Source organism: Anolis carolinensis, chromosome 1 (genome assembly GCF_035594765.1).
Source record: "Anolis carolinensis isolate JA03-04 chromosome 1, rAnoCar3.1.pri, whole genome shotgun sequence".
In the NCBI taxonomy this organism is placed as follows: Eukaryota; Metazoa; Chordata; class Lepidosauria; order Squamata; family Dactyloidae; genus Anolis; species Anolis carolinensis.
Genome location: NC_085841.1, coordinates 152,887,798 through 152,959,886, shown reverse-complemented (window position 1 = coordinate 152,959,886; position 72,089 = coordinate 152,887,798). Strand labels below are relative to the sequence as shown.

General features: G+C 39.5%; 1 long non-coding RNA gene and 1 other non-coding gene across 8 annotated transcripts; one reads left to right on the top strand and one right to left on the bottom strand.

The window, feature by feature from the left end:
• Positions 1-30,996: 30,996 nt before the first annotated feature.
• On the bottom strand, positions 30,997-49,728 carry LOC134299953 (uncharacterized). Of its 7 annotated transcripts, XR_010007211.1 has the most exons (4): positions 49,404-49,716; positions 42,856-42,911; positions 41,643-41,896; positions 30,997-34,179 (listed from the first exon to the last, which is right to left on the bottom strand). It is a non-coding gene; the product is annotated as an uncharacterized LOC134299953 (long non-coding RNA). The 7 variants fall into 7 exon arrangements; XR_010007210.1 differs by having other exon boundaries at positions 41,643-42,911; positions 49,404-49,728; XR_010007209.1 differs by lacking the exon at positions 49,404-49,716 and adding an exon at positions 41,011-41,326 and having other exon boundaries at positions 41,643-47,367.
• Positions 49,729-55,169: 5,441 nt separating this feature from the next.
• LOC134295780 (U6 spliceosomal RNA) lies at positions 55,170-55,271 on the top strand. Its single transcript, XR_010002386.1, has one exon. It is a non-coding gene; the product is annotated as a U6 spliceosomal RNA (small nuclear RNA).
• The last annotated feature ends 16,818 nt before the right edge of the window (positions 55,272-72,089 follow it).

Below are 72,089 nucleotides of genomic sequence, written 5' to 3'. Positions count from 1 at the left end.
TTTCCAAGGCATTAAAATTAAATAAAAGCTCAAGTCAATTGTGTTCCTACACATCTTTTTCACAGCAAAGAATAGCTCTTCACCTGCAAAACACAATTATGTTTAGAGGTTATTTTGTTGTCTAGAGGGTATGAATCTAATGGAGTGGGAGTACTGTTAATTATTTGTCCTCAAGTCCGCTCTGGCTTTACTTATGGTGACTGTATGAATAAGAGAGCTCAATCAGACTTGGTTATCAGCGGCCATGCTGAAGCCTTGAAAAATCAGGGCCATGGCTCCCTTTAGTGAATCTATCTGAAATGTAGCTGCCTTCCTCTTTATTGAGTTCTAGTGCTACGCCTAACCAATTTTAGGAGAATAATTTCATCACATATGTACTGAAAACAATATGTCAGATCCACAGCAAGTTGAATTTAGTTCACATTGAAATTAGGTACTCAAATCTTGACCAGCTTGTCTAATTGATTTCAGTGGAAATAACATTTAGCATAGTCTGTATCTAATCAATTTTTTTTAAAAAAAATTAACATACAAGGGTGAGGGGAAATTGCAACTATGATTCTCATCAATCTGTACTTAAGATTTCATTTTCCAAAGAATAAAATGTTTAGAATTTCAAATGTCTGCACATACGAGCACAACTATTGTGAGATCCAGTTCTTAAAAAAAGAAAACGCTGAATTTTGCTGGCAAAATCACTACATTTGGCAGGCAGGCTGGCTATTTGATGAAAATTCAAAACACACCAGAAAGCAATACATATAGGGAGAAAATTACTACTGTCCATATTAAAAGGACAGAGCTGATGTGTGGGATAAACACATTGGATTCTTGGAAGGGTAGGGAAAGAAGAGATGTCAGTGCACACAGCATTTGTGGCATTCCCACCAAACTTTTCTCATTAAATAGTTAGACGCTGCTTCTGCCATTTTCAAATTTGGCTACAGTAATTGTAGGAAATATAGTCTGTTGAAATCAATGTAGCTAGCTTCCAAGTAAATGCATGCGAGATCAGGTGTTTAATATACATTACTATCATAAGTGCAGGACTGGTCGATTGCTTCCCAAGCCAGCTGGAATTATTCCATTCCCTTCATTTACATGTGTGTTTCTGAATATACAATTTGCTCCAGAAGTTGAACCTAGATTGACCTGTTCATTATATACTGATATTCAGGGCTGTTTTATATTTTCCAGGCTTTTACAGATGTTTCTTGTGACTAGAATGAGCTATAGCTTTTTGCCAGTCAAAAGTATTAACAGTGCTTTTTTTTTTTGCTTTCAAAATAATGTGGTTGTAGAGTACCATTTAAAATTCTCCAGGTCATATCCTAGGCCTCCAAAATTGCTACCTGTTGTTTAGGCGCGTAACTATTTATGACACTGACCATAGCTTTAAATATTACTTTTTTGTGTGGGATACAATTCCCAGTACTTTGCCGTGTTGGGAGAGAGATTTCAGGAGGTGTCTCTGTAGTCCAAAAGCTGTGCATTTCCCAATAGTGGGGAATGTAGAGTCCATGGGTCACATGCAACCTGCTAAGCTTTATGTTCTGCCTCTAGCTCCCCTTCAAAGTTTCCAGAAGCTCTCTTTGTTGAAAATAAAATCCAGCTCAAAAGCTGATGATCAACTTCCATAAGGTGTGATTTTCCAATTTAACACTATGTCATCTTCATTGTCCCTATACAAGGAACTTTGGGAGAATCAGAATTATCTTTTTAAAAAGATCAGAGGTGAGCTTCTGGTCAGTTATGGTTTTGTGCAAAACAACTGGGGCTGGGATGAAGGTGGAAAATGAAGTAGATGGGCTTGTCTACACTATTCAAAAACTCAGACTCATCTCAAATGAAAGGCAGTCTGTCTTTCAGTCAAATATCTTTCCTGGCTCAGTGACCTATGATTCCCTTAAAATGGTGATTCCACACTAGAATATTCTGCATCCCATTTATATGCCCTATCACAGAGACACAGCACATTCCTGACTAGTCATTAACCTAGAGGTTATTTAAGGTAAGGGTAAAGGTTTTCCCCTGACATGAAGTCCAGTCGTGTCCGACTCTGGGGGTTTGTGCTCATCTCCATTTCTAAGCTGAAGAGCCAGCATTGTTCATAGACACCTCCTAGGTCATGTGGCTGGCATGACTGCACGAAGTGCTGTTACCTTCCCACCCTATTAATCTACTCACAGTTGCATGTTTTCGAACTGCTAGGTTGGCAGAAGCTGGGGCTAACAATGGGTGCTCACACCACTCCCTGGATTTGAACCTGCGACCTTTCAGTCCACAAGTTCAGCAGTTCAGCACTTTAACACACTGCGCCACTGGGGGCTCCATAGAGGTTATTTTACCAAATGTAATATATAATCCCTTTGTTAAGCCCTTTTGTTTGAAAATATAAGCCCTTTTGTTAGTCAACTGGATAATGTTTCTCTTTGCCTTGTAGACGTTTAATTGCCTGAACATTTTCAAAGCACCTTCATTTTAAACAAACAAAGATAAAGTGACAATATTACTGACAGGGACTTATTTATCAGTCTCTTGACAGTTTGTTTTAGCTTCTATCAGTGTTCCTTCATATTTCTGTTCCATCTCATTTCTATATCAATCTATGAATTAAAACTGTATGAAAAATAGTATTATTGTATACATTTCTAATGAAAAATGCATTTTAATACACAATGAATTAAAATGCATTTTTGTTCTAATTTTACCAAATTTATGCACATTTTGTAAGACAGATTTTATATACATTTTGGTATGATTTCCAAACTGGGTCAAATGCTATCTTCAAAATTCAAAGAATTCCAAAAACAAAAGGATAAATGTTGACTTGACTTGAAATGCAAAAGTGTTAATTGTAGCACCTTTGAGACTGAGAAAGGAAGTTTGCATCATGAGCTTTTGTCAACTGAGGCCCATTCGACACTATTCTATATTCCAGAATCTGATCCCAGATTATCTGCTTTAAACTGTATATATGAGTCTCCACTGTCAGATAACCTGGGATAAACAGATTTTATATAGCTGGGGCCCCTTCTACACAACTATATAAAATCCTAATTATCTGCACATACTATTGATTATCTGCTTTGATGATCTGGATTATATGACAATGTAGAATGAACAGTCTATTTAACTAGATGCATGAATGTGGCTTCAAAATTATTTGCAGTTCCTATTGAGTCAGTAGTCAATAATAAAAAAATATGATTAAAACTTTTGTAACATTTTTGCAAGAGCTATGGAGAATTCTGTTAAACATCTGTACTTTCCTAGGCATTCAAGTATGTAATAAAATTCTCCTCATGATTTGTTCATATGGAAAAGAGTAGATCAAATGCTGGTATAATGTTATAGACTATGCATTTGGTTTTTGAACAGTTTGATATTGACATTTACAATAATAGCACTCTTATCCTTCCCAAACCACCTTAAAATCCAGCAAATTGTACTGAAATGCAGAGTTCTGCAGCACTGGTGAATGGGGCACTAAAGAGTGATGAGTCCAAAACTCTTTTTCCAATGACGAGTTCAGACAGTGCCCTGAAGGGCTCCCTACTTCAACTTCTTGCACTGCCACTCATTGATGGGAGGATATTGGGTGCATTATCCTTCAGCACCCCCACACTAGCACCATGAAAATCCATTCCTTGATTATGGCTGCCGGGATTTTAAGGTGAGTTTTGGGAGTCAGGTCAGCACATAGAGTGTGACTACAACATCATAATTACACATCTGATGTAAGGTCATTATTATTATTTCATTATATTTCATGGTTTTACTGAAATGTAGTAAAAGAATGCCCAGCTTCCTCCCCCCAAACAACGTTTTAGCTGTAGCAAGTACATTTCACTTGTTAAAACTACATATTTTAAAAATATGTCACATTACCTCATAAACTTAACATTTTAGGAGCTTATTATCTCCCAAATTGAACGTGTTAAAGGTCCCGTACTTCATTGTAACATATTACTTCCAATCTTTGTGCAGAAGAGGAGGCAGAGATGTTCCTGGTTTTCTGGTATGAGGCCAACTTAGAAAAGAAATTGTTGCCATAATTTTAACTACTTAAGTGTACTTAGTTCATCAAACCATCTGATGAAGTGGACTTAAGTCTACAAAAGTGTACCAATCTACCAATCTCATTCTCTCAGTCTCAAAGATACTGCAAAACTCCTTTGCATACTTGATCCAGATTCCATACAGGCTGTGATTTAATGGATTACTGTCCCTCTGTCTTTAGTCAGATTAAAAGACAAGGGGAAGATATGTGCAATAGTAGCTAGCATGATCTAATATTCTCATGTTTGCAAAGAGCAGATAGGAATGCAAATCTCCTAACTTTTTAAATAAAGCACTGGGAAAATAGCCAACACTGATCTATGCTCAGTCACTTCATATATATTATTAAGTGTGTTGTTTACTAACTATTTTTTCTGAGTTTTAAAACTTTGCTAGAAATGCATTCAATTTTAATTTTAATAGAAAATGAATGTAAAGAATGTAGTGGGGAAAAGGTTAGTGAAGTTCATTTAATTAATATCCTGCTAGAGGGTCTGTGACTTTAGCAGATCAATTTTTAAGTTAGTGGAAATTATGCATTGATATTCAGGCTACTTCTGCATCTAATTGTTGTGTATTACAAATGTGTCTCTTTGTATATTTATAAAACATTCAATACTCTTTTAAACACACACACACATATATAGCAAGTTGTGATATTCACTTTGAAACTATCAATACTAGATATATAACACAAAGTTCAACAGTTAACTCTAACTGAAGTGGAAGCACAGTGGGAGATCAGCAAATAATTTTATGGCTTCAGGGCAGAGGAAAGCTGGCTTAAAAGAAATGGCTTTTTAAACTAATGAATCTTGTCTGTCTGCTTTTTTTAAGAATCATAATTTATTAAGTAAACTACAAAGACGTGAATTTATTTATTTGGCAATTTATGCTTTTTAGCTTAGTATGTCCTCCCATGCATCCTGGGAGTAACAAAAGACTTCCTGACCTAACAGAAGCTGAAGAGATCAAGAGAAAGTGTTGGGACTATACAGAAGATCTGTATAGGAAAGATAATAACGTCGAGGATAACTTTGACGGTGTGGTGAGTGAATGAGAACCAGACACCCTGAGGAGTGAGGTTGAATGGACCTTAAGAAGCATTGCTAATAAGGCAGCAGGAGATGACAGAATTCTAGTGGAACTGTTTAAAATCTTGAAAGATGATGCTGTCAAGGTGATGCATGCCATATGCCAGCAAATATGGAAAACACAAGAATTGCCATCAGATTGGGAAAAATTAACTTATATCCCCATACCAAAAAAGGGAAACACTAAAGAATGCTCAAACTTTCCTACAGTAGCACTTATTTCACATGCCAGTAAGGTAATGCTCAAGATCCTGCAAGGTAGACTCCAGCAATATATGGAACAAGAGTTGCCAGATGGGTTTTTAAAAGGCAGAGGAATGAGAGACCAAATTACCAACATCCGCTAGATAATGGAGGAAGCTAGGGAGTTTCAGAAAAACATTTTTTCTGTTTTATTGACTACTCAAAAGCCTTTGTGTGGATCATAATAAATTGTGGCATGGGGATACCAAGTCTCCTTTGGTATATGAAGTAATAGCAATTCATCTGCAATGCTTCCATGCTATGGAATGTTGGGATTGACATTTCATTGAATACTCTGTCAGACATTTTAGTATCTCATCAGACCACAAATACCAAGGGCTAGAATTCTGTTGAGCGGTTATGAATGCATAAGCTAGACTTGTACATTGACCACTGTTTTTATTCATATTATAATGCCCTTCCCATCAGTTTTAACAGCTAACAACAGCTGCAGTGAATGGAAGAAAATTGTTCTGTTTTGGAGTCCATGAGGATAATTTTTCTATCCCTAAGATAGGTTTGAGGAATTAGGTCAGGAGACAAAATGTAACTGTTTGTAACTACTAGGCATCGGCAAATTTATCGGAAACGCCGTAAATCAGAATGAATTTGTATTTATTCCGACTTGTGAACGTGGTTCTGACGTGGGTTATCGCATCTGATCTAACCCGCAATTTTGAAGTGTTATAGCCAATTTTTGTAATGGCTTTGTAATTTGATCGGAAATAAGGCCATGCATTTTTTATGCTACCAAACTTGTTTTTGAGGGAGGTGTAGCCTAGCCTGGGCTTGCCTCCCTGACCAATCGCAGTGCACATTCATGTAAGAGGAGGGGCTTGTACATCCTCTGTATGTCCTCCATATGTCCTCCCTGAAAAGCGCCTGTGCAGCACCACAAGGTTTCATTCGCGGCTGGGAATTGGAGAGGGAGGTCGGGTTTAGGCTTTGCAGTGGGTGGGTGGCTGGTCTTTTCTGCTGTGCCATTGCCTTGCTGCCTTTGACCTGAATTGGGGCCAGGGCAGCCATTGAAAAAAAGGAAAGGGGGTCCTTTTTTCTTTTAAAATTCGAAAAATAAAGAAGCAGGAGAAGTTCAGTAAAGAAACGTTTTATTTTTGATAAAAAAGGTGGAGGTTGGGACCAGGAGGGTGGAACTAGTGAGCGTGGTGCATTTTTAAAAATTCAAGTATAGCATTGTGAGCAGTAATAGCTGGGGCACTCAAATGCCAAGCATTCCCTGCAAGTTAGAATCCCTGGGTTCAAAGCAAGCCCCTTCCTCCCTCGGTTTGTGTGTGTTGTTGTTGGGTGGGGTTGCACAACCCATCACTCTCTGATCCCAGTAATAGCCAGGGCACTCAAACACCAAGCATGCCCTGCAAGTCAGAATCTCTGGGTTCAAGTGACAAACTCTCAGCCCCAAAAAGCCCAGTGAAATGGGAAATAACACTTTCAAGCCAGGAACAGATTTCCTTGTTGTGAGGCCGATGGGCATCTGTCAGGAGTGGTTTGATGGTGTGCTATGATTTCTGTTCCTGGTTGATAACTGTCACTTCCATTGGTTCTGTCACAAAAACATGGCAAAACTTTATTATATTGCCAGAACTTTGTTTTTACGTAAGGGACATGGTGCTATGATAGCACATTATGGTTTGCTGGGAAACTGTGCACCAATTTCACAGAGTTCACCCACAAAAACAAAGTTTCTGAAATAGAACAAGGACTTTCAAATCTAGACAATCCAATGAAACAGGAAATAAGACTTTTGAACCAGGAACAGATTTCTGCAATGATTAAAAATTATTATTTTTAAAATAAAAGCTATGAAAATTCGCTAAAAATCAGCAGTTAAGGGAAACGTTCTGAAGTTTGGTGAGCTAGCAGTGGTAAATATCTTGTACTACTGTACCAAGTTTTATCAGGATAGCTCAAAAGATGAGGGCGGGGGAGTCTTCTAAAGTTTCCCCATGCTGTTTTTTGCAATTGCATATGCGCATCCGCCATTAATGAAGTAGCTACAAATATTCTGAATTTTTGGAAAGTTTCAAAAATTTTGCTTCAAAAACCAGAAATGACTTTAGAAATGAAGTGCCAGCGCCCCCTACTTTAGAAGTGAGTATTGAACCATTTTTTTCATGGATCACACATACCTAGTAACCACATCTGTGATAATAGGAGCTCAGACAATATCCCATAGGGTACAGACATTGCAGTTGAATTGTTATCAAAGCACTATAACTGAATAGCATGAAGCAATTTTGGAGCACTTTACTATCCCTTTTTGTTTTAACTACAAATGCAAATCTTCATTTATCTCTTTCTCACATGTAAGTGTGGGAAACTGCCAGCTTCTCAATGTAGAAAGCCATATGATAAATGTAACAAATCTATTGTATGCAATAAAAGAACCACAGACATAGAATGGGAATGACAGGATTTCTAGATAATATCCTATTTTGACTTATCTTCATCAGCAATCAACAATTTTCTTGTTGAACTACTGGAATGCACAAACATTGTATAAAAGAGCCAAAGACATAGAATGGGAATGACAGGATTTCTAGATAATACCCTGTTTTGACTTATCTTCATCAGTAATCAACAGTTTTCTTGTTGAACTACTGGAATGCACAAACATGGTATAAATAATTAAAAATAAGAACTGTGCCACTATGAGAGATGGCAGACTTTCAAATTATCAACTGCCGTATTGTAGTGTAGTATGTGTTGTATACAACAGATGTCTTAGATGTTGCATGCTTTCTATATTGATCTATGTTATACAATTTATATTCACATGCTATCTAGGATTCATTAGCATAACAATTTTAAACAATTTGTATGAATTGCAATATTGTTGCTTTGTGTATGAATGTGTGTGGGAGTATGATTGTCTTGGTTATAGATGTGCTATAAATGATCAGAGTCATTTTGTACAAAGTTAAGTAATTAACTCCAACCAAATCGACCAACCAACCAAATGGACAAAAAATGTACCATGTTCAAGCCAGTCACTTCAAGGATACCATCCATCCATCTTGCTCTAACATATCCAGTTCATAGTTCTGTTCTTGTTTATTCATTCAGTCACTTCCAACTCTTTGTGACCTCATGGAAAAACCCACGCCAGAACTCCTGTTGGCTCTCGCGACCCCCAGATCCTTCAAGGTCAAGCCAGTCACTTCAAGGATACCACCCATCCATCTTGCCCTTAATCGGCCCCTATTCTCTTTTCCTTCCATTTTTCCCAGCATCATGATCTTCTCCAAGCTTTCCCGTCTTCTCATGCTTAGATATTAAAAGGGAGCAGTCATATCACTCCTCAGTGTTCTCTTCTCCAGTTAGAGCATCTCTGACGTCTTCAAATTTCCTCATATGGTTTGTTCTGTATACCTCCTGACACCCTCTTTACCATTCTCCGCCATACCTATATCCTGTAAAAAGTCAGTGAAACCGATCTTTGCTGAAACCATGTTGAAACTTTTCCAGCAGGACCTGTCCCTCCATACACTTGATAATATAATCTCTTATAATCATTTCCACCAAGTTATCCAGAAGAAATGTTACGCAAACCAATTTTATAATTTCTGTCATTTCTCAAGGTCCTTTTGGGAGTAAAGAACCAGGTTCACACTGCCATCCTCCTATACAGATGCCAGTTTAGGGACACACAATATATTTTGTTACAAAGGTAACAATTTCATCATTAGATTTTTTTTAGGGTTCTTGGTACTACAATCCCATGTGCATTAAAGAGTGGAAAGAGCTATCTAAAATGCACAGTCCAGTTTTTATATAATCAGTTCACATATCTGGAATAGCATCTTAGAGCTTATATGTCATATCATAAATACAGCATATCTGTTTAATCTGCTGGTTTCCTTCATTTTTGCTTTGTACCTTTTAAAGGTGATCAATAGCCAAAATGAGTGTAAAATGCCACTGAACTGATTTGTTACTGTTTTGTAGGCAGTTTACAATGTTATAAAAGAGTCCTCTGTTCACAGGACAATGCTGAATTGGAACCATTGACTTCATTGCAATTTGCAGCCACTTTCCTATAATTGGATCTGTAATGACAGATCTTTATGCCCGTGTAATGACTTTGAGTAACACAGCAGAATAGACAATTGGTTTATGCAGAAGTTTCCCCCTTTTGTATGCACAGTAAAACCTTAAACATATACATATGGGTTAAATTTAAAAGATGCCATCTCCATAACTGCCTGTCATTTTTGAGTGCTAGAAAGAAGCTAATTAACCATGCATTCTGGCATACAGTGACAGAAGTTTTCTCATTTCCTGTGCAGTGGGATAACAGGTCAGCTTCACCCATATGTGTAAGGACATGGGAACATCTCTCTCTTTACTCATGTGTTCATTTTCCAGATGTCACAAGAGAACTGGGCATGTTTTCCCTTGATTCTTTAATATGTTGTTTGAAGGAGCTGGAAAATATGGGCAAATTTGTTGATTTTTTAAAAAATAAATAAAACAGACCTCAGTCAGATTGGAAAATATTTTTTCACTTATCCTCCAATGTAAAATCCTCCCCCTCTTCATCAAAGAAGAGAACTTTGGCATTTTCTTCAAAATGCTACTGGATATAAAACCTGCACTAACAAGGAAGGAGGGAGGGAAGGAAGGAGGAAAGGAAGGAAGAAAGGAAGGAGGAGGAGGAGAAAAGGGAGAGGAAGAAAACCACAGAAGTTTCCCCTGGCTTCCCTTTCTCTCTCTCTCTTTTGCACAAAGTTCTCCAAAGCTTTGCCAAAAAAAACCCCCACAGCTCTCAATCCAGATTCTCCCCCTCCTCCTCACTCCTGAAGCAACTCAATCTGAATCGAGCATCTGCTTTCCCTCTTTCTCCTTCACCTTCCTCGGCTGAGGAAGAGGGAGCCGCAGCTGCCAAGGAAGGCAAAGGAGAAGGAGGAAAAGCTGGTGCTTGATTCAGATCGAGCTGCTTTGGGAGTGAGGAGGAAGAGGAGAATCCAGATTGGGAGCTTTGGGGGGGGGGGGGGGTTCAAAGCTTTGGAGAAATTTGTGCAAAAGAGGGAGAGAGAAAGGGAAGCCAAGGGAAACTTTTGTGGCTTCCTTCCTCTCCTTTTTCTCCTCCTTCCTTCCTTCCTTCCTTCCTTCCTTCCTTCCTTCCTTCCTTCCTTCCTTCCTTCCTTCCTTCCTTCCTTGCCTCCTCAAGGGCAGTGGGGCTGAGATCCTTGGAGGCAGTGCGTCGCAAGACCTGGAGCCTTCAGGAGCAAGCCAATGCCACTGAAGCCTTGGCAGAGAGGCTGCAGAGGGAGATGGACAAGGAGTGGGCCCTCCAAGAGCAGGTAGTCAGCCACGGGTTGGTTGCAGCAGCAGCAGCAAACAGGGCACCCTTTCCTCCCTCTTTTCCTTCCACCCATTCCTCACTCCACATTTTGCACACAGGGAGGCACAATCTTGCAAAACAGCCCCTTCTCTTCGTCCTCCTTTTCAATGCTATATCCAGGAGTGAAAATGCTCCAGGAGCCCATTTCACTCCTGCATATAGCATTGAGGCATCTCCTGGCTAGCAATGGGCTGTTTTGAAACAGCATAGTGTATTGTACTGGTTTGAAAGTTGGACTACAATTGTGGCTTGATTCCTCACTCAGCCATGGAAACCCACTGGGTGATCTTGGGCAAGTCACACACACTCAAGCCCAGGAAACCCATCAAACAGGAAATAACACTTTCAAACCAAGAACAGATTTCCTTATTCAGAGGCTGATGGCCATCTGTCAGGAGTGATTTGATGGTGTGCTATGATTTCTGTTCCTGATCGATAAATGTCATTTCCTAATTAGTTCTGTCATAAAAAACATGGCAAAACTTTATAAAACTGCCAAAATGTTGTCTTTGCACAAGGGACATTGTCCTATAGAAAATAACACATTATGGTTTGTTGAGTCTCTCTCCACCAATTTAACAAAGTTTCAGCCACAAAAACAAAGTTTCTGAAGTAGAACAATGACTTTCAAATTAAAGACAACCCAATGAAACAGGAAATAATACTTCCAAACCAGGAACAGATTTTTGTTATTATTAAAAAAAAATTATAAAATTTTTGAAAATTTGCCAAAAATCTAAGGATAAGTCAAACATTCTTAGATTTGTGAGCTAACAGTGGTAAATGTGTTCTACCACTGTAGCAAATTTCATTAGGATAGCTCAAAAATGAGGGAGATAGAAGTCCCTCAAGTATCCCCATTGACAATAATGTTTCCCTTCATGTGCATGCACATCTGCCATTAACGAGGTACATACAAAGATTCTGAAGTTTTGGAAAGTTTTGAATTTTTTTGCTTCAAAATTTGGAAATGACTTTAGAAATGAAGCGCCAGCACCCCCCTACTTTCAAAGTGAGTATTGAACCATTTTGTTGAAGGCTTTCATGGCCGGGATCACAAGGCTGTTGTATGTTTTCCGGGCTGTATGGCCATGTTCTAGAAGTATTCTCTCCTGATGTTTCGCCCACATCTATGGCAGGCATCCTCTGAGGATACTGAGAATACTTCTAAAATATGGCCATACAGCCCGGAAAACATACAGCAACCCTGAGTATTGAACCATTTTTCCCCTGGATCCTACATGCCTAATATTCACACTTGCTTTAAACAGACAAGGGTTCTTTCTCCCATCCTGGACATTCCACAGATATATACACACTCCATTTGCTTTACCACCATCAGATCCTCTGGAGATGCCAGACAAATGTTAAGAGAGAATGCTGCTGGAACATGGAGATACAGCCAAAAAAACCCTACAGCAATCCAACTTTTATATTGATCACCTTAAAATAGTTTTTGACAACATCTCATCAAATATCAGGAGCTGGAGGGGATGTGAACAGATTTTTTCAGTGTTCAGAATGCAACACTTCGGTGTAACTGTTTGCCCATACTCAAGTTTGATACAAGCAAGATACATTACTTATGTATGGGATCTGTTTAGCCTATTTTTCAGCAAGGAAATATTCCTTAAAAAGTTTATTAAGAGCAGAAGTAAGACTGTTGCTGCCTCAGGCTTAAGCTGTAAAAGTTAAAATCCTAAAGGAAAACAATGTGTTATGTATTTATAAAATTATGTACTCTTTTCTTTGAGCCAAAAAATAGACACTGACATGACCTACATGGCAAACAAAAGAATGTGATAATACTCTTTAAATACAATAAAAACTAGAAGAATTATAATACCAAGATATAACCAGTGAGCTTTTTCATAATTGCAGTCCCAGACAAATTAAAAATAATATAGGAGAATATAGGAGTGGATGATCATATGATTCCCACTTTTAAAATAGAGGACACCTTCAAGCAGAGGACGTTCCTTTCTCTTTTTTTATGATCCTGTGTCCTTCCATATATTTTTGGACTAGGATTGTAATTTCTCCCTAGTTTTATTCTTATTTATTTATTTAATTTGTTAATATCTCACCTTTCTCCCAATAAGGCAGCCAACAACATATTTAAACAATGCATTTTTTTTAAAAAAAAATTGCAAAGCTAGGAAAAAGTATCAATATAAGTTTTAAAAATAACAACTGAGCAATTTTATAACTTAAAACATTAAAATATTAAAATGCATTAAAGAGCTGGATACAAACCCTAGAGGAAGGAAGCACCAAGTAGGAATATTCTGCCTGCTATAAAACGTCCTCAGAAACTATGCAGCTTTTCAAAGACTGTTTGCAGTTTGGGACCTATTTTGTGTGGGAAGTGAAAAAGTATATATAGAGACAGCAATGACGGACAAAGGGATCTCTCTGATGAATGCTGGCTTGCTTCTTTTTTCACCTCTGTTTCCTAGAGCTATGTAACTCAACGTGTTTTGCTTTCTGCCTTACCTTTACTTCCCGAAAGTGTTAAGTGCGCTTTTATTTTAGAGAGCATGATGAGACCACTCATTGCCTCAAGATGCCTTTCCCACAGCCATGAGAGTCAGCATTGGGGACACTTTTAACAAAGCTAAGTGACTTCCTTTTGTCTATCTTCTTTTTAACAACAATAAAAGTAAGTTTTTACCTTTTAAAAATCTTATGAGAACACCCTGTGTATTTTATTTCCTGTTTCCTACTATAAACTCATATTTAGCATTATGATGCACTCTAGTCTGCTACAGATACCAAATATTCCTACATTTTGCACAAAAAAAAACCTGTGGGGTTCTGAGTAAAAAAAAACCCCAGCATTTGTTATACAGAAAAATTGTATTTCTGTACTTAAATGTTTTGTTTCTACACAGAAAATGCTGTTTCCTGTGAATATTTTTTTCTGCACAAAAATATACAGACTACCATGAAGCCATTTGTTAGCCCAGTTTCCATTTTTGTTTTGGATCAAAGTGCCACCAATTCCAATCAGCATATTCAATGGTTAGGAATGCTGTGGATCATCTGATTTCTAGCAGTTCTGTATTTGAAAACTTGACCAATCTAAGTCTCATTTGAGGATAAAGATCTGATAAAGCCTCTAAAGTTGCCCACTCGAAATCTGAACCAACAACTTGACAGAGTCTTCCTACTTGCATATTCTAATTAAAGTATAATCGCCATCTCCAGCTTGCAATTATACACATAAATTACTACAGTACTCACATTGCATGCAAAGGCATGTCCCTCTACTGCCCTCTTTTTGTGGTGATTTTCACACTTTTTTAGCAATCTGTGAAGTGTCTACCAATCAAATTACATATCAGAGACCACAAATCAATTAATTTGCAGGTGAGCTTGCACTTTGGTGGTCTCCAGGGTAAATTGGGTTTGGCATGATGTGTCATTGTCATTGCAAGTGCAGGGGGCAGAGCTGTGAGCAATTTAAGATTGTCCATCCCCTCTTTGCTAGTTGTTTTGGTATGGGGAAAATTATTGTCTCCTTTACATGTTCCTCCCCTGCTACATAACCTATCCTGTATCTTCAGGACCTTGAATATTGGCTAGGGGTGGCATCAACAAATAGGTTAGCACTGGCAGGTAATGGGAAGAGACTAAGAGTTTGAGTACATCATGATACTCTTTTGTTGAAAGATAAGGCCCTGGAATAACTTCTTTAGGTCCTGTGACCTGGGGAGTTGTGAAGGACCCTGCCCTTGGGGTTAACCCGACGGTTTCCTCTCCCTTTTAGTCTGAGAAGGGAGTGCCCTAAGTTTGCTTGCAGTGAGTGACTTGGGTGGGAAATCAATAGTATTAGTTTGCCTTCTGGGCCAGGTCTTTTGCTGAAGGAAAGGCTGAGGAGGTGATAAAATGTTAACGCCTGTCCTCAATTAGACAGATGTGATGTCCTTCCTTTGTTCATCCCAAGGTCATCAATAATTTTTCTACAGTTAGATCACTTTGTTGTCATACTGAATGGCCACATATATATATTGATACTATAATGTGCATCTTAGCCTATTGGAGTCTTGAATATAAAAATAAATAAAATAAAATACAATGAATATGCATTGTTTCTTCTGCAAATATAGAAGCTGACATCCTGCAACAGGAGATATATGTCTTTGTTGAACTTCTGTGTACAAAGGGTGCTCAACTGAGCCAATAGATATCTGGACCTGTAAAACCTGAACTCACCGAGTTCTCCATTTTCCAACACACAATCTGCAGAAAAATCAACACATTTGTGTTCATTTTCCAAAGGTATGTTTTTTTAACATTTTCTCAATGTGATATAGCTTTTGAATTCATTTGATGATGTGGTTTTTTTTAAAGCACAAAATACTAAAATATATTTGTGGACATTTTAGAACTGTAAACAGTTTCCATTATGTTCTGTGTGTTCTTTGTGCTAATACGTTTTACATTTTGAAATACATTTTCTTGTTTTTAGGTAGCACAGCAAAAATTCAAATATTTATTGATCTCCACCCCCAATTTATATGTGATTCCATTCAGGGAAGAGTAAATAGGTAATATGTGTAGAAACACAACAAAGGAAAGTGGATTTCTTCTATATCCCTACCAGATTTCTTACTAGGTTTGGAGGCATTTGTCCCAAAGGATATCTCCTCTGCAGCCTGGAGCTAAGATTTCCAGTAAGTCAAGGTAAGAACAGAGTGAGAGAGAAGTTGGGAGCACTATTATTTCCTATTGTTTCCAGAAATAACTTATTTTAATTCACTGAATGCAAGAAGTTGTTTTGCTACAAGTTGTGCTAAAAGAGAGAGAGCTCAGATATCAAATATCATTTCTCAAGTAGTGATCATTTTTTTAAAAAACAACTCATATTCCCTTCCTAAAACCAATGTTTTTTTAATGATCTGAGTTGACCTGACAAGGCTTTTTCATTTCTTTCTTTTCTTTTCTTTTTTTGTCTTCTAAATTGAATTATCTGCAAGTAAGCACATTTTGGTAACTTTAGAAAAACACACAGTACAAGAATATTTTCTAGTTCTATCAAAATTTTCACATTTATTGCTGACAGCCCTGCCTAAAGCTTCCTATTAAACCAGTTTGAGTTGTCCACATCTGCTCTCAATTATTTATTTATTTTCCTTTGCAGAAAATTGGCAGTTCCAATATCCTTAAGAGGTGGATAATTGTAATTATCTATGATGCTGTGTAAACCTTTTTAATGGCTCAGCAGTTCCTGGGGCTCTGATCTATATTTATTTATTTTGCTGTAGAATGTGGAGTGCACTCTATTCATGGCATAGGAAGAGAAATGTGTCCTTCCTTTGTGAGTCTATTTCTGCATTTAGTTTCAAGCACTCAGGTGCCTATCTGGAAGCAAGGAAATTTTGAAATATATGTGATTAGTATTTAGGAAACACAGTGGATAGTTACGAAGAACCACCATATATATATATATATATATATATATATATATATATATATATATATCACATGGACACACACATTTTTTTGGAATCATAGAAATATAGGGTTGGAAGAGACTACAAGGAAGCATCCACTCCAACCCGCCGCCATTCAAGGATACCCAATCATCACACTCCCAACACACGGCCATCCAGCTATAGTTTAGATTATTATTATTTTTTTTTTTAAAAAAAATGTTGAATGTAAAAGATTACACCTTGCATGCTGTAAGTGCTTTGGCTACTTCTGGCTGCCTCTAAAGATGGTGGTCACACAGAAAAGGTCAAGCATGTGCGACACAGGGAAAGGTCCAATAGTGTAACCTCATTAGTTAATATTCCCACATTTAGCCTTTCAGCCAGCTAATATGTAAAGTGGTGAATTTTTTTCATGTTCATGTTTATTGAATATCTTACAATCCTGTCAACATTTTTATCTTGCTGTCCTATTTCCTGAATAGACTTGAAGTAGTACTTCCAAGATATCTATCTAGATAGATAGTTAGATAGAGCCTAACATGGGTGCCATAGTAAGGAGAAAGGAACAGTATGCCAAATAAATAAATACATGAATACATACATTATAGATAATAAAAAGATCTTTCTAATATAAACTTGTGGATTTTCCTAAGGAATGTATTTTAATGCTTTTATGACTAACTCATATTTATGTGCACTGGTATGGATGAATACAAATGTATAGATTTCTAAGAAAAGATTTGTTTTATTGCATTGGCAGTTTTAGAAGGTAAAAAGTGGAAATTGAAACCTAGTTAATTTCTTTCCATCCATAATAAAATATGAAAAAGGTCTATGAACTCTGACTATCAATTGGTTTCATAGATGACAGTGCCCATAGAACGGATCCAAACTTCATACTTGTTGTAAGTAGTATTTGGAAATTATCTGATAATTTGGGGGGGGGGGGGGTCTTCAAATGATTTTCTTTGCACTACATGAATCCTTGCAAGTGGAAACCTAATTTCTCAATAACAAGAGATGTTTTTTAAAAGCTGAGATGTGACAGAGGGAGTAAATATAAATATAAATACAGACAGGCTCCAAGTTATGAACAAGATAGGCGTGTGTGTATGTAGAGAGAGGGGGGGTGTATAGCATATGAAAGGAGTTAACACCCCTGTGGTGTTTGTTTTGTTTTTTGTGCCCTCGTTTTCACATCATTTTCTGTCCCTATGATAATTGGGCTGTGAAAAATGGCTTGTTTTTCTCACTTCCTGTTGTTTCAGCCCCATTTTTAACTATGAGTCATTTGTAAGTCAGATGTTTGTAACTCGAGGACTGCCTGCACTACCTGTTTAATGAAACATTTTTGGACAAGCTATTTTTCTTTACACAAATTTGTTTTTGTATACTTCCTGAGGATTTTTTTAGTCTTTCTAGAGTGTGTTAGAAGTAAATTAATTCTAAACCAACATTTGGAGGTTGGGGCTAATCCATATCTGAAGATATATTCTCAAAGTGTTATACTAGCAAAACTATTTATTTTTGTCTCAAACCACATCTTCCTTTCATGTTTTGACTTGTGTACCATAGAAAAAATGGAATCATGAAAAATATTGTCTTGTAATATTAGAAAAATGAAACCATGAATCATAACAAACAGGAGTAAGTACGTATTTACAGAAATGTATAATAAAATTATGCAAATTTGCATATTTATTTATTTAATATTTCTACTCACCCTGTAAGATTTTTATTTATTTCTCTACACAAATATGTAAGAAACATATGTCTCTCATGTGAAGACTGATTTTTTTCAGTAACAGAAGTCCTACTGGTGTGGGGAAAGCCCAACTAATTAATGCAAGCATTATCCATAGTTGCCAGCCATCCTTTGACAGACTAAACCTTGGATGGCAGACATATAGTCGGAAGCTTCACCAGTTTGGGAGAACATGTCGGAACCTGCCTTCTTCTGGCATTAGTTTTGGAAGCTCAAGGTTAATTTCCTTCCACAATAAGTAAGGATTTAAATCTTTACACTTTTTATTCTCACATGCATGGGTGAATAATTTTAAATCCCCACCCCCAGCTCAGTCAGATGAAGCTATTTTAAGGATACTGCCCATGTCAGTCATCCCTAAATCATTATAACTCACAAATAGGATTCCAGTCTTGGTCTGACACAGAACTACTTTGTCCCCAACCAGCACCTTTCTCAGGATACTGTCATTGACAGGAAAAAAGCGGAATTTTAACCCCCCCCCCCCCCGCTCATGGTCTGAATCACAATTCCTCACATGGTCCTTATACGTTTGCCTTTACCCACTGAAACAAATTTTCAGGGGACTTTGGTTGAATCCTACTATTGGCATGAATCCATGTGGGTGTGGTTTATGTGCATCTACCTCCCTTTCAAATGTGGCACAAGATTCTATTCTTTTGCACATAAACTCTGACCCCAAATCTCCCTGCAACACAATTGCCCCCCCCCCCCCCCACACACACACACCCTTTCTATTTTCACTGCTGGGAAGCAATGAAAAAAAACTGTTCTGGACTTCTGGAAGGAAAAAGGAAAAGCATCTATGGGTATGCCCTCATTACTTCTCCATCCTGTATCCAGCTGCTAATGATATGAATCATCTTTCTTTCCCATCAACAGTATTCCTTCCCAAGGCTTAACAATGTGTGAGCAGAAGGGGGGAAGAATGCAACACTATAAGGAAAGAGCAGAGCTGGTAATTTTCAAGTGTAAGCAAACAGTATTTTGCCCCCCCCCCCCAAAAAAAAAACCAATCACTGAAAAATAAGAGTCAATACAAAGAAACACTAATGGGGGACTAGAACAATTAACATTTCAAGAAAGCTGTTATTTTTTGGATTGCTGTTGATTTTTCAGGCTGTAGGTTCCTCCCCAGTCTCCAACAGATCTCAGCCGCTGAGCAGGCCTGCCATATATGTGGGTGAAACATCAGGAGAGAATGCTTCTGGAACATGGCCATACAGCCCAAAAACCTACAGCAATCCAGTGACTCAGGCTATGAAAGCCTTCGGCAACAACGTGTATTTTTCCAGACTCCAAAATAGTATTACTGCTGTGTTGTAGAAGGCTTTCATGGCCAGAATCACTGGGCTGCTATGAGTTTTCCAGGCTGTGTGGCCATGTTCTAGAAGCATTTTTTCCTGACGTCTTGCCTGCATCTATGGCAAGCATCTTCTGAGGTTGTGAGATCTGTTGGAAACTAGGCAAGTGGGGTTTATATATCTGTGGAAAGTCCAAGGTGGGAGAAAGAATGCTTGTCTGCTTAAGGCAGCTGTAAATGTTGCAATTGGTCACTTTGATTAGCATTTAATAGCCTTGCAGCTTCAAGGTCTGGCTGCTTTCTGCCTGGGGGAATCCTGTGTTAGGAGGTGATTAGCTGGCCCTGATTGTTTAGTGTCTGGAATTCCCCTGTTTTTGAGTGTTGTTCTTTATCTACTGTCCTGATTTTAGAGTTTTTAAATACGTGTAGTTTTTAAATACTGGTAGCCTGATTTCTGACAACTACCTTGTCAGACTACACAGAGAAGCCACTAACATCCATAAGAATATGCACAATTTCAACAAAAAGGAGAAAACATGAACATGAACAAAATCTGGCTACCAATATTTTTTTTTAAAAAAAACCCTCTAAAATCAGGACAATAAATAAAGAACAACACTCAGAAAACAGAGGAATTCCAGACAAAAAACAATCACGGCCATCTAACACCTCCCAACAAAGGATTCCCCCAGGCAGGAAGCAGCCAGACTTTGAAGCTGAAAAGCTATTCAATGCTAATCAAGGTGGCCAATTGAAACATTCACACCTGCCTCAAACAGACAAGAGTTCTTTCTCCCATCCTGAACATTACATCTAAATCTAAATCTAAATCCATAATAAAAGTGAAAACCCATATGTGTGTATGTGGCACGGATGTCTGCTCACACAGACAGCCTCTGGCCTCCACAAACAGGCTACACTTCTCACTCCAGAGAAACCAGCAAGTCACTCCTTTGCACTGACATTGCGGTTACAGCGAGCACCATGAAATGTAGCCCAAACCCTACCAATGTGCTCCCCAAGCACTACGGCCCACCACCCAAGGAATGCTTTCATTTGGGGACCATTTCATCCTACATTTTGCTTTTTCTTCCACCAAGGCAGGCACCCCAGGGTTCTCCATTGCTGTGAAATTTGCATGACCCCACCTACTGCCCTTGCACCACAGGCAGGCATCCCAGGGTTCTGCCCTTTCCTTTCAAATCTGTCTGCATAACAAACAGAGCAGAACTGACCTCCAGCTACATTTACTGGAAGAGTTTGGGGGATTGACGCCACATGGTGGAAGTTGTAGTTCACCCTGCACCAAATCAGACCACTGTGACTCCTACTAGGAAATGTAGAGGGGTTATAGTTCACCTACACCCACAACATTATGAACCCAAACAAGGATGGGTCTGGACCAAACTTGCCATGCATACCTGATATGTCCAGATTTGGAAGTCATGGGTACTGGGATTTATAGTTCACTTGCAATGAATGACCACTCCGTACTCCACCAATGATGAACCAGGACCAAACTTGCCACACACAACCCCCATAACCAATAGAACATATTGGACAAGTTTGGGGAAAAGGGAGTTATAGTTCACCTGCATCCAGACAAACAGTGACCCCCACCGACAATGCACCTGGACCACACTTTGCACAGAAAATCCTCATGACCAACTGAACATACTGCAGGTGTTTTTCGAAATGGGCCTTTATTTTGGGAGTTATAGTTCACCTGCATCCAAAGACCACTGAACCCAGCCAATGACGGATCTGGACCAAACTTGGCACACAGACTGAACATTGCCTGCTGTGGATACTGACAGATGTTTTTGGGCAGTTGTCCTGGGACTCTGGGAGTTGTAGTCATTCACCCCCATCCAGAGAGCACTGCACCCAGGCGATGACCAGCCAATGACAGATCTGGACCACACTTGCTACACATGCCCCAAAATGACCAACTTTTCATATGGTAGGGTTTGGGGAGGATTGAGCCACGATTCTGGGAATTGTAGTTCACCCACTCCAAACAGAATACATAACATTGAAAGACAAATAATACCATTCTCAAATGACCCGGGCACCTCCAGGTCCCCAAGCTAGTAGATATATAAACCCCACTTGCCTAGTTTCCAGCAGACCTCACAACCTCTGAGGATGCCTGCCATAGATGTGGGCAAAACGTCAGGTGAGAATGCCTCTGGAACATGGCCATACAGCCCAAAAAACCTATAGCAATCCAGTGACTCTGGCCATGAAAGCCTTCGATAACACTGAACCCAGATGACAATGTATCTGGACCAAACTTGACACACAGACCTAACATGGCCAGCTTTGTATACTGGTGGGGTTTGGAGGTGACTGACATTGGCATCAGGGAGTTATAGTTCATCTGTATTCAGAGTAAACTGAATACAGCAGATGACAGATCCAGATCAAATTTGGTACACAGACCCAACATGGCCAACTGTGAATCCTGGCAGGCTTTGTGTGTGATTGACGTTGGCATCAGAGAGTTATAGTTCACCCGTATTAGAGAACACTGAACCCAGCAAGTGACAGATCTGGACCAAACTTGACACACAGACCCAACATGGCCAACTGTGAATCCTGGAAGAGTTTTGGGAGGGTTGACCCAAGATTTTTGGGAATTGTAGTTCACCCACATACATTGTCTCATGGGAACATTCATAAAAAAACAAAAGACTGAGGTTTTTTCCTAAGATATAGTGTAACATATGATATTACCTACCATAACTTCCAAAAAACAAACAATGCCCCTTTCAAATAACCCAAGAATTTCCAGGTACCCAAGCTAGTTTAAAAACAAAACTGGGAATAAAAGGAGGACAGGGAGGGTGTTAGGATTGCACAGACCTCGGCCAGGGGAAAAGGAAGGTACGCAGGTACACTACAAGGCATGAGGGAGTCAAAGGAGGAAAACGGGAGGAACGGGGCACCGCCGCAGGAGAAAAGGCAAAGGCAGCAGCAGCAGCAAGGGACCCACAGCGAGTCCTGCCTCTCTCTCTCACCTGCCTTGCCTGTGTGTGTGAGAGAGGGAGTGTACATGCTGGTTTTGCTCGCTTGTGCCTCTCTCTCTGCGCTGAACCAGGGGCGCCTCAACAGTGCCCCTAGGAGATTGGTGCCACACACAAATGCGTATCTCGCTTATTGGTTCAGCCGCCCCTGGGAAAGAGTTATGCTCCCGTATAGGATCTCAGCTGTTGTGGATTAGCAGAGAAGTATGGAATTGGTGAAGACTACTTCATTCGCCATCCATCTTCCACAAAAGATCCTTTGGATCCAAAGCTTCCTCCAGGCCCAAGATTTACCTCCACCCCTAAAGGGTTTTATATGCAATAAACAATATTGAGCCCTAATTATAGACAATTCAGAACTAGTTGGAACAACTGTCTTATCACCGCATAAGACAACTTATGATGTTTATAATGTTATAATCTTAAAATTAAAGCTAACATGACCTCAAAAAACTATAGTTTGGTGATTTCATCATGTGAGTCCACTAAGAATAGTTACAAGTCAGATTGAAAAGGCTAGGAAAATGTGAGAGCTTCAGTCTCTGCATCCAGCAAGAAAGTGTAAAGAAAATGCCATGTCAGAAGGACTTTCTCACCCAGGAGACTCTCCATTTTGTGCTCTTACACTGTTGGAAGATGTGACTGCAATCCAGGCTGTGCAGTGTAAAATGCTAATGTAACCCAAATACATGAGAGATGTAATCCATAGCCTGGAGGAAGGTCTCTTATCCTCACATATGGGAGTGCAATCCTTTTGTATTCCTGGATTGATTTTGCTAGTAAAATAAGGCACCTCTCCTGCCTTCAATCCTGAGTGTGCATTGCATGCTCAAGCTTCTACATGAATTGCTTATGCCTTGTGGTTACTTGCAAGTTTTGGAGGAAGAAGGGGAAAGGGGATGGAACACTGCTGCAAGTTGATATTTCACTGCATTTAAATCCAGACAGACAGCACATAATTCCTCTTGTCTGGGAGAAGAAGGGAGAAAACCCCTTTACTATTTTAATGATGTTAAAAGAACTTAGATGAGAGGCTATCAATTGGCAAGAATAGTTCCCTAAGCTTAAAAGATTAGAGGGTTTATCAAAGTCCCACAATAGTGAGGAAAGTGGATGACTTTCTGGCCCACCTGCTGTGCCCTTTGTGAGATTGCTTTTACTCTTGTTTCAAGTTTGTCTCTTTTTTAAGTGACAAACTATCTAAACATTTTCACACACCTAACCTGTCAAATAGAATGGGGAAAACTTTATTTTGGTATGAAGAGAGAAGAAAAGGGGGAAAATAATTTCAATTTGTGCAATGTGTTGGACTAAGATAAACAAGACTTTGTTGATCTGCTCAAGGGCATCTGTAAGGATAAACAAAATGGAAAGGGGACAGAAAAAACTACAGATATTATTCTTAAAATGTGTGGGGGTAGGGAGGATGACCAATTGCTAGTCTGGAAAACTGTACCCAAACTCCACTCTTTCCTGTACCAAACTGGAACAGTGAAATCTCATATGCTACCTATCTTGGACAAATTACATTTTGTGACATACACCTGGGAAATTTCAGTAATTTTTTCCTTGGGAGTAGAGATCCTTAGCAGATAAGATGTGACATTACCACACCTTCCCTGTGATTGGCCCTGGGGTTAAGTTCTTGTGATGTCACAGGTGGGGATGTTGTATAATACTTACCCCTGTCCTTGTTCAAACCTTACCTTAGGAAATTACTAATTTTAACCTTTTTACTCTTTATTTGTCTAGGAGCGGGTTATTAGGCAGCAGGTTGGGGTGTTTTGTATCTTTACATGGTTTTATTGTATGTATGCATAAGTGTGTACGTATTGTATGTTTTACATGTTTTGATATGGTCAAAAGTGACTAATCAATAAAGAATTGTTGTTGTTGTATAATAATGGCAACATTGCAAGTTTGAGGGTATACACTTTATAATTGTAGTTTTTCAATGTCTTTTGCTTTTTCTGCCCAATTGTGCTGATGCCTCACCAAACTGCAACCCCATGATTCTATATCATTGAACCATGGCAGTGGAAGGGGTACCAAATTGCATTAATTCTAGTGTGGATGCAAGCTGAGATACAATGTAATCTTTCATTATGTTGGCAGCATTGAACTACCTCATAAAGAGAAAGGCATGTTGACTCTGCCTCTCTGGTTCCATTGGTCTCCTCCAATGAAGCCACAGAACATCTTTTTATGGAAATTTACTCTGTGAACATTTTCTGTGAGACTGGGAATTAAAAACAATCTGAGGGCTGAGGAGCCTGCTGTTCTGCTGCAGAAGAGGCCAGAAACATCTCCAGCCAGCCTGTCTGTTGCTGCCTTTGGGACTCCTTGTGAGTAGACTGCAGCCCCAGGCCCTTTCCTTCTGGGTGTGACTCGGCACTTCCTAGGAAGGAAGCTACATCTATAAAGCCTGAGTCCACAAGGCCCTGGCAGGGCTGAGGAGCCTGCTGTTCTGCTGCAGAAGAGGCCATCTGGAGGAAGAAGAAGGCAGAGGAACTGACGTTAAAATCATTCTGTCTCCTGCTACTGCCCTCCTCTCTTTCCCTCAACATTGGCTACTGAACCGAGAGTCTGTCTTACCTATTGGTCTATTTGAACGGTGTACCCATACTAGACCATTTGGCGTAGTTATTTTTCTCCCTTTTTCTGTTCTTTTCCTCCCCTGTTAAATTTATGTTGTTTTTAGTAATTATACTGTTTTTAATTGATTCTAGGCCATTAATACTTGTTGGTTAGTGTTATTGATATTTTATAGGTTTACTAGGACTAGGTTATCACACAATTCCCTAGAAATGACTGACATTTATGGAAACCATGAAATGTCCCAATTGTGCCAGCTGATGGGAAGGTCTTTTAGCCTAGTCCTCTCTCAGCTAGTAACCTTGAACGAGAAAATAGATCTTCTTCTTAAAGGATTCTCGTTGATGGCAAATACCTTTCCTCAGCATAATACCCCTGGGGAGGAAATTAATATCATTGGACATAACTCAACGGAATCAGTTGGCCCTCAGATATGATCGGAGAGGGAGAGATTGGACAACATAAGGGTAGCAAGGATGAAATACTAGACAATGGGGAAGCTGAGGGAGGAGGAGATCTGTCTGGTGAACAACATGGACAGGGGAAAGATGAGAGTATGGATTTTGAAACGGGAGCACCAAAGCAGATAATGAACACTTCGTTGGGGATGGACTTTCCCCTCTGGTCTGCAGGATGCCATTATGACCATCCGTTTCAAGTGGAACAACTGGCATTTGATATCAAAGACTTTCAACTGAATAGAGCCTATCAAAGAGGGATTCGGCGGTCCTTGGCTCAAATTCTTTCTAGGAGCCTGAAAGAAATCAAGATTAAGACCATCTCTTGGCTTCACAAGGACTTCCAATCCTATGATCACTCAACTCGCCTCATTACCACCTTTGAGGACAAGCGGTTAATAGAAGAACTATGGGCTCTCAGGTCCCAGCTGAACTCTTTGGGGTATCACCATCAGAAGGGTAATTGTAGACCCCTCAACTCGCCCTCTTATGCCCAACCTGCCCTCACATACCCGAGCCCCGGCTAAGTCAAACAGGATGTTTAATCCTTTGTGCAGGTCCTCTTCCCCGGTAAATTCGCTTTCAGTTAAATCTGCTCAACCCCTCTCCATACCCTGCCCACAAGCCCTGCTTTCTAACACCTTGTCAAGCTGCTTCGAGAGGTCTCCCCCCTTTGATAGGCTCTATCTGTCCCCTTTTCTAGACACTACACAAGATGGAGATCCTTGCAGCCCTTTGAATTCAGGGAGCTGACTAGGCCCTCTTAATAACATTTCAGTAGAGCCAGGATCTCTGGGGGGTGGGGTCCGGGGGGGGGGTTCCATCGAGGTCGTGTGGGGGAGGAGGGGGTGCGGTCAACAGTTTCCCAGGGAGAAGCGCAACAGGTGTCTTGCGACCCTGGAGAAGGTTAGGTGTGGTAGCCTCCATGGCAGCCCCTCCGGGTTGAAGGTGCTGCTGCTTAATGCCAGATCCGTCAGTGGGAAATCTGCAATGATCCAGGACTTAATCCTGGATGAGCAGGCGGATCTGGCTTGCATCACCGAGACCTGGTTGGATGAACTGGGTGGGGTAAACCTTACCCAGCTTTGTCCTCTGGGTTTCGGGGTGCATCAGCAGGCCAGGCCTGGAGGGCGGGGAGGTGGGGTTGCGGTGGTCTTTCGGCAGTCCATCGCCCTGGTCGGATGCGCCGTTCCACAAACTGCTGGGTTTGAGTGTCTCCACTTGAAGGTGGATACCCGGGAAAGTTTGGGGATTCTGCTGGTGTACCGTCCACCCCGCGACACAGCAGTCTCCCTACCTGAGCTAGCTGAGGTGGTCTCTAGCATGGTGTTGGGCTCCCAGTGCCTTTTGGTATTGGGTGACTTCAATATCCACACTGAGGCCACCTTGACAGGTGCGGCTCAGGAATTCATGGCCACCATGACGACCATGGGGCTGTCCCAAGTAATATCGGGTCCCACCCATCAAGCTGGTCATACACTCGACCTGGTCTTTGTTGTGGGTGACGGTTTGGTCAGAGTGGAAGAGCAAACTATTCTTCCATTGTCATGGTCTGACCATTATCTGATCAGTTTAAGACTCACTGTGTCCTCAAACCTCCGCAGGGGTGGTGGGCCCATTAAGATGGTCCGCCCCAGGAGACTTATGGATCCTGAGGGACTCCTGACGTCTCTTGGGGTTCTGTCTGCTATGGAGGCTGACTATCTTGTCGCTGCCTTGGTCGCTCGTTACAATACCGAGTTGGCCAGGGCTATTGACATGATCGCTCCCGAACGTCCCCTTTCGCTGTGTGGAGTTGTCCTGGCTCCCTGGTTCACCGGGGAGCTGGCGGAGATGAAACATGAGAGAAGGAGACTAGAGTGGCGCTGGCGGAGAACTCGCGACGTTTCTGACCGAGCACGGTCTAAAGCCGCTATTAGGGCTTATTCCGCGGCGTTGCGGGCAGCCAGGAAGGTTGTCACGACTGCCCGCTTCAAGTCTGCAACAAATAGATCTTCTGAGTTGTTCCGAGTTGTTGGGGAGCTCCTCCACCCTTCTCAGGGTGGGGGGGCACCTGACTCCTCGGCAACTCGGTGTAGCGAGTTCACTCACCATTTTGCAGACAAAGTCGCTCAGATTCGTTCCGACTTGGATGCCAGTCTTGAAACATTGCCAGGTGAGGTAAGCGAGGCATCTGTCTGTTCGATCTTGTGGGATTCGTTTCAGTTTGTGCAACCTGATGATGTGGACAAGATTCTTGGAGCGGTGAGGGCAACTACCTGTGCCCTAGATCCCTGCCCATCTTGGCTTTTAGAACAGGCCAGTGGTGGGTTAGTTGATTGGTTTGTGGCAATAATTAATGCCTCTTTGGGGCAGGGCAAATTTCCATCCAGCCTAAAACAAGCCGTGGTAAGGCCTATTTTGAAGAAGGCCTCATTAGATCCGACCAATCCTTGTAACTACAGGCCAATCTCTAACCTACCATTCTTGGGCAAGGTCTTGGAGCGGGTGGTTGCCTCTCAGCTCCAGGGATTCTTGGAAGATACGGATTTTCTGAACCAATCACAGTCTGGCTTCAGGCCTGGGTTCAGTACCGAGACGGCTTTGGTCGCCTTGGTGGATGACCTCCGCAGGGAGCTGGACAGGGGGAGTGTGACCTTGCTGGTTCTCTTGGACATCTCAGCGGCTTTCGATACCATCGACCATGGTATCCTTCTGGGGCGGCTCTCTGGGATGGGCCTTGGGGGTACTGCACTCCAGTGGCTCCAGTCCTTTCTGGAGGGTCGTTCCCAGTTGGTGAAGCTGGGGGACACCTGCTCGGACCCCTGGCCATTGACCTGTGGGGTCCCGCAAGGTTCTATTTTGTCCCCCATGCTTTTTAACATCTACATGAAACCGCTGGGAGAGGTCATCCGGAGTTTTGGAGTACGGTGCCATCTCTACGCGGATGACACCCAACTCTACCACTCTTTTCCACCTAAATTCAAGGAAGCCCCTCGGATTCTGGACCAGTGGCTGGCCGCTGTGTTGGCCTGGATGAGGGTGAACAAACTGAGACTTAATCCCGACAAGACAGAGGTCCTCCAGGTCAGTCGTATGTCTGATCGGGGTATTGGGTGGCAACCTGTGCTTGACGGGGTCGCACTCCCCCTGAAGGCGCAGGTCCGCAGCTTGGGGATCCTCCTGGATTCGGGGCTGACAATTGAGGCTCAGGTGTCAGCCGTGGCCGGGAGGGCCTTTGCACAACTAAAACTTGTACGCCAGCTGCGACCATACCTCGAGAAGTCTGATCTGACCAGGGTGGTCCATGCCTTAGTTACCTCTAGACTGGACTATTGCAATGCGCTCTATGTGGGGCTGCCTTTGAAGATGGCCCGGAAATTACAACTAGTACAGCGTTTGGCAGCCAGGCTTCTAACCAGAGCGAATTACAGGAAGCGTTCAACGCCTCTGTTTAAGGAGCTTCACTGGCTGCCATTTACTTTCCGGGCCCAATTCAAGGTGTAGGTTATCACCTACAAAGCCCTAAACGGTTTGGGACCCACCTACCTTAAAGACCGCATCTCCCTCTATGAACCCACACGTTCTCTTCGCTTGTCGGGGGAGGCCCTTCTCTCGCTCTCACCACCCTCACAGTCGCGGTTGGTGGGGACGAGAGAGAGGGCCTTCTCCGTCATGGCCCCCCGGCTTTGGAACTCTCTACCTAGAGAGATCAGGCAGGCCCCTACCCTCCTCTCCTTCCAGAAGAGCTTAAAAACCTGGCTGTTTCAAAAGGACTTCGATGTTTAGTTGTTGCCGGATTGATCTATCTGTCCATTCCATAATAGTCCCATTGTTGTTGTCTTGCCATTTTATACCGCACTTTATTGCCCAACTGTGAAATTTCCTTTTCCCATTTCGTATCACTCTGCATTTCGCCTGAGATCTACGAATTAGTCTCCTGTTTTTAACACTGTATCCTGCTTGTTGATTTCAATGATTGTTTTTATTGATGTTGATATTTTTTTACTGGGATAATTGTTTTATTGCTTTGTTACTGTTTTGTTTGTTTTATCGGGCCTGGCCCCATGTAAGCCACCCCGAGTCCCTTCGGGGAGATGGGGCGGGGTATAAAAATAAAGTTATTATTATTATTATTATTATTATTATTATTATTATTATTATTATTATTATCACAAGAAAAAAGAACAATAACCAGGGTCCCTATTATGTTGAGATTGTCCCCACATGGGGGAAAACTTGAAATGGAGAGTCTGGGGCCAATGCATTTCCTTGTTTTGCATGTTTACTCAATATTCACAATAGTTATAGACAATTTGGATTTCTTGCACTACTTCCTAAACATATGCTACTTGCAAGATATAAATAGCCTGAAGGTTTACTTCTATTTGGCTAATACTATTAATATGAATAGAGAGCCAGCATGGTATACATACATGCTTGAAGTCTGGAACTTTGAATCCTTGTTCAGCCATAGAAATCCAGTGGGTAACTTAAGTGATATTCTCTCAGCCCAAAAGGAAGGATAGAATCATAAGGTTGGAAGGCCCATATAGTCTAATCCATGCCATGCAGGCACACTCTCAATGTACTTTTGAGAGATTGTCACCTGACATCTGTTTAAAGGCCTCCAGATAATGAGAATTAGCTACCCCCAAGGCAGTCTGTACCACTGTGCAACAGCTCTCACAAATCAGCAATGATAAAACTCTGGATCAATGTTGCCAAACAAAAGCATTGATATGGTCACCATACATCAACCTGAAGTCATATAACAGATGGATATTAGTATGCTGTGCATCAGATCTATCAACATTTCCTAGGTTTTGTCCCCAGAAATTTGCTAAGGAAACAGCCTAGCTTGAGTGGCATTACCTCTGTTTGTGTTCCTAATTCAAGTTCAGGCCACTTCATTGACATGCAATGTCTGAACCCCAGCTGTTTATGAACAAGCTTTATTTCTAATATTTAACTATAGCTATGTAATTATGAATCCAATGGTTGGGCATCCCCTCTCCTTGATAATATATGGCCCAGAAGACCAATTTATGGCTTGCAATAAAGTTTAAGGCTCTCAGAATTATTAATCTGCATTAACTATCTATTTAATCATAGGATTTCCAGGAGCTGAAGTTAATTTGACTGCAAATAACAAGAAATGAAATATATTAAATAAGTCTGAGAGAGAATACTGTCCTTTAAAAAATCTTGCTCCAGAAAACAGGAAATGCAGGAACATGGTGTAGTCTATTCTTGGGTTCATACACATTTTCAGATTAATTTACAACTGCGTCCACAGGTTTATGACCAAGACCACTTATTTTGTAACATACTGATCCCCAAAGATTCCCATCTAGAGATGATGTGATACAAGGGGGCTAGAACCCTGGCACCAGTGAGAGTTGAGAAAAGCAAGACTCCCAGACTTTAAGGACACTTTATAGAATAAAATCCAGCATTCTCATTTTCAAGTGTTGCTCCTGAGATTGGTTTCTTCCACTTGCAGAAGCCCAGAGATTTCAGCCAGTGCCCTGTGATTTGGCACCAATATTGGTCAGAAGTTGGCTATGTTGTTTCAAATGCTATTTTATTAGCAGCAGAGGATGCTATATGAGAAAAAAAAGCAACCTAGTAACTGAGGTCAATTGTTTTTTTTTTTTTTCAATCTAAAAGCAGTCAATCACATTGGGTTAAATGACAGTTACTCCCTATTAAATATATTTAAGAGTGCAGCTTAAACCATCTAAGGTTTAAAATAAAGACTTTGGAACTCCATCAATTATTTGGCAAACTTTTCATATTTTCCATACAACTTAAATAACTTAAAGCTCGTTTTTTTTTCTCTTTTCTTTAACAAAAGGGAAGACAGAAGTTTCAGCACAAAAAGCATCTGCTGTAAATTTCATAAGCATGCTGAGCAGAACTTGTTAAGCTCAAAGACTCCAAAGTGAAGAAGAATTGGAAAAAGGTTCCTGAGAAGTTCCAAATAGAACAAAAAGGGTGTACTAACTGGCCGATGATCACTGGTGTTAAATTGAGCCCCTTGGGGATATGATGCAATTTGCCAGTGATAGGAAAAGTCGTAGTTCTTTAACAAAGCTTTGTGAATTGCTTGTTTCAGGATGCAATCTTCCCTGTGCTGAATTCTTTGGCACTATCTTTGCAAGGGAAGCTATTATAGCATAACAACTGGCTGATTAGACACAGAAAGTTAGAGATGGCAAAAGAGCATTTTCATGGTATAGTCCTGATGTAATAGTATTAAATCAGCCAGGACAAATTCTAGAAGTACCTCTACTGTGCTTCCTTAGATTTTGAGCAACAGTAGATTGTGGCTGGTGAAAAAGCATATCCTTATACCTAATCATACAATAGTTCTGCTCCTTTCTTGGAATGCAATTCTTCAGTACATTTCTTCTGAGAGGTAGAAACAAATAACATCAGTAATTTAGCCTTCCCACTGCAAGAAAGTCTTCAAAACATTCTGTTTTCAATTGTTATTTGCAATTCAGGGCTTCTTCTATGCAAAATTTGCATGGGAATGTTTTTCACAGAGAATAGCATTTTCTGGAAAGAAAACAGCATTTTCTGGATAGAAAATAGTATTTCAATGCATGCATATTAAGTCCTTGCACATAAATTTTAAATTTTGCACAGAATTTGCTATTTTCAGTTTAGAAAACAGTGTTTTCCATACAAATCAACCATGTGCAAATCCCCAGATTTTTCTGTTCAGGAATTATTTCTGCATCAAAATAGTATTTTCTACACATAAAATACTGTTTTATGCACAGAATATGCTGTTTCCTGTGCAAAACAACCACATTTGATATTTTCACAGAAGAAGCTCTGAACTGCAGAGGTTCTCATGAGTTCAGGATTCTTCTCATCATGGCTTCTCAACAAAAATATTTTGACCAATCTTGAATATTTTATATTATTATTATCAAACTCATTTCTTTCTTTAAAGACTAAACATGTGAATTTCTCCCATGTACAGTGTTCCCTTACTACCTTGCCGTTCACTTTTTGCGGTTTTGCTGTTTCACAGTTTTTCAATAAACTCTAAAATATTAGAAATCATAAAAAATTACAATTTACAGCCTAAGGAAGGGAGGAAGGAGAAGCTGAAGGGAGAGAAAAGGAGCCCAAGTGGCAATGGGAGGAGGAGGAGGCAATTTGTCAACACACGATTGGTTGATAAAGACTTAAAATAGTGTATAACTACTAAAATAATGTATAAATATTAAAATAAATATAGTGTCTCTACTTCATGGATTTTGACTTTTTGCAGGTGATCCTGGAACGTAACCCCTGTGATAAGTGAGGGAACACTGTATCATTAAAAAAACAAGGGAAATTAGAAGAAATAGAGTGCATATCTTTAGGGTGTGATATGCATAACATGTGCATCATTTTCTCTCTTCTGATTTGGGTTCAGCCTTATCTTGAGATAGAGCAAATTGCTACTTCAGTCAGCTGCTTTAGGATATCATGAATGGATAGCAAATTGTCCTTTTTACCCATTAGCGAGGGCTAAGAAAAAGAGAAAAAAATCATTAAAAAGTTGGATTCTGGTTTCTTTAAATCATCAGGACAGGGTTGTAAAATTTGTCAAGAGTTCAAAATCTGGAGGATAATTAAATTCTAATTCACACATCAGTCCAAGACGGGCAAAACCACTTACGTAGGAATCCACACAGACAAAATCCCTCTAGCATTTCTAATGAGAGCTTATACACTAAAAAGTAATCAATGGATTGGCGGGTCTGACTAGCTGATTTCAATGTGTGTTTTCCATCCAGAAATATCACACTGCAAACTGCAATTAAAAAGGAAAGGCTAAGCCAGAGGCTGTGGAAGCTCAAATGCTATCTAACATTACTGTGTTATGCCACAGCAGTTGAAATGCACAGAAGCTTTATATCAGCTACTGTCTGAAGGCAAAAATGAATCCTTTCTCATCCTGTAAAAGACGTTGAGTTCATTGGCTCTCTTTGGTTTGTCACATCTGTTCTTGAGGGCTTCCAAGTTTATTTATGAAACTCAGCTGCATTCTTAATTGCTTTCTCTCAATACCCTTTTCAAAGAAGTATGAAGAAACTACTAATGACAGTTATGCCAACTGTTTCTTCAATACTGTGACCTAGCAACTTTGTTCCCTTTCACCTGGACATGTGCCTTCTTTTTGTTGGATTAATAAAAAGCTACGAGAGAGAAAAAGAATCACAAATAACTGGAAAATATTATTTAGCACCTACTGGGCATGGGTTATTTGTTAAGCTAAGAGCAGAGCTATAAATATATGTGGACTCTATATGGTTGCAATGTGTAAATCCAACTTTAGTTGTTACAAATGCTTAAAAAAACTTCAAAATATTACTTTGAAAATTGACTAGAGAAGGAAAACTATCAAATAGTCAAAAACAAAACAATGACAAGCAAATTTTACACAAAACAAATCTTGAATTGCAAACCTTCAGTAATGGTGGTTTTCAAATAGTTTTGTACAGCAGGAAGAAATTCGTTGCTACTTTTCAAAAGAAACTTATTGAAAACTATATCTCTAACAATGACTCCTATCATTTTAGTGAACTGAGAAGCAGTGATTTTATTATAAGCTTTGGTTGATTTTAAGATGAAGATTGCTGATATGCCACAAGAACATAAGCTCTACTTACATTGCAATATGATAAATTGCAGTGTTACAAATTCAAAATATACTTGGTCTCATGTTTCTGCAGTCCATCTTTGCTACTTGGTTGTGGTTCCTAGATTTGTGTCAGCTCTATTACGGATTGATGATGATAACTGGAAGCTCTTACGTGTGCCCGTGATCCAGAGTCACCTGCAGAACAATAACATGCAATTCAGGTTGGCAGAACAAAAAATACAGGAACTTTACTAATTCAAAGAGATCAAAAAACAGTAGTATTTGCAATGGTCCCTCTGATCGCTTACAGAAGTCCACAGTCATAAACTGTACTCTCTCCGTCCACAAATCTGCTTCAGAGAAGTATACAGTCCTGTTTTTTTCACCCTCTTTTCTCAGCAGCAAGCAGGCCTCAGAATAGCTGCGCTAGGCCTCTCTCTGAGTACGCTGCTCTCTTCCCTGCAGTACTTAGCACTGAAAACTTGTCCAAATTGGTTCTGCAGCAGCAGAACAGAAACAGTATCAAATCTTTCCCCAGGACTTTGCAGGCTCAGCCAATAGGCTTCATGCACTTCATTTTCCAGTTAACACACACAGCACAGTGCCTTTGCAAACCATGACAAGCTCTTGGGCCATTAAATACCAGCATTGATGAGTTTTGAGAAAAGCAACAATTAGAAAAAAATGGGCACAAATGTATAATTGTCAAACCCAGAACAGATACCTTGAGAAGCTTGAGAAGCACTGCACAATGCTATTGTAATTATGGTTCTATACGGTATTTGGAGGGAGAATAAGACTATAATACAACAGGTATAGGTGATACCCCTGGATCGTGCACTAAATGTATTTACCCCACATGCCATATGATATCGCTCACATCGGATGCCAAAATGCATTGTGATTAGGGTGGGCTGCACAGGATTATTTAAGGCAGCATGGCCTTGATTCAGGACTTTTCACTGTTTGAAATTGTTTTCAGTGCCCCATTTGAGCACTGGATGAATAGATCATTATCATTTTTTCACCTTTGGTATTTTCACCTTTAGATTCCTTTGGCATATGGTTGTTTGTCTAAATGCTTGATTCTGAAATATATTTCACTACTAGTGGAATGAAAGAAGATGTGAGGTAGAATGTAGTTTGAAGATGACTTCCTCTAGAAAGAGGCTAATTAGCACAGCCTGAGGAAATCCTTTAGACTTTTTGATTTCTTCATAGGATAAAGCTAGGACAGGTGTATATCCTGGCTTTTGAACCCAGAAAACTTCCAGGTAGAAGTTTCCTTATCCAAATTTGTGATCACACATCACATTGGTTGCTTCATTTCAGATTCCTGAAGTTTATAAAGTTGTGGTCTTAATTCACCTATTCTTGTGCATGATGATGATGATGATGATGATGATGATGATGATGATGATGATGATGATAGCTTTATTTTTTATATCCCACCTCCATCTCCCTGGAGGGAGTCAGGGTGGCTTACATTGGGAACACCCCTGATTCAACAACAATTAAAACCAACCATAGATTAAAACATAACTCAATAAAATCAATAACATTACAAAAACAATAATATAATATAAAACAAGGACTGATGCTGTCATTATGGGATGAAGTCATTTTGGACTCACCAGATTAAAGCTGGCACTGTTACAAATGTAGAGACAGCAAGGCTGGCAGGTGAAAATCAAAGGTAAAATCTAAGGATTGTGACTATGCCCCCTTCCACACAGCTGAATAAAATCCCACATTATTTGCTTTGAACTGGAATATATGGCAGTGCGGACTCGGATAACCCAATTCAAAACAAATATTGTGGGATTTTCTGCCTTGATATTCTGGAATGTAGGGCTGTGTGGAAGACTCCAAGGAAAATGGGACAAAAGGGTTTAGTTCAAAGAGAGATCAGTATATTGTTCAAAACTGTAGGCATGGCCACCCTATTAATGGAAGGCAAGGCAAGTGGGAACTTGATAAGAAGAACCTGGTAGCACAAGAACAAAGAGAAAGCCAGTAAAAGAAGGATACAAAATATGCAGAAATGATATATTCAAGAATGGAAGTCCTGCTGACAAAAAATCTACATGATATGTTTTTATAAGCAGGAGACTTGCTATCTTCATATTCAAATAACCCATTTTCTATAACACACACTTTTCCAGGACACAGCTATCTGTCGAGAGATAATAATAACAGAAGCTTTAGCTTAGTTTTCAAGAGTACTTCTATTGTGTTGATGTTGCATGAAGAAAGCAAATGACAACCTTTGTCAGTTTTTGTTATCATCTGAATGGATGTGAAGATCTGTGGTTGTAGGCGGTGCATATTGAGATTTGTGATGAAAAATATTCTGAGTACAACTGCAAAGGAATAGAGAATATCTCAATCAACCTACTAGGTTGAGGATTTTGGATTAATCTCTGCTTATCTTTATTACGATTTGGGGTCAAGCATTTTCTTTCTCCTGTCTGCTTTTGTAAATTTCCTCTTCAAAGCCTATACCCAGTTTTACTGAGAATAAATATTTAAGATCAAGTGGGTTAAATGCTTTACCTGTCTAATAAGATTTCAACATTATGTTGGAAATGAAGGTCTCAGACAATGAAAGCTTATGCATTATATTACTATATATTAGAATATTATTATAATTTCCTTTTTTTTTTTTTTGTTACTGACACTGAGTGAAATACGGAAGTTGTATAGGACATTTTGTCTCCCCAGATGCATTTTCCTTTAGGTAAAATTATCACAGAGTTAAAGGTTTTTAGAGTTATCAACCTTTAATTGCTAACTTGCATGTTTGCTAACTTTCTAGAACTCTCTATTCTGAAACCATTTTCTTTTTCTTACATCATTGCCCTGCACTGACCTGTTGTTGGCTAGGGGTTTGTATTAGTAGGTAAAACTATTAAGTATTTTGCCAACAAAACTAGAAGTCAAAATGACTAAATTAAGACCCTGGTACTGTGGGCATATCATGAGACGAGGTAGCTCAATGGGGAAAATAATGATGTTTGGTGAAGTTGAAGGCAATAGGAAAAGAGAAAGATTACATTTGATTGCACTCACCAGAAATAGAAAAAAAGAGTAACAATTACAGGCATATTTTGATAGACAAAATCATCTAACCCACATTCCACCTGTATAACTTGAGGTGTCTTCTTTGAACAGATTGAGATATGTTATTGTCTTACATGAGTTGTAGACAAAATAAAAAAAAATAAACCCTATGAAATTGACCAAGTAGAAAAGATCTGTCTTCCCTCCCATTCCTGCCCAATTATTACAGCATTTTAGATTAACAGTCCAAAACCTCATTGCAATCAAGATGAATACATTGATAGGAACAGCCACAATGATTTTATTTAATAATCCCAGTGGGCAAGTAACATAAAACTTTAATGAATAATTTGTCAACATGAGACATAAATCTCTCTACAGATGCATATCTTTATCCCTTTCATAATTTCCAGGTCAAACTCTCTTTTTTAATAGAAAAAAGGGATCACAGGTATATTAAAGACCCCAAATTCAAACTGTTTTATGCTAGCATCTCTATCTAGTCATACATTCAGAACATTTTTTTATTTCCAGTTGAAATAACATATTACAAATGGTAATATGAGATTTTTCAGCAACCCTTTAATTTATTAGAACTTTATTTTATGCAAAAGATATGACTGTTTTTAATATCTGTATATCAAAGTATGTTGAGAGTTTACAATGGGCCACAAATTATTAAAATAGGGCCTTAAATTTTAGTGGGTAAGAAAGTCAGCTAATTTTGAAAACCATACTGAAAAAATTATAATTACACTTGCTCATTTTCATAATTTTGGTGTCAAAAATCAAAGTGCATGATTGTGTTCAAAATAGGGATGCCTAGAAATAATTAACAAATTTATTTTAACTTCCTTGCTTTCATTTCAGTTATTAATACAGTTTAAATGTCCCATTAGTTTGTTTTCACATATTGACATTAATGATGCTACTCATATCACAAGATGGTTCCATAGATGGTTTCACGATAATTATGTTCTTGCTAATTTTGTTTCTTACAAGGTTTAGTATAGGATTATGGATTTTTTTCAGAGAGAGTGTGTGTGTGCACAAGCATGGCTGCGGCTGTGCATGCATAGCTCAGTGTAGGTCCATCTTATTATGACCCAGAAGCCTCAGGTAACAAACTGCTGCAGCCTCTCATAGTTTGAATATTCTTCCACATTAATAACTTTTGTCATCTTGGCCACATTCTGGTATTGCTTGGCTACACATGCCCTAGTTTTCATCTGTGGCATTTGAAGTGTTTCCTCCCTCCCTCTCCAGTGGGACTTCAGGACAGTAGATAATTATAGATGCTACCAGCTTTCCAATGCTTTGGAAACAATGGTTACACTAAGGCAAGCATGAGCAAACTTTTTTGCCTTGGGGCCGCATTGTGGGCTCAGCCAGAAGGGCCAGGTGGAAGTGGGGCTGTTCACACACTTGGTGGGGCATGCCCGTGAGTAGGTGATTATCCTCACAGCATAAGGACAAGGCTGCTTGCCCCATCCTTATGATGGGAGGAAGGTGGAACACAGAGCGACTGCCCTGATCCTCCTCCCCCGATCCTCAGGCTGTCCTCTTGATATTATGTCAGGAGGAAGGCGACACAGGCAGCAGCTGAGAGTGCTCCGGAGAGCTCTCAGCCACCATATGCCTTCCTTGAGCTGTCCTCCTAGCATAAGAATGGACCTATTCGCTCAGTCCTTATGCTGAGAGAAGGGTAAGACATGTGGTGGCTTAGAGCATTCCAAAGGGCTCTCAGCTGCTGTGGGCTGCCATGTCTTTATGTCAAAAGGACAGGGTAAATGAGGAGGACCTGAGATAAGTGCCCCAGGGGCCGCATCCAATCCCCGGGCCTAAGTTTGCCCATGCCTGCACTAAGGGCATATTTACACTGACCACTTAGGTTGGCATAATGGCTGATCCACTCCACAGGGACTAAATGCCGTATAGGGCTGATCTGAGGGAAAGCCGATCAATCTGTCTTTCTTCAGGGTTAAACTAACTTAGCGGACAACCCAAATCCTAGCTTGGTTGATAGTCAAAGTGTAACCAGAGTGTTATAATTATGTAATGTAAAAGGGATTCTAAATAGTGCAAACAATTATGCCATCCTTGTATTCTCAATTACATAACGTCAATTCATATAAATATGTCTTTTGAAACTATAAGTGAATCCAATGTTTTACCTGAGACAAAACCATCCTGTCTTCATTTTCCTGCCGAAACAACACTATCATTCCAAGGCAGTAAGATAACAAAAATACTTTTTAATATTTTTGACTCCATCTTTGTTTCACCATTTGGATTTTACTTTACTCGGTGTGCTGATGACTGAGGACCCTTCCAAACAGACCTATAACCCATGACCTGTCTCGGGTTTACCTGAGATGTCCAAAAGACACCTCAAGTAAACCCAAATTAATGTGGAGTAAATTGGGAAAGATCTGGACCTTAATATAAGATTCAGGTCCTTCCAGGTGGTGAATTGACTCTCATGAGCACTTCTGTGATCCTGGGGGTCAATCCTCACAGCGATCCCAGTTCTTAGGGCTCCTACACTTACAGGACTGGGACGGCACCCCCATCCTCCCCTTCCAGCCCCCCATGTACCCCAAAAACATACTTGAGGAGCCTGGTTGCATGCCCAGGCTCCTCCATCAAAAGCTCCTGACACATCAAAATGATGTGTCAGGGAATGGGGGAGAGGAGGAAAATCCCCCCTCCTCCCCCAACCTCCCAATGTACTATTTTGATGTGCCAGGAGCTTTTGATGAAGGAGCATAAGCATGCAGTTAGATCCCTCAGGTAAGTTTTTGGGATACATTGGGGGCTGGCTGGATTGGTTGACCAGGGAGGGCATGTAGTCACCTCCCAGGGAAGTCAGTGGTTTGGGGTAGATGAGGGGCCTGAATCCTGGAAGGAACTGGGATAGAAAATAACTATACCAGGAATTGATGCAATATACATATTAACAAGGCTAATCTTCCATGCGGACATTTGTTTAAAGAAGTATTGACTACTTTATCCAGAAGATGTAATGCTGGGACACTTACTGTTTTTTTTTCTTTTTATCACGAATCCTGAAAAAGGTGGAAGCCATAAGAGTTCTTACAGGCACATTCTAGAGCCTTCTCCAAATATATTCTCTGTAAATTGTACTCTGAAGCTGTAATGCACTTCTATTTTAAGATCATAAAATTGTCATGCTGGGTCAGATCAATTGTCCATTTAGCTCAGCAATCTGTCTAACTACAGACAATGGCCAGGCAAATGTCTTTCTGAGGTTCATAAACAGGAACAAACAGTGCTATTCAAGCCCTGCTGTGAGCCCTCAGCACCCAACATTCAAAAGCACTTTTAAAAAAATGGAAATTGCACTTTGGAACATTGTCCCAAAAGTTGTTGACAAACCTCTCCTGACTTTAATCATCTCAACCATTTGTTAGGGCAAAAGAAACAATGCAGCACTCAGCCTTTGTATAACATAGTCATAGAATCATAGGGTTGGAAAAGACCATGTGAGCTATCTAGTCCAACCCCCTGCTATGCAGGAAAACCACAATCAAAGTACACCTGACAGATGGCCCTTCAACCTTTGTTTAAAAGCCTCCAAAGAAATAGCTTTCACCACTTTTGAGCTCTTACAGTCAGGAAGTTTGTCCTAATGTTCAAATGGAATTTTTTTCTATAATTTGAACCCATTGCTCTGAGTTCTAGTCTCCAGAGCAGCAGAAAACAAGTTTGCCCCTCTTCCGTATGATATCCTTTCAAATATGTATTTATACATGGCTATCATGTCTCCTCTCAGCTTTCTCTTCTGCAGGCTAAAAATACCCAACTCTTTAAGACACTCCTCATAGGGCATGGTTTCCAGACCTTTGATCATATTACTTGCCCTTCTCTGAACATGTTCCACCCTATCAACATCTCTCTTGCAACCTCATCATATTAGCCAGGTGAAGTGTCCTGTTTTACCTGGCTTCACCGTGGTAATGAGAAGCACCTGGGGCGAATCTGTCACCCTGCGTGCTAATCCCTCACAGTGACACTACAGGGGTAGTATCACCTGGATTAAACAGAAGTGTGCCAGCTCCATTGTTGAGAGTGACGCTTTCACTTCAGTTGGAGGAGGGGCCACCACAGGACGTTCCTTTGCATTGTATGATGGTGCCATGCCCTTCCGTCTTCTAGCTGGAGTGGAATAATCGTTGGACCCTTCCAGAGGTCTGTATGATGAGGTCATAGAATTGTGGTGTCCAGAATTGGACAAAGTATTCCAGGTGAGGTCTGACTAGAGCAAAATAGAGAGGCACCATTACTTCCCTTGATTTAGACACTGTACTCCTTTTGATGCAGTCCAAAATCTCTTTGGCTTTTTAAGATGCTGAATCATATTGTTGGCTCCTTTTTAACTTGTTGTTTACTAAGACTCCAAGATATTTTTTCACATTTACTGTTGTTGAGCCAGGTGTCACCTATCCTGTATCTTTGCATTTCACTTTGTCTGCCTAAGTGTAATATCTTAAATTTCCCCTTGTTTAAATTCATTTTGTTAGTTTTGGCTCAATTTTCCAATCTGTTGAGACCATTTTGAATTCTGAACCTACCTTTTGGAGTATTAGTGACCCCTCCTAATTTGGTGTCATCTGCAAACTTGATAAGCACTCCCTTGAAACCTTCATCCAAGTCATTAATAAAGATGTTGAACAGAACTGGGCCCAAGACTGGACTCTGCAGCACTCCACTAGTCACTTCTTTCCAGGATGAAGAGGAACCATTGGTGAGCACCCTTTGGGTTCGGTCACTTAACAATTACAAATCCATCAGGGGGTGGGATAAATTGGTTAACACTAAGAGGAATCTGGGAACAAATCAAGAAGGAAGAAAGTAATGAGGGAGAAAATATAATAGGCAAGATATTAAAAGAGAGACTTGGTTTTAAAAAAGGATTAAATACAATATATGGAAGAATGATAGAAGATAAGGAGTCTATGTATAGAATAATGGAAAACAAGTAGGAAAAGGAAGGGGGCCTAGGAAAAGAAAAGATAGAAAAGATAGTCAATGGTTAAAATAAAATAAAAAAAATAGACAAATATAAGGAATTAGAAATGAAAATAATTACAAAATGGTACAGAACACCAACTCAGCTGGCATACATGATTCAGGGATTAAATTCCAAATTCTAACCCAGGTTGAATTACATACTAAATATGCAAATTCTGTTAATAGGGATATATGGGGACAGAAGTATTAAGGACCAAGACCAAGAATTAATGGTGATAATGTTTAGAGCCACACATGCAGTAATAGCATGGGGGGTGGAAGGATAAAATGAAATGGGCACTTGAAAAATGGTATGAATATATATGGGATCAAATATAACTGGATATTATGGACATTATAAGAAACAAAAAAACATGGTCAGACAAACAGAATAAAATTAAAGAAATATGGACTCTGTTTAGCAGATGGCTACAGATTGTTAAACCATATGACGAAACTTGGAAGAAAAAACTGGAAAGAATAGAAAGAAGGCTCATGTAACAAGAAAATAAGCTTTAAGTTCTCAACAGGGAAGGGGGTGGGTGGGGATGGGGAGGGAGAAGGGAATGGAAAAGGAAAATGTAACTATGCTTATGTATTATAAATAATGATTAATAAAAATTCCCTTTGGGGAGAAAATAAAATAAATGAATTGACTGGAAAAAACAAACATACAAAAAAAAAATTACAAATCAATCTAGCAGTAGTATTGTAGCCCATGTTTTACTAGTTTGTTTGAAAGAAGATCACAGCAGACCTTGTCAACAGGCTTACTGAAATCAAGAGATGCTACATCCACAGCATTCCGTGCATTTACCAAGCTTGCAACTCTATCGAAAAAAGAGATAAGATTAGTCTGGCATGTCTTGTTTTTGAAAAATCCATGTTGACTTTAGTAATCACAGCATTCCTTGCTAAGTGATTGCAGATTGCCTCATTAATGATTTGCTCCAGAACCTTTCCTGGTATTGATGTCGGGCTTACTGGATGGTGGGGGGCCCCGGTGGCACAGTGCGTTAAAGCGCTGAGCTGCTGAACTTGCGAACCAAAAGGTCCCAGGTTCAAATCCTGGGAGCGGAATGAGCGCCCGCTGTTAGCCCCAGCTCCTGCCAACCTAGCAGGTTGGAAACATGCAAATATGAGTAGATCAATAGGTACCGCTCCGGCGCTCCATCCAGTCATGCCAGCCATATGACCTTGGAGGTGTCTATGGACAACGCTGGCTCTTCGGCTTAGAAATGGAGATGGGCACCAACCCCCAGAGTCGGTCACAACTGGACTTAACGTCAGGGGAAACCTTTTCCTACCTTTACCTTACTGGATGGTAACCCAGCTACCCACTTTCTCATTATTGGAAAATGTATAGCATTTGAATTTGCATTACAGTCCTCATTCATTCATTTCCAGCTATTCATATAAATCAGCATATGCAAATGTATTCAAATGGCTATCTTTTGGAGTAGTGTATAAGTGGTAGCCTAGTAAATGGCTACCAATGAATACAACTACATTAATACTACTTTTCCCCGATATGCTTTACTTGCACTTTTCATTTAATTTCTGTTTTAGTTCGTTGTATTTATTTCTGGCTTCATTGAAGATCATGGTATTCAGCAAATTAGCTTCTTGCTTAACTTTAGACAAATAGATCTATAAAGCAATAAAAATAATATGTTTTAAGTCTGCCATCCTAAGCATTCCATCTCACAATCAATGGTACTTCCTTCCACATTAATATTTTTAGGAAGTAATACTGCTTTCTGTAATGTGGAAATGCCCAGAAGCCGAAACCAATTTTAAGAAACAAAATTAGATATTGAATTCACAGCTGTGATTCCCCTGAGAATTAATGCACAGGATTTATGCCCATGGTTTTTTTAAAGTCAGGCATTTCTGTGTTTCCTGTGTGATTCTTTCTTGCCAGAAAAGGAAAGGGAGATTATGTGGTGGACTCCTGATTTTTGCAGTCAGTTTTCATAATGCTGCACCCATGTCACATGAAAAATAACTTGTGTCATGAGGGGATTTGGAAGTATGGAAGCAGAAAGCTTTATCCAGCCTGCTGGGTGGATGAAGTTCAAACTGGGACAGAATTTTATGGAAATTCATTGATTAACTGATTTGTAGGAGACGTGGATATAGACACCTTATACAGAATTAGCATTTTGGTCAATCAGCATTCAATCAGCATCATGAACCACCAGTTGTACCACCATCACTACAACTGTTGTTCAAATCTACAGCACAATTAAAAGAAAAAGGAACGTTTCAAAAAGTTCTCTTAGCTTTAATACAGCAGCTGGTTGCAGGCTTAAGCATAAGTAAGTACTTAAAAAGCCACATTTCTTGATCTTTACTTCTGCAGTTGAAATGATTTCTGTTTATTCCCCCATGGCAATTAGCATGGCATTTAAGCACTGCAAATAAGCATCAAAAGTTAATAATTCAAGTATGATACATTAAATGTCAAATGGTTTACAATTATTTCTTAAAATGAGTATGAATGAAATATTAAGCAGATTGAAAACACTATTTTAAAAAATAAGCGAACTTCTGTGTGTTGCAGCTGGAGGCTATCTACATAATGTGGGTGTGTGTAATATAAAGAATTGCCCTGAAGACTCTGAGATTGGCTTCAGATGTGTGATTTAAATTACTCATTATGTGTGATTCCATTACTCATTATAGAATTTTAAAAAGTAACTGGTAACTGTTATTGATTGAAATTCTGACAATGAAACTTATTGTATTTTTATTATATCATATAGCTTCATATTTGTCTGTTCTCCCCCACCTCTCTCCAATGTACCTTTGGATTGACAGCCTAAAACCTGAACAAAATCCTTTCCAAATTCCTCTAAAGATACTTTCAAGTAGTCAATGGTTAAAGAGTAACCACAAAACTTTGTTACACTAATAATTCTCACTGTGATCATTATCTTGGTAACACAGTTGATGGTTTAATATCTCCTCCAGGTGAATCTATTAACAAATGGTTAATAATGTGATGGATTCAGTTACATCAGGAAAGAGCAACAGAGATCAGGAGAGCATTGGTCAAGGGAGGATAACCAGTTTGGAGAAAAAAAATTGGAGTCTTTCAGATGCTTCTAAGATAAGAGGTCATAAAAACACAGTGCCACAAGGCAGAAATGAAAGACTTCAGAGACTTTGAAATGATAGAGAAATATGCTGCTATTTCATCATCCTTAAGGGGACTTGTCTGTAGGCTATACAAAGCTTTCTCATGAACATCCAAAGGCCCAGAACACCATTTGTCTAGTGAGTAAAATAGCAGTGTTCAGGTAGGATTCTTAGGTATTATGTTCCTCTCCAACCTCTACTGAATATGACTTAATATATTTTATAACTTTGTAGTTACTCCTAGTAATGCCTGAAAGAAGGTGCCTCTGTGTACAAAATAGTCCTTTGGTAATGTGAGATCTGCAATGTAAGTGTCTGTATTCTAGCCCCAGAGCTAATTCTGAAGCTGTAAACTGCACAGCCCAGAGGCAATAGAATAAATTTGAACTTTTCAGAACATCATTCATTTGCCCCCATCATTTTTGTGTTTGCTGTGCCCACTCAGCACACAAATTGTTAAGTTCAATGCTCAGCACCTGGAGTGAAGCTTCTAAGCATCAAAATGACATGATGCGAATGCTCCCCTCTTCTCCAGTCACATCATTGCATCAGACAGCATCATGCCAGGTGCTAAGAAATGAACACCACTACTGTATTCTCATGCCCAATAGCCATTGCAAATACCATAATAATGGGGAAAGGTAAATGCTATCTCCAGGGGCAGCCCTAAGTAATTTCGCCTTGTAAGCAAACCTAGTGGCCGCCCCACCCCCAAGGCCCTGCACATACCTCTTTTGGCGGTGGCGCCGGCGGCGGGGGCAGCGAGGACCATCACCTCCCTCCGAGTTTGCTGTGGAGGGAGGTGATGGTCCCTGCCGCAGCCTCCTCCCTCCTTGGTAAATTTACACGGGGGCGCTGTCAAGGCCTCGACAGTGCCCCCTCTTGACGTGCGCCCAACGCGGCAGCTTCATCGGCCTCCACGTTGGACCGGGCCTGGCTATCTCCTATCCCTGGACCTTCCTGAACAGGAAGTCTCACAAGTGCTTACATGAGCCTGAAGTCACAATTTGCTGTGGATTCTTGGAGCAAGTTCAGAACAATCCAGGACTTTTATTAACACAGTTCAAGGGTGCATTAAGTGGCCTTGGCCAATGATAACCCAAATCAGCTCTGTGCATCATGCAGTCACCATGGAGCTGATTCTCCCCCACCAAATACAAACCTAGGTAACTATGGATGATTTCACACAGGAGAGAAGTTCAGTCTGACCCAGGTTTAAAAAACCTGGGTCAGGCTGGACTTCTTTCCCCACACCAGTGGAAAACATGTGCTTTCTGGAATGGTATCCAGATGCCCTGCTAGACCTTCAGGCAGGGCACTTGGACAGCACCCCCCCCTCCCAGAAAAGCTTTAAAAACTAAAAATTACTTACCCGCCCACCATCACCCTGCTTCTGGCCCTCTCCTTGCGTGTAGAAATGACACAACAGGAGAAGGGGGGCCAGGAGGAAAATTGCTTTCTATGTGCCAGGAGAGGACCAGCAGCAGAGTAATGGCATCCAGGTAAATAATTTGTAGTTTTTAAGGCTTTTCTGGGGGAGGGGGAGGTGTTACAACTCTCTGGGTTTTCTGGGCTGATGGAGCCTAGAAAATGTGAGTGGGCTGTGTGGACCACCCCCTCAGAAGTCCCAGGACTTCTGAGAGGGTGGTCCAGACAGCGGCTATACTGGATTAGACCCAGGTCTTTCAGGAAAACAGTTGAGACTAGAAATGCTTTTGATTTTGGATTCTCTCTCCTTCCCTTCCCTCCCCGATTTTGGAATACTAGTATTTGCATATATAATGTGATGTCTTGGAGATGAAAACTAAATCTAATCATTAACTTCATTTATGCTTCATAACCTATAGGAGATTAAGCAATATTTTAAATAACTTTGTACATGAAAATCTGTGTATATATTAAATCATCAGAATGCAAAGATGCCATTATCTCTGGCACCAGTTTGAACAATTTTGAATTTTGGAGTACTTTGGATTTTGGAATTCTAGATAAGTGATATTCAAACTCTATCACTTGTACTTGTTAGTGATATCTTTTTGCCTTTTTCTGTGATCACAATAAGTTGAGAATGAAGTTATGAAGAGGATTATATTGTAATGCTGTACTATATAACCAATCACATTCTGCTGCATACTAATGACACCAAAGAGCCAATGGATGGCTTCTTGAATCATGATGATCCCATCCAATCACACATTACTTAGTGAAAGAGATAATATGAACATGGTATAAAATAAGATTTTTTTCATCTGATGATGTTTCAGCATAAAAGTCAAGTGAAGACATCTTGTCCACACTCTGATTAAGCAAATAATTTGCAATGACCAATACATCATGAAATGGTAATCATGGTGGTGGTGAAATATACTATTCATTGTAGTTGAATGTGGTTAGAAAGAATAGACTACTTTTGGCTCATGTTTAATCTGATATCATGTGCAAATGTACCCATGAATTACGTAGAAAGTGGAACAACAACAGTTCATATAATTATTGTTTGCAGGGCTGTAGCCAGTTTTCCCCCCCAATAAGAACAATGATTTTTGTTATCACATTTATATATCTAGTATGTCCCATTGCATATTGACGTAAAATTATCTTGTACCTTGTGCATTATGCACTTGTGTTTGTTTGCCTTGAATCGCATGCCAACCAACATACAACCCTACATCATTCTATTATGAGAGAATTAGAAAAATTCCCACGCTATGCATAATTGTATAAAACCTCTATCATGGAGTGCATTAGGATCATCTAATGGATGGTAGCAAACATCTGTCAAAGTTGATTTCATCGCCCTTCCCATGAGTCATGTTGCTGAATTTGTATGGCATCGTTCTTGTCCATTATGACAACAATCTGTGAAGGGAGATGCAAAGCTCTTAAGGACATTGAGAGACAGCTGGCTCCACAACAGCTTCTGCTAAATCTCTTGGTTGATGGCAATACACCCTGTCTGCATGCATCTCTAGATGATTTTGCACTCCCCACTAAAAGCTTTGTCTAAGCTTGATCACCTGATAATACCTATGAAGTGGCATGGTTTATATAAAGCCATTCATAGATTTGCCATGTATTGCTTAAGAACTCATACTGCTAACATCAACCTGAATGTAAGTTGTGCTGCCACTATTTGAATAGAAGAATCTATAGATTTTTCTATTAGATAAAATGCAAATTTACTTGTATGATGACTTCCAATTGTACAGAGAATTGACATTATTTTTGAAAGTAATGAATTATATTTATACTTCCAAGCCCTGCCAAAAAGTATTTTGCTGTGATAATTACAGTTTTAAGAAGCAAACCATCTGAATTAAAGAAATAACATGAAATATTACTTGAGTGTAGCTGTACCCCAAGAATTATAAGAAACTAAAACATTACATTTACATTTCAAAGAAGGGGTAGGAAACTACTTTGACATCCCTTGCCATTCGAAACAAGTTATTTCCATATTCTGTGGCTCAAATCATTGTTAATAAAAAACATTGCCACGTGTATAATACCCTGAAATAATACCAGAGGCTGTATTAGGGTTAATGAAAGGGAAATCCATTTGAACATTTCCTTTGCTCATTGTATATCTTTTACCTCCAATTGAGAACACAGGGTTAGTGAGTCGTCTCTTCTCATGTTTACAAGATAAGGTTTGTTTATTTTAATCAGCATGCACATAGAGACCCCAAATCCATGGTGTGCTGCACGCCAAGGCTCTAGGGAGAGACAGCAGTATTTGAGTTGGCTTTAAATGATATGTAGTTCTAAGACTTTTTTGATCCCTTTGAGCCTGGCACTGCCTGCTCATGGATGCCTATTGCCCAATTCCTTATTAAAATTATGTAATTTTCATGATACAATTATGTCCATTCCAGACTGACGTTTGATGATGCCAGTGATCTGTATCAATCTGAGCCTTGCTACAAGTTTGTTTTCTTGACCTCTAGCTGCATTCCCTCTCCCTCCAAATTGCATGGAAGTGGTTAAGGATGGGAACCGCTTTTCAACTTACTCTTACTGACCATTGTGCAAATGCCAGAGGACAGCCTCTGTTGTAATTAACCTAGATTTTGTTAGAATATCCAGTCACACAGGCATAATACATGAATATTCATGGAAAAAGAGGTTTGAATTAGGAACACTCATGAATAAGTCATTTGCTTGAAAAATAGGCTTACCGTATGTGCTTTTCCATGGCTTCTGTGATTTACCCGGCAGTGTTACAATTTGTAATATTAGTTACTATCAGAAAGTTTATCTTTCAGGCTTTCATTTCCAGCTGTAACTAAAGCACCATGGAGAGGATACAAGAGTTTACTGCTATTCCTAGAAGGTCCTCCTGCCAGAATGAATAAATAATAGAGAACAGGAATAGCTAATGAGTAGATGCAAAGACACTTCTGGGAGTGTTGACAATTCAGTCTGGTATCTTCTGAGCCAACCTGCCATTTCAAGATATAGAAAAGTGTGGGGAAAGAAAAAACTTTGCATCAGACATGATAGTGTTGAGTGTGTTTCTTTCAGAGAAACAAGAACAAGTCAGTGTTTGATGTTATATGCTACTAGCTGTGCCCAGCCATGCGTTGCTGTGACTTAGTCTAGTGGTATTGGTCAGTCTACATTAGGTTGTACAGTAAAGTCTCACTTATCCAACACTCGCTTATCCAACGTTCTGGATTATCCAATGCATTTTTGTAGTCAATGTTTTCAATACATCGTGATATTTTGGGGCTAAATTCGTAAATACAGTAATTACTACGTAGCATTACTGTGCATTGAACTACTTTTTCTGTCAAATTTGTTGTATAACATGATGTTTTGGTGCTTAATTTGTAAAATCATAACCTAATTTGATGTTTAATAGGCTTTTCCTTAATCCCTCCTTATTATCCAACATATTCGCTTATCCAACATTTTGCCGGCCCGTTTATGTTGGATAAGTGAGACTCTACTGTATTTATGCTGTGACCTCCAGCCTTCTTTATACTCACATTAGTAGTAGTATTTGAAGTCTGTTACCTTCTTCAATTTTTGTGTTGATTGATAATTGCTTGAGATCCCTGTTGTCTTTGGTTTGTTGTTAATCGTGATGTCTGATTCTGCTGAGTGCGGTTTACATCTTATTGTGTTACGATAGCCTTTTTTTTGTTTTGCTTGTGTAGGTGTTTATTATTGTTGTTGTTGTAGTGGTCATGAAGGCTGGATAAGTTAGATGCTACTGTATTGTTTTTTGGAGGCCCAGTGTAGCACTGACTGGCCTCTCAGCCTCAGTGCCTGGCTGCTTCTTGCCTGTGATGGTGTAGATTTTATTGTTGTTGTTGTCATTGTTATTATTGTAATTGTTTTTTTGGAGGCCAAGTGTGAATGTAGGGATTGGGGAGGTGGATGAGCACTGAATGGCCTTGTGGACTCAGTGCATGGCTGATTCTTGCCTGTGTAGGTGTTTATTATTAGTGGGTGAGTGGATGGATAGATGAGTGGATGGATAGATAGAGTGGGTGCTCTCCTTGTTTCCTTTATTCCTATGCTGTTCCCTTTCTCTGCTCCGATCCTGAGCTCGCTGATAAGAACACACTGGTCAGAAAGGAGGGTAAATATAACCGGATCAATGGTCTTTCTCTCCCTTTTGCTCTTGGCCTTCCGGGCAGAGAGGGAGGGCTCTTGTCCTTGGCATTCCTTCACTTCCCTTCCCTCCCTCCTTCCTTCGTTCTATCGTCCCAGCCTTTCCTACCTGCGGAGCCATGGAACTGGGTCAGTGGGTTGGATGGCGGAGAAAGGGAGAAGGAAGAGGCCTCTAATTGAAATGCATGGACTCCATGCCATGGGCTGCTGGAATTTGTAGTTTGCATGCAGTCCAACCCCTTTCTTTCTTTTTGTCATGGAGGAAGAACCCACCCAAACCTCTCAGACAGATGGCCATCCGGTTTAGTTGTGTTGTTAGAGTCACAATGCGTTGTTGTGAGTTTTTTGGGTCCAGATTGTGGTTTTGTGGTGTGGTTGTGTTGTTACAACCGGGAGGGAAGGCCTTTGTGTTGTGTTGCCAAGTTTCGTATTTCTGGGGCGTTTAGTTGTGTTGTTATAGTCATGATGTGTTGTTGTGAGTTTTCTGGGTCCGGATTGTGGTTTTGTGGTGTGGTTGCATTCTTACAACTGGGAGGCAAGGCTTTTGCATTGTGTTGTCAAATTTTGTATTTCTGGGGCATTTAGTTGTGTTGTTATAGTCACTATGCGTTGTTGTGAGTTTTGTGGGTCCAGATTGTGTTTTTGTGGTTTGGTTGTGTTGTTACAACCGGGAGGCAATGTGTTTGTGTTGTGTTGTCAAGTTTTGTATTTCTGGGGCATTTAGTTGTGTGCCAAGTTTCGTATTTCTGGGGCATTTAGTTGTGGTGTTATAGTGTCAGGACCCAGGCTACAGAGCACCAATAACCATACGCAGAGGCCGGATTCTATCTAATATCTTTATTATAGGAATATATAAAGTCAATAAAAACAAGTGAAGAATAAAGTTCAGAAACAGACCTTTCAGGAAAGGCCAAATATAGTCCAAGAAAATAATGTCCAATATGTGATATTAAGGTCCAAAGTTATAATCCAATAACCGACACACACACTTTGCCAAGCAAAGTGTGGGGAAATGACAAGGTCCTTTAGTCCATAGAACTTGACAACAAGGCTGGAAACAAACTAGATTCTTGGCAAAACAAGGCTTGATACGAGGCAACAAGGAACAAGAACAGGGTCCGTGGCGAGGTCCGGGAAACAAGGCAGGCTTGGAACTTGGTCTTGGAAACAAGGAACTGGAGTTGCGTAGTCCACACACGATCTCACTCCTCAAGCTGACGAGTTGACTCCGCAAGGTTTCCTTCGCGGGAAAACACCTAAATAGGGTCCCGTTTCCCGCCAGAAAACCACTTTCCCTGGAGAACTAGAAGAGAAACCCAACTTTGTCCAGATGCATGACTCCTTAGAATTTCCCAAGGGAAGCAAACCTAATCAGCTAATTGTTTGGCTGCGATTCTGGCGCTCCGGCGATTCGCCTCCCTATTTCCTCTATCTCTATTATAATTGTCTCTTCGAGAAAACGGGGGAGAATTCTGCCCAAGGCTTGTTTGGCTGACTTCTTGAGGGCAAACATCCTCCAGGTGCAAGGGCTCCGATTCTGGCTGAATCGGTGGGAAACCCAAGTTTTCCTCTTCGTCTGCCACCATAGTACTAGGAATGGGACTACAAGGCCCATGAGACATCACATATAGTCACGATGTATTGTTGTGAGTTTTGTGGGTCCGGATTGTGTTTTGTGGTGTGATTGTGTTGTTACAACCGGGAGGCAAGGCTTTTGCATTGTTTTGTCAAATTTTGTATTTCTGGGGCGTTTAGTTGTGTTGTTATAGTCAGGATGCGTTGTGAATTTTGTGGGTCTGGATTGTGGTTTTGTGGTGTGATTGTGTTGTTACAACCGGGAGGCAAGGCTTTTGCATTGTTTTGTCAAATTTTGTATTTCTGGGGCGTTTAGTTGTGTTGTTATAGTCACGAAGCGTTGTTGTGAGTTTTGTGGGTCCGGATTGTGGTTTTGTGGTGTGGTTGTGTTGTTACAACCGGAAGGAAAGGCTTTTGTGTTGTGTTGTCAAGTTTTGTATTTCTGGGGCATTTAGTTGTGTGCCAAGTTTCGTATTTCTGGGGCATTTAGTTGTGTTGTTATAGTCACGATGCTTTGTTGTGAGTTTTGTGCATCCGAATTGTGTTTTGTGGTGTGGTTGTGTTGTTACAAACAGGAGGCAAGGCTTTTGCATTGTGTTGTCAAGTTTTGTATTTCTGGGGCATTTAGTTGTGTGCCAAGTTTCGTATTTCTGGGGCGTTTAGTTGTGGTGTTATAGTCACGATGTATTGTTGTGAGTTTTGTGGGTCCGGATTGTGTTTTGTGGTGTGATTGTGTTGTTACAACTGGGAGGCAAGGCTTTTGCATTGTTTTGCCAAGTTTCATATTTCTGGGGCGTTTAATTGTGTTGTTATAGTCATGATGCGTTGTTGTGAATTTTGTGGGTCTGGATTGTGGTTTTGTGGTGTGATTGTGTTGTTACAACCGGGAGGCAAGCCTTTTGCGTTGTTTTGTCAAATTTTGTATTTCTGGGGCGTTTAGTTGTGTTGTTATAGTCACGATGCGTTGTTGTGAGTTTTGTGGGTCTGGATTGTGGTTTTGTGGTGTGGTTGTGTTGTTACAACCGGAAGGAAAGTCTTTTGCGTTGTGTTGTCAAGTTTTGTATTTCTGGGGCGTTTAGTTGTGTTGTTATAGTCACGATGCTTTGTTGTGAGTTTTGTGCATCCGGATTGTGTTTTGTGGTGTGGTTGTGTTGTTACAAACAGGAGGCAAGGCTTTTGCGTTGTGTCGTCAAGTTTTGTATTTCTGGGGTGTTTAGTTGTGTTGTTATAGTCACGATGCGTTGTTGTGAGTTTTGTGGGTCCAGTGTGGTTTTGTGTTGTGATTGTGTTGTTACAACCGGGAGGCAAGGCTTTTGCGTTGTGTTGCCAAGTTTTGTATTTCTAGGGCATTTAGTTGTGTTGTTATAGTCATGATGTGTTGTTGTGAGTTTTGTGGGTCCGGATTGTGGTTTTGTGGTGTGGTTGTGTTGTTGTAACCGGGAGGCAAGGCTTTTGCATTGTGTTGCCAAGTTTCGTATATCTGGGATGTTTAGTTTTGTTGTTATAGTTACTGCGCCCGCAACTTTATCCTTTTATATATATAGATGATTGCTCAAAGTTGTAATTGACAGTGTCATTATATATGTCAAGTATCCCATTTCCAGAATTCCAAAATCCAAAATGGTTCACATGGGTGGCTGAGATAGTGACACATTTATTTTCTACTAGTTCAATGTATGCAAACATGAACACAATTATTAAAATATGTTGTATAAAATTACCTTCAGGTTATGTGTATAAGGTGTATATGAAACAGACATGAATTTCATTTTTGGAACCACTGGCATGACATTTCATTACGTATATATACTGTATATGCAAATATATTTCAAAAGGTACATACTGGTATATTTACAAATCTGAAAAAAAAAACCACAACACAAAACATTTCTCGTTCCAAGCATTTTGGAGAAGGGATGTTCGGCAAGCTTTTGATCTCCGTTATTGCTGTTTTTAAATTGCTTAGATTTTAGCTTGTTTTTGTAAGCCACTCCGAGCCCTGGGGGAGTGTTTTTAAGATTTTTTAAAAAGATATTTTAAATATGTTTTTAAATTGTTAGATTTTTGCCTTTCTTGTAAGCCGCCCCGAGCCCTAGGGGAGTGGCGGCATATAAGTTTAAATAATAAATAAATAAATAAACTTGTACACACAACCATGCACACATAGAGATATTCCCAAAAGGGCCTGAATCACTTAAATCATTGACAAAAAAAGGACATAGATCTGCTTTGGGTCTGGATAAATATGAATTTGCTTTTTTTGTTTATTGCATGTTTTTTACAGTGATGTTTTCGCTTGCAATATATTTTTTTAAAACTGAATGTTAGTAAATTATTACAGTAGAGTCTCGTTTATCCAACGTAAACGGGCTGGCAGAACGTTGGAGAGGTGAATATGTTGGATAATAAGGAGGCATTAAGGAAAAGCCTATTAAACATCAAATTAGGTTCTGATTTTACAAATGAAGCATCAAAACATCATGTTATACAACAAATTTTACAGAAAAAGTAGTTCAATACACAGTAATGCTATGTAGTAATTACTGTATTTACGAATTTAGCAGCAAAATATCATGATATATTAAAAACATTGACTACAAAAATGTGTTCGATAATCCAGAACGTTGGATAAGCGAGTGTTGGATAAGTGAGACTCTACTGTATCAAAAAGTGAAAGGACTTTTCGATCCATTCCTTGACATAGGAAAGTCTGTTAAAACTGACTTTGTTAGAGATTCTACAGTCTTGTTATGTGCCTTGGCAGAGCATATACTAAAATTGGAACATTAAGATTAGCATGGCTCCAACACAAGGATTACACACAAATTCATGAAGCAATACTGGTAGCAACCCTCCCCCTGTTCTTCATTATGAAGCAAGACATCAACCCGCCCGCTTGCCACTAACAGTACAAAATTTGGTTGCCTCTGAGGCCAGGTAGGAATTTTCCCCCTCCTATGTTCTATGGAGCCCCCAGTGGTGCAGCAGATTAAACCGCTGAGCTGCTGAACTTGCTGACTGAAAGGTTGGACATGACTAGACTTAATGTTAGGGGAAAACCTTTACCTTAACCTTTACCAATGTTCCAGTAGGGTTTTTGTCTACCCTATACTGTTGTAAATGGCTAATTGGGAGGCATGGTTGCTTAAATAAGCTATAACGGAAAGCCGTAAGGGATTGACATTTTTGGTGTACACCCAAAGCACCTCATTTGTGTCCAGTCCAGGAAAGGAAACCCTCGCCTAGGATTCAAACAATCCAGGTGATGAGGAACAGAAATGGCCTAGGAATGGGAGATTATGACCTCATTTAATCCTTGGGGCAGAACTCTCTGACACGTTTTCCTTTAATGGCATCCAGGAATAGTTCAGCTGGGGACCTAGTGTTTCACCCAAATTCAGCCGAGGGGTAGGTTGGGAAGAACCACTACTTTGACTTCATTCCACACCAAATTCATGCCACTCATTAGAATTAGCATCAAGTTACAAAATTTAATTAGGTAACATTTAATAAAGTAGCCCATATTTGAACCCATACCTGTTGTGTTAGTCTCTTTATTTCGATGGGTTGGATGGCAATGCAACCTAACTTCCAAAAAATGTGTTGCCATTTAAATAGGTAGCATGAAGTAGGAACCCTATTAGAAGAAATAAAATACACACCCGACTCTGAGGGGTATTTTTGTTATTCTGGTATTAATTTTATTGTTAGTCCCCCTCCCCATCACATCTAGAATAGGGCAATGACAGTCCAATGCACATACATGTTGACTTACTAAGTTGGCCTAGATTCATTTGGTCTATGGCACTTGAGACTAACAATAGGCTTTACTGTGTTAATGTATAGCAAGTAATAATGCAGTTGAAAGTCTTGTTACAGTTCATCTACTTCCCAGACCAACAAGGCTCTATCACCTACTCCACATAATTAGATCATTGCCCCTACTCTGATCCCAGCACTCTTGCTCCAGCTTGTCACTGCTCTTAGGTTAACAGGCAAAATTAGATAGATAGAGATTGAGTCCCCCCTCATCCAAAAATCTGAAATACTCCAAAATCCTTTTTTTTTTTTTTTGCTACCAGTGACCCACTTCCACTTTTGGGGAAAGTGGGCTAGTCACACATCCAGTATCTGAATTTTTCTTCAAGAGCCCGGATGAAGGGAAAAGAAGAGAAAGGAAGGGGGGAAACTCCAAGCAGGTTTCCCGGATGTGTTTCTGCTCACTTTCCACCTGGCCAATGGATCATATGGAAGGGTAAGCATTCTGGAAGGTTGCAAGGGTGAAAGAAAGCAATTCTATTGGCCACCACCAATAGATATCCAGCCCAGATAGAATGGAAAAAGACTTGTGGGGATTCTCTGCTAAAAGAGTGGAAAGTATGCTGACAGCCTTTTAGCAGGGGCTGGACATGTGACTATCTCCCCCCTCCCTCACTCACTATGTACATTCTATGCAGATATAGGCATTCCAAACACATACACATAGAAAACATTTTTTTAAAAAAACTACTTATCCCAAGCATTTTGAATAAGGGAGACTCAACCTTTATATATTTCTTACCTTTATACAGTGGAACCTCAACTTAAGAGCATCCCAACTTAAAAGCATTTTGAGTTAAGAGCTGTCACTTATCCCGAGTCTCAGTTTGACATACAAGCAGAGTTTTGAGTTAAGGCCAGAGAGAGCACTAGTACTACAGGGAGTGCTAGCAGGAGAGTACAGGCTTTCAAGGGAGCAGCTTCCATGCTTCATGCTCTTGTCCACTTTGGGAGATTGCTGTCCACTTTGCTCTTGTCTGCTTTGAGGAACTTTGGGTTAATTGATTTTGTGTGGTTTGACTTCATGAAGAGAGGGGGGGGAGAGAGAAAGAGCAAGAGAGGGAGTGAGGAGGTTGGAATAAGTACAAGATGAAGAAAATGATGTTTCTCCATCTTTGCTTTGTGCTTCCTTGCCACAACTTTGTGCTTCTACCATTTTGAAATTGATATTCTTTTTATTGTTCTATGAGTATGTATTTATACATTCTTTGTTATTTATAAAGTACATTTTATTATTTAAAACATGTTACAAAAGTGTGTGCATGTGGGGGGGGGGGGGGGGTTGGAGAGTAGAATTTCAATGGAAAAGTAGTTTTGAGATAGGAGCTATTTGAGTTAAGAGCTCGGTCACAGAACGAATTAAATTTTTCACTCAAGGTATCACTGTATCTGCATAATATCACATGGTGTGATACAGAAGCCCCATGCTAGTCTCTTTGTGTAGAAGGCGGGCATCTTTTAATTCAGTAACATTACAACAGAAATGAGCAGCAACACGAGGAGGCAAATACCAAGTGAACAGTGCTATGACATGACCTCTGCTTATTAACCTTAGAGAACATTTTAGATGATCGATAAATCTGTCACGTAACTTTCCACCACCTGTTATAATGGTCTGGTCTAAAGGCCATCTCATTTCAAGTCCATGGCTGTTGCTCTATTTAATGTTCTTTACTGTGGGGAAAGAAACTGAAAGCTATATTAAGTTTCCATTATTCCTCTTTATTTCTGTCTGTCTGCCAAACTGTCCAATGTTCCCCCATTCTCTCTTGTCTTCCAAACTCCTAAAGTAATCAAATCCTTTAGATTTTTGAGGCACTATGCCTGTGTATAGTTTATTGCTACTAGCCAGGAAAGAGAAGGAAAATTGCTTTTCTTTTCCTTTGTATTTTCTCAGCAAAAATGAAAAAGCATCACTATTTAAGGGATATAATTATATGTTTCAAAAACTCTTCTTTGCCAGTGGGTTTCCAAGTCTTAAAGGTATCTATACCATATACCAAAATAGCGACAGTGGCATATGGCAAAAAACTCCTACTTATTGTGCTTTATCTACTACCAGAAATCTCTTTAATGTAGTTTTGCACGGATATGGGGTTGCCTCAGGAAAGTTAGCCACTTTGAACAGCTTGTGTCGTAACCACCATGGTGTCGCCAGTTGTCTTAGCATATAATTAATTTGGCAACAATATCTGGCAAAGGTGGCAATGGGAAATAAAGAAACACTAGTGCCCATGGTTTGAGTAAGAAATGAGGTATCTTTTCACAATACTTTCAGATTATGTTCACCATTGCACAGACATATTTAAATTCAGAGCTGGTCCTGAAATTAAGTATGTCTATGTGATCAGAATAAACCAGTGGCAGATACCGAGGAATCAGAGGCAGACTTCTGTGCTATAGGTATTCTTTTTGAACACTTCTTCCATTCCCCTCTGATGAAAGATTGAGTTCTTTAACTACATAGAGGTTTTCTGCATTATATTAAAAGCTATCCTCACATGCAGTGGAGGACATTGTCATATCAGTTTTGGAAGTGCAGATCCCATCTCCCCCATGAAATTGGAAAATCTGCACAGAGCTTCAGGGGTGTTACAACTGTGATCCGTAGGAAGCTGCTACCATGGTCCCAAGGGTCTCCTTTGCCTTTTTCTCCACTTGCCTCTCCTTCTCTGTTTGTTTGCTTGCCCATTCACCCTGACTCTTTCTCCAGTGACCAAGGTGCAATGGAGGAAAAACAGTCATTCTCACTGCCTGAGGGGAAGAAGGCAGTGGGTAACTGGGCAGGTGGGAAAAGAAAATGCAATCTGATTTCTCCCTTCTTTCTCTGAGTAAAACAGATGCACACAGCAGAAAGAGGAGGAGGGCCCTGCAAGCCAGAAAGGCTGAGGTGATCTCTGCTTATCCAATTGCTTGTTGCCTTTTTTGTGCCTGAACAGTGAGAAGCCAGATAGGAAAGAAAGGGGCACCTGGTTCCTCCATTACTTTGGGTGAAAGAGACACCTATAGCACGCAGAAAGAGGAGAAGGAGCAAGCTCTGCATGCCGTTGCCACCTCAGCTACCATGCTGATTCCTGGCTTACTGTCCTTGCACCAATTTCTCTGTGCCTTTCTCTGCCCCCTCCTTCCTCTCCTGCTGCCTCTGCAGCTTCCCTGTGTCATTTTTCATAGGGATTTATCTTACTGTGCATTTACGATCTCCCTCAGTCTCATGGATCTGCAGTCCTTATTAAAATGCCATAGGGCAGCTGCAATGGCAGAAGCAAATAACCAAATTCACAAAAATAAAACCTGTAACAGTGGAAGGACAATTGTAAGAGGTGATGAAATCCTGCCTTAGGCCAGTGCTATTTGTAGTTTGCTTTAGTTGCAAAAATGTTATACTGATAAACATCAGTTAAGGAGAGGGTGTGCAACTGATTCACTTGACCCCTACTTGCACTGAGTCATTTCAGATCAATCTGGTTTGAGTCCAAATTGGATTTGACTGACGTAGATAGCGTTTAGATTAGGACTGGTTTAGCACTTCTGTCTTCTCGCCATAGTAGAAGAAAGACAGACAAAATATTTTCAAACTTCTGAAAAACATCATTGCTAAACAGATGGTGGAAAGTGAGAAAGGGAAAAGAATTAGCTACAGGGAGCTCTTGCATCCATTCTGTATTTTCAGTCACTGTGGACATTATCACGTTAGGCTCGTACTGTGAGCTAAACTTTCCCCAACCATAGACGGAATTGCTTACCACAGCACATCATCCTATATTCATTTCTAACCAGTCTACAACTCAACTGTAACCAGTGTTTTTTTAAAAAAGGGAATTCCTGCTTTTAGGCAGCTGAAAGTGCTTTGAATCTGTGTTCAAAGTCTCTTCAGACATTTAGCAAATTCAAAAGTACTTCAGCTGTGGGTTTGGGGACTGATATGTCATTGTGGGTGTGTTAAGGGTGTCACTTTGAACAGTTTCACTTCCCCATGGCTATAGTGCTAGTCATGTTACTTCTGGTGATCAGAACTAGACGAGGTCTGGCTACAAAGCCATTACTATCATTTTTGCCCCATTTTCTTCCTTTTTAATTTCTCCCCAAAATTGTGCAGTTTTGAAATTCATTCTAGACACTTAATATTTAAATTGTTTAAAGGGACAATCCTTGTAAACTTGAAGAAATAGTTGCAAGATTTTGAACTTGTGGGGTTACACAATTCCTACAGAAAAAATAGAAAAAAGGTATGGGCAAACAGGGGCAAGGCACAGGAAGGAAACAAGTCCAGCAGATGTGGTAAGCTAAACATGCTTGCTAGGTTCTTCAAGCACTTGGGGAAAGGATTCGTGTGATAAGAAGAGTGGTTATCTTGGCATGCTCCAGCTGAAATCCAAGTCTGCTTTGCAAAGCCAGACCCATCTTTAGAGCCTTGCGTGATAATGCCCTTTGGAAATAGAGATAATTGAGCACACCTAATTGATTACTTTTCTCTCTCTCATGCTCTTTTATGAATTTGTTGCTGCCAGAAATAACATTTCTGAATGAAGTTTTTTTCAGAATTTCACTGCACTTTTGTGTTGTTTTCCTTTGCTCTTTATACCAGTGTCCAATCTTTAATCATCTTCTCAAAATTCTCACCAGTCTACTCTCATTCTAACTATTTCCTGATTATCATTTCTTTAAATGATTTGATGTGTTCATCTCATGGACTTGTTCCAGCCTACAGACAATACAAGGCAACCAAACATCAAGCTGAAATTGGATGCCTTACAAATCTCTAATGTTACCTGAAAGAATTATTAGATCAGGATGTGTTGTATTCAATCACTCCCACATTTACTTGTAATCTTGCTAATTTTGTGAGCTCACCAATGATACATACATACTGTCATATCAAAATTATTTTTAATCAGTGTTTTATAGGGGGCACATAGTTGCCCAGTTACATCAGGAAACGACTGTTTGTTTTGGGAAGATATATGTGAAATTAAGTCAAGACATATTGTGATGGGTTTTCCAAATCTACTGTACCTAGATGCAGTTTACAATTCCAGTTTCCCTACTGTTGACCAAGTGGAAATATTAGAAATTATAGTCTAAATGTTGTAGTTGGGCCAAGGGGCAGTAATGGTTCTATGGATGAAACAGCTAGAAGGAGAAAAAGGGCTAATAGAGAGCAGGTGCTTGATGAAGAACAACAAGTAAAGCGGGTCCAGGAAATACTTATGGCTCCTTCATAGGATGAGATGTTTTACGGGTTTTCTAGTGATGAGGAGTCCATACTAGATGATGATTTCGCAGAGAGTAGAGGAACTAAAAGGTCTACTCGAGAGCAGGAGTCGGATGAAGAAAGAGAAAGGAAAAAGATCCAGGACATACTCACTGCTCCCATGGATGAGGAGATTTTTGAGGGATTCTCTGGGAATGATAGGTCTGGGAGTGAGATGGAGAGTGCTGACTGGACTCAAGTGAATGTGGATGATGAGCCAGCCCATGGGGCTGCATCAGGGAATTGGCAAGCCTCTCATACTTCTGGGACATGGGGAGATCTAAGTCCTGAACAGAGATGGAGGGGCTGGAGGGATGGGAGGCTAGGTCCCTTAACAAGATCAAGATTGATGAGGAAAGGGCGGAGGTCTCATCAGCATCGGACTCTGACGAGTAAGTTAAAAGTAGAGTTTGGAGAACTATTGCCTTGCAGAAGGCAAGGTGTCATTTTGGGGACATTGCTTGGTCGCTGCCTGTTTTCCTTGGGTCCTGGCTGTACAGCTTCCTGATAATCCGGATTGAATCCTGCTTTGGTGTTCCTGGCTTCTGACTCCTGTTCGGCTCTTGACAACGACGTTCCAGTTTGGCGTTTGTTTTGGCGTTTCTGCTCCAGCACTTCCAGTTCGGCGTTTGCCTTGGCGTCTTTGCTCCAGCGCTTCCAGTTCGGCGTTTGCCTTGGCGTTTCTGCTCCAGTGTTTCTAGTTCGGCGTTGGCGTCCCTGCTTTGGCGTCCCTGCTTTGGCGCTCATACTTCAGCTCTTCTGGCTTCTGAACCCGGTCCGGCTCCTGACCTTCGTCTGTGCTTGCTCCTGGCTTGGCATCTCCAGTTTTCTCCCTTTGGTCTTTGAAACTTCGGCCTGGCTTTGACTACGATTCTGCTTGCTGCCTTTTGGGGGCATTTTGCTCTTTTCCAGCCCTTTGCGCCACAGCGTTGAGTGGCATCAGTTCTGGTAACGTTTCTGTTATGTTTGCTGTGGATTATCAAGCCAGATAATCCAGTTTATCCTTTTGTTCTTGCTTTGGACTCCTTTTGAACTAAGTTTACTTTTGAAGGGAAACACTGCAGTTAAGTGTTTCTGAGTTTAAAATATAATTTAATAAACATTTAAGTTTATAAACATTTAACATTTATGTGTGGCTTTTTAAGAGGCAGCTGTGTCATGACACTAAAAGAGTAAACAAGACTAGAGATCCCAAGCTGGGTAGTAGTGATAGAGCAAACACACATGGAAACTGATGACTATCCTCTTGTACAATGTTCTCTGCAACATTGGGATATTTTATGTAAAATGAACAACAAACAGATGAAAAAGATGAAGCTTACTGTATGTCTCCATCAGGAAATTGAGTCTAGTTTAAATATCCCCTCATCTAAAATGTCTGAGGGAAATTGTACCTCAAAATCAAACCTGGAAAATCAGTGAGAGTGCAATGTTGCATTAGATATTCTAAAAGTGAAATGACAGAGGAGTTCTAGTGTATTAGTTCCTAGGCATGTCATAACCATTGTAGAGTCTAATTTGCTATGGTTATTCAGCCAAGACTTGGACTAAATAATTCTTCAGGTAGAGGGCAGATGTTTAAAGAGTGAGCTGTCCTCTGCAACATAGGATCCATGGTCACAATTCCCATCATTTGTTCCCTAGACATGGTTATGTGTATGTGTGTTGGGAAGAGCATTTCCATTGTGACAGTTCAATAGATCTCAGATAAGCTTATTTGCTTCCTCAAGTAGTAATACACTTTCTTTTAAAACAAATTAAAAATCTCTAGCCAAATATTGCTTCATCCCTAGGTTCTGGATATAAAATCCCACTCCAACCCCCATCCCCCAACAGCTTCAAACTGAAGTCATAAAGCAGATAACTTGCTAACTGTGTGTGTGTGTGTGTGTGTGTGTGTGTGTGAGAGAGAGAGAGAGAGAGAGAGAGAGAGCGCAAGCCAATGCAACCCTTGTAATTTTTTCTCTCTGTGTATATACATAGCATAAAACTTTTAAAGGGTGTGATAAAAGTATGTGTGATTCTAAAGACTGTAATATTCCCCAGCTGAGAACTGGCTATTTTATGTATGCTATACGTCCCTGGGTGCAGGAATGGACTGAAAAGCGTTATATGGCTTATTAGATGGCTCACTAAACTTGCAAAGCAACCATGCTATAAATGTCCTTTTAAGAGTCTGTAGTATTAAAAATGCAACAGAAAAAGAAATTTAAACAAGATCTTCAACACAGCTTTGAAAAAGAAATGACTGAGATGGAAAAATCATAATCTTAGCCAATAAGAAAAGCAGTTTTGGCATTGGCCTGAAAGTATTTGTGACTCTATATACATGTAGTTTCAAACTGCATTATGTGGCATTGTAGATAGGGCCAAAGTTAAGTATACATTAAGTAACATCTCCTAGTCTATGTCTCTGATGTCAGTTTCTCCAAAGCATATCTTGCAAGCAGAATAGCCCCTCCTACACATCCAAATACTTAATTATTTCTGCATTGCCAGAAAACAGAATTAGCAGGGATGCATCCAGCTGTTTCTTATAGCAGGATGCACAGAGAAATTATTATTTGAAGAAACCATAATAATAATAATAATAATAATAATAATTATTATTATTATTATTATTATTATTATTATTATTATTATTATTATTATTTATGCCTCAAGTACCAACTTCCAGCAGCAAAGAACTGGTGGGATCACAAACCTGCAAAAGTATTGGAAAATGAACATGCAAAGATACTGTGGGACTTCCGAATCCAGACTGACAAAGTTCTGGAACACAACACACCAGACATCACAGTTGTGGAAAAGAAAAAGGTTTGGATCATTGATGTTGCCATCCCAGGTGACAGTCGCATTGACGAAAAACAACAGGAAAAACTCAGCTGCTATCAGGACCTCAAGATTGAACTTCAAAGACTCTGGCAGAAACCAGTGCAGGTGGTCCCGGTGGTGATCGGCACACTGGGTGCTGTGCCAAAAGATCTCAGCTGGCATTTGGAAACAATAGACATTGACAAAATTACGATCTGCCAACTGCAAAAGGCCACCCTGCTGGGATCTGTGCGCATCATCCGAAAATACATCACACAGTCCTAGACACTTGGGAAGTGTTCGACTTGTGATTTTGTGATATGAAATCCAGCATATCTATCTTGTTTACTGTGTCATAATAAAATAATAATAATAATAATAATAATAATAATAATTTTATATAATTTTATATAATTTTTAAAAAACTAATTTTATTGAATTATTGTGAATTTTACATATCCGTTACTTAAAACTTCGTATACATTCTTTAACAAATTTGGAGTACAGAATTATGTATATCATAGCTCCTATACCGTGTTTTCCCGAAAATAAGACAGTGTCTTATATTATTTTTTGCTCCCAAAGTTGTGCTAGGTCTTATTATCAGGGGATGTCTTATTTTTTCATGAAGAAGAATTTACATTTATTGTTGAACAAAAAAGAACATTTATTATATACTGTACATTAGTTGACATCACAAACCAGCATAACCAGACAAACTGAATCCTATCAAGAATTTCTTATTACTACCAGTATTTCCATGTACAACAACCTATGGTAGGTACTTTTACCGATCCTGCATGCTCTGGTGTTCTGTTCAGCGGGCATGCCTCCAAACAAAAACTTTGCTAGGTGTTACTTTCAGGGGAGGCCTTATATTTAGCAATTCAGCAAAACTTCTACTAGGTCTTATTTTCAGGGGATGTCTTAATTTCGGGGAAACGGGGTAGTATTCTCACTCTCTAACTATATTACATACTCATATTATTTACCTTTTGTTACCCCTTCACCTAGTGCTATCCCTTCACCCCAGACCAGCCAATTGCAATATTTATTTCCAATTTTCCATTGTTTCTTTTACAGGTTTGTTCCACTTACCTTCTATATATACAAACTCTATAAATTTTCCCCATATCTTCCCAAAATCATTCTTTTTTAATAACCCTCTTTTAATCTTAATATTACATGTCAATTAATCATTTATCACAATATCCCAAATCTCCTTATACCATTTTTCAAATTGGCACTCTCCCCCTTCCTTTCCATTTTTTTTGTCTATTAACAATCTTGCTGCTGTTACCATATCCTGCCCCCTCTCCCTGAAAGGACTCAGGACTCAGGACTGCTCAAAATAGCAAAAAATTCAGTATACAGATAATACTTATGCCTTATAGCATAATTTTTTACCAAGATGCCAGGTTGATAGTTTTACTACCATTCTAAAGTTTCCATTACAGTTCTCCCAATTAAAGAGAATATCTGTACAAATATGTTAGATGAAAACACACAAAATGTATAGCTACTTGACCAGAGTAGTTGTGATGCCTCATGGGCCTTGTAGTCCTGTTCCTAGTACTATTGTGGCAGACGAAGAGGAAAACATGGGGTTTTCGCCGGTTCAGCGAGAGCCGGAGTCCCTTCACCTGCAGGATGTTGATGTTTGCCCTCAAGAATTCAGCCAAACAGGCCTTGGGCAGAACTCCCCTCCGTTTCCCAGAAAGGAATCTTATTCTAGAGAAAGGGGAGTCAGAGAAGCCCAACGGAGGAGTTTACGCATCGCTGCCAAAAATCAAGCTGATTAGGCCTGCTTCCCTTGGGAAATTCTAAGGAGTCACACATCTGGACAGAGTTGGGTTTCGCTTCTCGTTCTCTAGGGAAAGAGTTCTGTTGGCGGGAAAACGAGACCCAATATAGGTGTTTGGCGCGAGGGATTCTTTGCGGAGTCAATTGATCACCTTCAGGAGAGAGATCGTGTGTGGACTTCGTAACCCCAGTTCCTTGTTTCCCGGATCAAGCTTCAAGCCTTGCCCTGCCTCGCGGTTTTACCACGGACCCTGCTTCATGCTTCATGTTTTGCCTTGTCTCCAGTCACGGACCTAGTCAAGAATCAAGTTTATTTCCAGCCTTGTTGTCAAGCTTCATTGGACTCTAAGACTCTGTTATTTCCCCACACTATTGCTTGGCAAAGTGTGTGTTTCGGTCAAGTGGATTAAAACTTTGAACTCTAATATCATTTATTGGACAATACATTTTTGGACTATATTTGACCTCATTTGAAAGGTCTGCTTCTGAACTATATTCTTCACTTGTTTTTATTGATTTTATATATTTCTTTAATAAAGATATTAGATAGAGACTGGCCTCTGTGTATGGTTATTGGTGCTCTGCTGCCAGGGTTCTGACAGTAGTCAATGAAAAAAAAATGCTTCAATACCTATTATGAAATTAGGGGGTGGTGGAAATTGTGCTAAAATGCTTCCGAATTGGGATGGGGGTCTGTATTGTAACTATAATAATTTAACTACTTCTTCATTACTTTTTGTTAGTTAATTAATTGTGTCAGTGGGGAAACTTCAGGGGTGCCTTCCTCCCTCATTGTTAGAACTATTAGCATGAAACTTGCTACAATTATAGAACACATTTACCACTGTTAGCCCATCAAGTTTCAGAACATTTCACTCATCCATTGAGATTTGGGGAATTTCCCATTTTTTTTCAAACAATTTTTTTAAACACAAACTACAAGAGCGGTCTTCTTGAATTTTCTATACTATGACACAAGATAACAGGGGATCATTCCCCCAGGGTTCAAAAATATTAATACAGCTACTGATTTTTTGGGGGAATTTGCTTCAAAGTTTTGACAAAAATGTTATATTTTTCAAAAAGCCACAACAGCTATCTCATTGAATGTCTCTCATATTAACTGATATAACAATTTAGAGATTTTTTCCCCTGCTCAGCATTGATTTACTTATTTGTATCACAGTATCAGTCAGTCCTCCTCTTTTCAGATTCAACAATTTATTGGAATTGGCTGGCTGCTGCTAGGAGGGATAAACCTCTCCCCTATCCTAATTAGAGTTTTCTAATGCTGGGCAGGATTCTGGGAAATGTAATTTAGATATGGGCCTTTTGAATTCTTTGCCATGGGGCTCCTTGCCTTCCCAAACTACATTTCCCAGAATTCTGTGCTCTCACAGTCTCTTTCCCAGCTCATTCAGCTTGTCCCACCCTGTTGCTTTCCTTTCCTCATGGCAAGAGGCCATTAATTTAAAGAGAAATTGCTGCTTTTTTTGCTTCGCCTTGCTTGCGCTGAAAATGAAACTGACTTTGGGACGCTTCCAAGCATTACAGAATTCAAAAACGTATTGGGTGAGTTTTGATTCTTAAGATTTTGTGTGGGTGCCTCCCCCCATGTTTCTTAATATCTGTACGTATATACAAAACTTACAAATTAGATATGACTTACTATTTAAATACATAATTTTGCACAACTCTAACATATATATTGTGTTAGTTAAAATTGAACTGGGCATAATTACATAAAAATGTGTGCTAGAAGAAGACATACAAAGAGAAAACACTAAAAGGTGATCTGATATTTTTATTTGATTTACAAAGGCTATTTATTTGGCAATAGAACTAGAAAAAAGTTTTAAAGTCAGAAAAGTGAAAAATGAAACACAAATCAGATTGGAATTCACTCCAAACCCCTGTTCAGGTTGCAGGATGGTGAAGAAGAAAGTGTTCTGTGGTTATAAACCAAATATTTCAAAAGCAACATGGTTCTCAATGTTCTTTTTTCAACTAAATATAGATAAATCTGCATTTGCAACTAGTCATTAACCATGGAAATGAAGATAATGTAACAGCAAGATATCACTGTTCTTGTGGTGTATATAACATTGTCTTGCTCATATATTTTTTTGCTACAACTGTAGCATCATTTTTGAGTTGCCGGATGAGTTGTGCTTTTTCCCCTAGACCTTCTGTAAATCACTGTGAATATTATCATATGGAAGAATGGATTGTAAATTCTTGGAAAGAAAATAAATAAATATGTAAGCAAATCAATTTCTGAAATGTGCATAACTCAGTCCTAGTCAAATGTACGATATAGGTTAATAAATAAAAATCAAGTAAATTACAGTAACAAGAATGTTGATGCTTTATGATAGGAAAGATCAAACAGAATTCACACTTCAAACCCCCTTTTGCATTTTGATAATGTTTACTGTTCCATATTGTAGATCGCAAACCATATAACAAGGCTGGGCCAACATATATATTTTTTTATTCCAGAGGCAAGTAATTTTATGGCACCTTCTGATAGGAATTCTGTCAATAACTTTGCCATCTCTTATGCCTTACATCCGAAAGCAACATTTTACATATGTTATTTGTTTCCAATTATGGCAATCCAAAGACGAACCTATTACTGGGTTTTCCTGGCAAGATTTGTTCATTCCTCTGAGGATGGGAGAATGTGATGACCCAGGTCACCCAGAGGGTTTCCATGGATGAATGGAGATTTGAACTCTGATCTCTAGATTCACCTCTCAAAGCACTACTTCATGCTGCCTTCTTTCTTAACATACATTAGAAATCACAATTGTAAAAATTGTTGTCTGTGTGACAGGACCATACTATGTACAATCATAAAATGTGTTGGTGCGCACTTCACCAGCTAAGCCAAAATGAGAAGATAACAAAGCACCACAGCTGCAAACTGTAGTAAGCACTTGGAAGACCATGTAACAAAGTGAAGGAAAAAGAGGAACCCATCTATATATGGAAATACAGTAGGGTCTCGTTTATCCAACATAAACGGGCCAGCAGAATGTTGAATAAGTGAAAATATTGAATAATAAGGAGGGATTAAGGGAAAGCCTATTAAACATCAAATTACGTTATGATTTCACAAATTAAGCAACAAAACATGTTTTACAACAAATTGACAGAAAAAGCAGTTCAATACATGGTTTACTACATGGTAACATTATGTAGTAATTACAAATTTAGCCCCAAAACATTACCATGTATTGAAAACATTGACTACAATACATTGGCTACTAAAAAATTGACTACAAATAAAGACTGAATTGCATAAAATAAACTTAGAGTAACAACATTATCACAAGTTAAAATTCATAAAAAGTTCAGTCCTGTGAAGGCAGACTGTATTGGATAATACAGAACGTTGGATAAGTGAATGTTGGATAAGCGAGATGCTACTGTATGGCCAATATAATATCATATAAAGAAGGCTAGTGGGAAGACAAATCAGATAAAAGGTGCTTCTAAAATGGAGATGGAAAAAAGTGTAGGGAATCCATTCCATGATGCATGGATAGAAAAAAAAAATAATGCAGTAAAAGTTTTAAAAGCATAAATGCAATATATTAGAGCAAGTGTGACCAAGCTAAACAGATGGATGACAGTGTTCTTTGACTTTCTATATATAGGTGTTTTTCAAATTGTATGTCAACTTATGGTGACCTCATGAATTTCCTAATGTTGTCTTAGGCAAAGAATATTCAGAGATGGTTTTGCCAGTTTCTTCTTCTGAAATATAGCCCACAGCGCCTGGTATCCATTGGCAGTCTTCAATAAAAGTATTAACCAGAGCTGATCCTGCTTAGTGTGTATGATCAGATGAGATCTGTTGCTATATTTGCTATCCCACAAAATGGCAAGATAACAGACAGAGTTATCAATGTTCTCTAAAAGAAATTGATATTTTCTGCACAAAAAAAGGATAATCTCTATGGAGAAAATATTATGTTCTGTAATTACGTCTTCTGGCCTGCAAGAACAAAGTTTATGAAGACTTGAATTCCAGCTGTCTAGCAGATTGAATTCACTTTCTATAACAATAGTTATGATGTAGTAATGCAATATAAATGAATACACTGCAATATTGGGCTATGTTGAAAACTATTTCAAATGTTAGAAACGAGATATCTTTCATGTAATGCATGTATCGGAGATATCGAAATGCTACCAAATAATGAAATGTTTGTAGATGTCCTTAACAGATGACAAGTGAGATGTGTGATTCTTATGTGATACAAACACAGTGTAAGTTAATATTTCTCCCCATGTTCTACGTGTTCCTTATCCGTTTGAAATGGGTTCCTTGTCAGAAAGAATATATATCAGATAGCTAGACTGTGTAATGCCCAAAAACCAGTAAGTCCATACTGTATAACATCTATGAGAGAAGATTTAAATCTAGATTTTGAAATGTTTAGCTGCTGTTTAATTTTGAGTTGGCATAATTAATATATATGTAGTCCCTGAGTTACAAACATCCAACTTACAAATCACTCAGAGTTAAGAATGGGGGTGAGACAATAGTAAGTGGGAGAAATTGACAGCTAGGAAGGGAAATTTACTCCTGAAAGAGTTATCATGGGGAAAATCAGTCTCAGTTGAAGCTTTATCACCAATTCTTGTTTTCACAAGCCATTTTTAAATTTAAAAAATCCAATTATCACAGGGACAGAAAGTGAGCACGGGGGTGTAGATCCTTCTGTTGAGTTACACTTTAAAATGTACCTGTTCTGACTTACAAATCCACTGGGTGTGGGTGGGATTTTGAGGGAGGATTGTGTATTTTAAATTGTATTTATTATATTTTAACTGTACTTTGATATAAAATATGCAGTACTATTTAACTGGGTTCTTAAATTTTGTATTCACTTTGTTTTAAATTGATTAAAGTGTGTGGTTGTTAGCTGACTTATGTGCCCATGGGAAGAAAGGTGAGGTCTAAAATAAATAAATAAATAAATAAATAAATAATACAGTTTCCTACCAGAACTATGTGTTCCTTTATTTTGTACTGATAGCCATTACATTTATGTTGCTTTCTACTCCTGTCCTCATTCGCGAGTAACTGCTTTTTACAATTTGATTATATTGCTTTGTTCTGAAAGCTTTTGTGAGACTCTGGAGTATAATAATTTTACCTTGGAGAGCTTGGAATTTTGAAGTTCTTACATAACAGTGCACATTTTGATAAGATCACTAAACTTTGTAATTTTATTTCCCTGTGGCAATTAAATGTACACTGATGTTGAGGATGCTTTTTTTCTACAGTCAGATGAAATGGGAATGGTGCATTGCATATTACCAATTTCTGAAAATTGTTTTTGAAATTAAGGTAGTTTGTGTGTGCGTGTTTGTTTCTTTGTCCCTTTGTTTACATATTCATTTCACAGAACCAAATTTATGAGAGATTTAAGGTTTATGCCCCAATACACAAACTAAAATGAACAAGAAAACTAAAATCCATAGAACATTTTGTGTATGCGTTCACATGAAAATAGTTAAAACCTATAAAGTGCATCAACACTGATATTTTAAGAGTTTACAAAAGGAATCAAGTTTAGCAGCGGTGTTGCCAATTTGTAAGCCGCCCTGAGTCCCCTAGGGGAGAAGGGCAGGGTAGAAATACCAGAAATAAATAAATAATAAATAAATAAATAGCAGCTCCTTCAACAGCTAGAACTAGTATAGGGAAGACACAGAACTACCATCCCATTTCAGTATTCCAAGCTTTCTTCCTCTTTGTTCATTTTCATCCCCACACTTGGGGCATATCTATATTGACCACTTAGGTCAGTGTGAAACCAGAAGAGAAGGAAGTGGCTTTAGCATGTGGCTGATTAGATGGGAAGGCCTGGAACTAGTTTGAGACCTGTATAGTGTTTATGTGCACCACGGAGACCAGTCTCAAACCAGTTCCAAGATCTGCAGTATACCTGGCTATTCA